At 38.0% G+C, this 55392-nt stretch overlaps 8 protein-coding genes across 13 annotated transcripts in view; 3 read left to right on the forward strand and 5 right to left on the reverse strand.

Annotated features, from left to right (window-relative positions):
• Positions 1–422: 422 nt before the first annotated feature.
• Positions 423–1352, reverse strand: LOC122312756 (protein FAR-RED IMPAIRED RESPONSE 1-like). Its single transcript, XM_043127414.1, has 2 exons — positions 1217–1352; positions 423–1135 (listed from the first exon to the last, which is right to left on the reverse strand). The coding sequence occupies exons 1-2, from the start codon at positions 1350–1352 to the stop codon at positions 423–425; spliced, it is 849 nt and encodes a 282-aa protein (XP_042983348.1).
• Positions 1353–4115: 2763 nt separating this feature from the next.
• LOC122313063 (damage-control phosphatase At2g17340-like) lies at positions 4116–9598 on the forward strand. The gene is made up of 12 exons (XM_043127778.1): positions 4116–4478; positions 4702–4767; positions 5145–5211; positions 5327–5395; positions 5484–5624; positions 6369–6497; positions 6607–6693; positions 6803–6877; positions 6957–7034; positions 8205–8282; positions 9142–9204; positions 9302–9598. Exons 1-12 carry the CDS (start codon positions 4309–4311, stop codon positions 9368–9370), a joined length of 1092 nt encoding a protein of 363 aa, XP_042983712.1. The 5' UTR covers positions 4116–4308; the 3' UTR covers positions 9371–9598.
• A 79-nt stretch (positions 9599–9677) lies between these two features.
• On the reverse strand, positions 9678–11340 carry LOC122313065 (cysteine protease XCP1-like). The gene is made up of 4 exons (XM_043127779.1): positions 10790–11340; positions 10370–10605; positions 10125–10265; positions 9678–10012 (listed from the first exon to the last, which is right to left on the reverse strand). The coding sequence occupies exons 1-4, from the start codon at positions 11250–11252 to the stop codon at positions 9797–9799; spliced, it is 1056 nt and encodes a 351-aa protein (XP_042983713.1). The 5' UTR covers positions 11253–11340; the 3' UTR covers positions 9678–9796.
• Positions 11341–12751: 1411 nt separating this feature from the next.
• Positions 12752–17889, reverse strand: LOC122312312 (CMP-sialic acid transporter 4-like). 2 transcript variants are annotated; one of them, XM_043126869.1, is made up of 14 exons: positions 17658–17885; positions 17369–17496; positions 17177–17288; positions 16885–16964; positions 16574–16649; positions 16369–16469; positions 15879–15950; positions 15424–15472; positions 15280–15321; positions 14734–14855; positions 14514–14573; positions 13722–13770; positions 13119–13213; positions 12752–12980 (listed from the first exon to the last, which is right to left on the reverse strand). In XM_043126869.1, exons 1-14 carry the CDS (start codon positions 17682–17684, stop codon positions 12932–12934), a joined length of 1062 nt encoding a protein of 353 aa, XP_042982803.1. In that variant the 5' UTR covers positions 17685–17885; the 3' UTR covers positions 12752–12931. The 2 variants fall into 2 exon arrangements, 1 of the variants encoding a protein (XP_042982803.1); XR_006243161.1 differs by lacking the exon at positions 12752–12980 and adding an exon at positions 14305–14368 and having other exon boundaries at positions 17658–17889.
• A 553-nt stretch (positions 17890–18442) lies between these two features.
• Positions 18443–19628, forward strand: LOC122312313. Its single transcript, XM_043126870.1, has one exon. It carries the CDS (start codon positions 18625–18627, stop codon positions 19108–19110), a length of 486 nt encoding a protein of 161 aa, XP_042982804.1. The 5' UTR covers positions 18443–18624; the 3' UTR covers positions 19111–19628.
• Positions 19629–21356: 1728 nt separating this feature from the next.
• On the reverse strand, positions 21357–37841 carry LOC122312311 (calcium-dependent protein kinase 26). Its single transcript, XM_043126868.1, has 9 exons — positions 37540–37841; positions 36435–37267; positions 35939–36082; positions 35707–35859; positions 35019–35134; positions 34577–34744; positions 22835–23059; positions 22083–22230; positions 21357–21623 (listed from the first exon to the last, which is right to left on the reverse strand). Exons 2-8 carry the CDS (start codon positions 37192–37194, stop codon positions 22108–22110), a joined length of 1689 nt encoding a protein of 562 aa, XP_042982802.1. The 5' UTR covers positions 37195–37267; positions 37540–37841; the 3' UTR covers positions 21357–21623; positions 22083–22107.
• A 2064-nt stretch (positions 37842–39905) lies between these two features.
• Positions 39906–44586, reverse strand: LOC122312342 (mitochondrial phosphate carrier protein 1, mitochondrial). Its single transcript, XM_043126915.1, has 6 exons — positions 43981–44586; positions 42630–42979; positions 42509–42552; positions 40824–41038; positions 40600–40724; positions 39906–40321 (listed from the first exon to the last, which is right to left on the reverse strand). The coding sequence occupies exons 1-6, from the start codon at positions 44128–44130 to the stop codon at positions 40267–40269; spliced, it is 939 nt and encodes a 312-aa protein (XP_042982849.1). The 5' UTR covers positions 44131–44586; the 3' UTR covers positions 39906–40266.
• Positions 44587–54941: 10355 nt separating this feature from the next.
• Positions 54942–55392, forward strand: part of LOC122313237 (monosaccharide-sensing protein 2-like) — an 8253-nt gene continuing 7802 nt past the window's right edge. For 3 of the 5 annotated variants that reach the window (XM_043128053.1, XM_043128054.1, XM_043128051.1), the window contains exons 1-2: positions 54942–55104; positions 55211–55392. The exon at positions 55211–55392 is cut by the window's right edge and continues 67 nt beyond it. The gene's annotated coding sequence lies outside the window, so the exon portion shown is untranslated. The other 2 variants (XM_043128055.1, XM_043128052.1) reach the window with 2 other exon arrangements.

Below are 55392 nucleotides of genomic sequence, written 5' to 3' on the forward strand. Positions count from 1 at the left end.
CCAGCTCTCCTCAAATTTTGTGGTGGTATGTGAATCATATAATGCAGACTGAATGTCAATTTTCAACCCATAGTTGAATTTGGCGTGCGATTCTAACTTCTTTGAAAGTTTGCGCATTATATGCCATAAATAATATCTATGACGAGTTTCAGGGAATACAGTAGCAATCGCATTCTTCATCGCTCGATCTTGGTCGGTTATGATAGCTTTGGGCGCCCTACCCTTCATGCAATCCAACCACATTTGGAACAACCAAACAAAACTATGCGTGTCCTCGCCTGATAGCAATCCCGCTCCGAATAGTATGGACTGGCCATGATAGTTAACACCAACGAATGGAGCAAAAGGCATACTGTACCTATTTGTTAGGTACGTTGTATCAAAGGATACAACGTCTCCAAAATACTCATAGGCGGCTCGACTCATTGCACATCAGCCCAAAACACATTTCGTAGCCTTCCATCATCATCCATGTCCATGTAAGAAACAAATCCATCGTTCTGATATCTCATTCTCTTGAAATATTCATTAAGTGCATCGCTACCTCCTTTACCCAACCTTAAATATCTAGCTTTGTCAATATAATTCCTACAATCTTTCTCTTGAAAAGCCAGATTCTCATAACACCCCGCGTCAACAACAAGAGAATAAAAGTTCCTGTGCATTCGTATACCAACTCTATCATTCAGCTCGAGGATCATTTGACTATATTCATCTAGATGCTTGTGCGATCGAAATAGTCTACTTTTCTTGGGGCTCAAAGTAATATGGTTGTGAGAATTCTCTATAGTAGTCAAAACCCATTTCTCATGACAGTTCAACGTTGCATTTACCTTCACCTTACAACCTGTTTTAGTTGTTGCTCGTGGCTTCAAGATATTAGTGTTTGGCTTCGGATAGTACTTTCCACCATGGGCACAACCAATAGTCAGATATACAGGCCTCCCATCATCATCTCTTTTAGTCCTTTGTGTCCTTACGCCAAAACCCTCTTGCTTGGCATACTGCTTATGGTAGGCAATAAGCTCTTTCTCACTGTCAAACTCCATACCGGATCTTGGTGGATCAACTTGTACCTCATCATCCGGGACAACAGTGCTACCCTCTAAATCTTCATTTATGTCAAAGAACATTTCTATGAATGGAAATATAAGGATGAATTAGCATCAATTCAATATTAGCGTCATTAAATACATAGAATCGAATAGTATAATACCATTGGCATCATAATAACTTCCAACATTTTCTTCAAACTCAGATTCTACACTATTTGGTGTCATTGACGCGGGAAGCGTTTCTTGCCTGAAGTCTTCCGGATTACTTGACGACTGGTACTGATTATAAGGTGGCATCTGCTATTCAGCAGCATGACGTTAGAAAAAATGAAATGACTTTAAACAAATTAAGTAACATGTAGATTTTTGGAATTTGGATAACAAACTCAAATATACCCGGAATGAATCTTCAACTCTAATAAAATTCTCCAAATTACTCGGCGGAAGGTAGGGAATCTCGTGAGGATGCTGCCATTATGCAATTAGTTAGATGCATGAGCATGTCAAACACACTTTAATAGAAAATAAAACATCAACCTGCCTACTCACATGGTCGACATGGAGATGCAAACAAATTCTGATGCGTGTAAAATGGTTGTGAAGTCGACGTCGAAGGTCTGGGTGCCATTCTATCTTCCTCTTCCCCCATCACACTAAAATTAAGTCAGTCTTCCGAGGCTTTAATTCAAACTGCACAAAAGAAGAAAAATAAACATTAAACTGTCACAGTTAATATAGAATCTCACACTTGAATAACTGTGAAAATATTATTGCTACAAATAGCATTTTTTGCTAGTGGGAGTTATTAATGCAACCTTCCAATAAGGGCAAAGATCAAACACTGTTTATTTGGATGTTATTCACAATTTATAAATTTATCTATTTGACTTATGAAAAAGAATAAAAATACTAGGACCAAAGAATTTCTAAATCGGGTTATGCACTTAATTGGGAAATCCAAGATAGAGCTCTTGCCTCACAACATGCACAGAAAGAGCAAGTTAAAGAGAATAGTGTTATGATTCAGTGGACTTGAAGACAACATTTTAAAATAGCAACTGGCTGATTCCCAAAATTCTGAAATCACATTTGAATAAACTACTGGCCTGGAATTAGTATTGGCAACTAGCATATAGGACCCAAAGTTAACATTAAAATTGGGTTATTGCATGAATGGAAGTAGTTCTTGAATAATTTGATAACCAAGTCATGGTGATAGTTACTATGAAACAAGACTAGCATTCAATTCAGAACTTCAAATGATGACCACTGCATAAAAAATTTTAATTTCTAGACCTTAAATATTTTTTTAAAAATCTCAACACTATAAATCAATATATGAAAATTTTTGTAGAAAATCAGAGACCGGACAAAACTGCAAAGTTCTCAATAATAAACCCAGAACCTTGGTGTTAGATTTTAATTGCATGATCTTTCCTTTCAAAATAACATTATAATGAATCATACTCTATAACTGATGCATATATAATGATACAAACCAGTATCAAAGCCAAATAAGATCCAACCCAATAAGCCAAATGTAAAGCTAATAATATTTTTATTCATTATAATAATCCCCAATAAGCATACTCAATGAGGAAAATGCTAAAAGTTAACTTTTCACCAAGTTGGGAATTGGGGAGAAGCATTTCTGCACTACAATTTACAACAGATAATAGAAATGATGATTTTCAAATCAAAGGAATTTGAATTCACATAAGAAAGATAAATTAACATTATGGTTTTAGGTCTTATTTTTAGCTACATCTTATTTTTTTTTTTATAAATGAATATCTTATTTTTATTTCGTGTATAGGACGGATTTGGGCAAGACACAATATACTGAAGTTCGACTATCCACGAATATGGGATTGTTACATCTTGTTAAAACTCAGACCTTTGTTAAAACATTATGGTTTTAGGTCCTATTTTTGGTTACATCTTATATTTTTTTATAAATGAATATCTTATCTTTATGTTCTTGATGAAACTCAGACCATCTGTAGCACAAACTCTAAGAATAAATCATAAATCAAAACCCGTTTATAGAATCACTACTTAACCAAGATAGCCCACGTAAACCACCGACATAAACAATATAATGAATAAAAAAAAGAGAGAAATAAATAAATGTAGCTTCTTTGAATGACAGTCCGCACAAAGAGCAATAACACGAGGTGAAAGCTAGGAAACCAGGAGAAAATGAGTTGTAACCGACCTCCCATTAGCAGAGGAAGCTGCATTGCAAGAAAAGCAAGCAAAAAGGGTCTCACGTATGTTCCCATGGTCAAGACAAAGAGGGAAAATTCCTCACTGTGAGATATATGAACTGTATGCATATATTTGTAAGGCTTGAGCTATATGATGTTCCATGAATCACTGGATTTTTTTCCTTCTTTTCTATTTATAAGACCACAGATTGAGTACGGTAGAGTGGTGAATAACGATGCAAAAAATTGATTCCCAATACAGATAATCAGCCTACATCAAACAATGTATAAAAGAGATGCTTGAAAATAAAGCTCGAAACCAGTGGTCAAAAGCCATGCAAAAATTTTTTTTTTATCCATGCCCTAATCCGAAATATCCATCTCAGTTTATCCCAAAACTCACATATCCAAGTACACGATGAACGTAACCATATGGACGTTCACTTTTCACAAACTTTCTGTTACCTTTGTATGAGCAACGCCGGCGGCCAGAGAGTTTCAGGGACTGCGTAGTCCAAAAATTACACCCATTTGCTTGTTAAAGGATTTCCCGAGGAGCGCCGGCTTCGTATGACAGTAGTGGTGATGCTCGGTGTTTCTGGGCGGAGAGCCGGCGTCGCCGGTGGCGCTGGGCGGAGCAGGGTGTCTCGCGGGCAACGTATGAGGGGTTTCGCGGGAGGGAGGATTTCAAAATGCAAAACACCAACCGTATTCCATTTTCTAAAAACGCACGTTTTGAATTTAAAAAAAAAAATAATAATAATAAGGTGAAGCCACGTATGATGTACAAGTGTGCAGCTGCTACAGTTGTTGTTCCGTAGAACAACTCTAAAAACTTTGGTATCACCCAAAATTGGAAACGGCAGAAACGGTGGGTAGCTCTGAGTGAAGTCCCAACTCCTAGGGCCAACGCCTTGCTTCTCCCAGAAGCACATACGACCAACGGATTAGGACTCTCTCTCTCTCTCTCTCTCTCTCTCCAAAGACAGAGTAAAGGAGTAACTCAATCCGAAGAAGAAGAAGAAAAAGAAGAAGAAAGAGGAATGGAGAGCGCGTCGGAAATGGTGGCATTTCCGTTGCTGACGACGCCGATCGAGTCCAATTATAGAGCGTGCACCATTCCCTACCGCTTCCCCTCCGATAACCCTCGCAAGGCCACCCCTGCGGAGATCGCTTGGATTGACCTCTTCCTCAATTCCATTCCCTCTTTCAAGTATGTTTCTCATTTTTCCCCTCTCCCACCCCCACCTTTCTTCCTCTAGTGTTTTTGAGGGGTCGAATAATTACTATTCTGTTCTGATTTCTGGAACGAATTAGGAGTTCCTTCCAGTTGGAGGGGATTTTCTTTTATAATGCCTTTTAACGAGCCTTAATTAAATTGTATCTCTTATGTTAATTGCTGCTGTCATGTATTGATCGTGCCAAACTGGTTTTAGGAAACGAGCAGAGAGTGATCCTACAGTTCCTGATGCTAATATTAAAGCTGAAGTTTTTGCTCAGAGGTAGGAGTTTTTGGTTTCAATTTCTTGTACGTATTGTTGTATGGTACCAAAGCTGTTTTTTAGTAATGAAATGATATTAAAAGATACGGTTCCGTCTTCAGTCGACCTTCTAACTAAGCAGTAGTAAATATGCACATCTAAATCGACTTTGCTGTGATGACTTCTGAAAGTATTTTATAAATCACATTGTTTAGTCGTTTGTAACACCTGATCTCGGTTCTTGTAGACTAGATATACGGGTGATTCTCTCTCTCTCTCTCTCTCTCTCTCTCTCTCTCTCTCTCTCTATAGTAGTTCGGATTGCCGCATGTATACAATTTATTATGATGTATCTTCAAGGATTCTGATTGCATTTTTTTTGTCGTCTTATGTGGAAGATATACTGAAATACTCGAGGAATTTAAGAAAGATCCTGAAAGTCATGGTGGGCCACCTGATTGCATTGTAAGACAATCATAAATAAATCGCTACAAGTTTCTATCATCACCTTCAATAAGTTTTTGCTGAAAGATGTGGTTTTTTTATTCTCATTTTCTTCCTTCTTTTTTGGGGGACATAGCTTCTCTGCAGAGTTCGCGAGCAAGTTCTTAGAGAATTGGGATTCCGTGATATATTTAAGAAAGTTAAGGTAAGTCTTAACATTTTGTGTCAGCTGGCTTCATCTGTTCTCTATCTTTACTCATAACGCAATTCTTTTTTTTTTGAAAATATAATAGGATGAAGAGAATGCAAAGGCTATATCTCTATTTGTGGATGTAGTTAATCTTAACGATGCAATTGAAGATGAAGGCAAGCGTCTGGAGAATCTGGTCAGAGGAATATTTGCAGGAAACATATTTGATCTTGGCTCTGCACAAGTATGTAGTCTTTTATTGGAAAGCTTGTCAGCATTTTGAGATCTAATTTTCTCTACCTAGCTGATAAACTCATTAATTTGCAACAAAGCCCTTAAATCCCGGGATTTCTGAAATCAATATTCTGATTTGTTGTGTATGCTTTTAGGGTTGGTATTCTTCTTTTAATCAGGGACTATGATATAATTCTAATTGAATTTGCACCTTGAAGTTGAATCTAGACATCATCTGGTTTTTCACCACTTCCATATATCTCAAGTGAAGTTCCTTACCTGTGGTCAATAACAATTCATGGGGAACTCTCAAAAAATGCAGTTCATTCATATATAGTTTGAAAAGAGCATGGAACATTTGTCAAATCTATATCGTGCTAGCGTTGTAAAAGGACTCTGTCATGCTGATTAGCACAGGAAGTAGAGATCTTCTCCAATACTCTGCTAGAATTGGATGGTCTCATTTGGAGAGAGGCACAATATTAAATGCATCAGTGGGGGTTCACACTCCCAAAATCCCCACTAGAGTAGCATTATATGTTTGGGGTCCATATACTACCCAAAAGCCTCACATGGGAACCTACATACTCTGTCTGTCTCCCCGAATCAGATAATCCATTTTGGGCATAAAACTGAAGCAATCTCAATCATTTCTGATGGTATATGCGACATGTGTACCTCTTAATATGCAATGACATGTCTTTGAATGTTTTTCAATCTTACTAAGATCATTTTATTTTCTCAATTTGCAAAGCTTGCAGAGGTTTTCTCGAGGGATGGAATGTCCTTTTTAGCTAGTTGTCAAAATCTTGTCTCCCGACCTTGGGTTATTGATGACTTGGACGCTTTCAAATTGCAATGGGGCAGGAAATCTTGGAAGAAGGCAAGTTGTTATGCCTAATTTGTTGTGCCCAACACCTTTGAGTATGTCTCTACATTGATACTATTATATGCCCTTCTTTACTAACCAGCTGCTTTGGTTGTCATGACAGGCTATCATTTTTGTTGATAATTCTGGTGCAGATATTATTTTGGGTATTTTGCCATTTGCAAGAGAATTACTCCGACATGGGACTCAGGTTTGTTCTCAGGATGGACTCTTCTAATTTGTTATGCATCCTTTGTTTTTAATATCTTGTTGCCCACTCTTTATGTAAAAGTTTTATTTGACTCATCTTCTCTATGCAGGTTGTTTTGGCAGCTAATGACTTGCCTTCTATCAATGACGTGACTTACCCTGAACTGGTTGAGATTATATCAAAGGTAATATTAAGGAAAAAATAGAGTTGTGTTAATTTTAGAATTTTGGTCAACTCTGACATTGTAAGCAGTGATTTACCAGCTGAAGGACGAACATGGTCAGCTCATGGGTGTTGATACTTCAAATCTTTTAGTTGCCAATTCTGGTAATGATTTGCCGGTAAGAAAGAGCATTATTTTTTGCATTAGCTGGTATTACATTAATTGGATTATGGTATCACATTTCAATGCTGTTGCTGCTGCTATTATTATTTTGTTGTTGTTGTTATTATTAGGCAAGGGTGTTGTGGGTTTATGGAAACACATTGGGCTAGGTTGGGGAGTCTTTGCTCGTCATACTAGAATTGTGATGGGAGATGGCTTAAGAACTAAATTCTGGCATGACATATGGTGTGGAGATAAGAGCTCTCAGGGACTTATTCCCTATAGTGTTCATACTTGGATGTGAGAAAGAAGCTTCAGTGGTAGTGCTCATGGAGAGGGTTGAGGATTTATTCTAGTGGAATGTGAGCTTCACTAGGGCGGCCCAAGATTGGGAAGTCAACAATTTTGAGAATTTCTTCCAGCTTTTATACTCCATGAGGCCAAGCACTCAAGGAGTTGATACTTTGTCGTGGACACCCACCAGGAAAGGTACATTTTCAGTTCGCTCTTTCTATAAGGCTCTCACAAAACTGCAAAATAACCACTTTCCATGGAGAAGAATTTGGAGAAACAAGGCCCTCCCTAGGGCTGCATTTTTTGCCCAGACAGGGTCTCTGGGGAAGGTTCTGACAATGGATAACTTACGGAAACTTGGGGTGATAATGGTGGAATGGTGTTGTATGTGTAAACAAAGTGAGGAGATTATGGACCATCTTCTACTACATTGCGAGTTTGCTAGAGCATTATGGGTCGATGTATTCGAAAGGGTAGAACTAGCCTGGGTTATGCTTGCTACAGTGGTTGAGCTTTTGGCATGTTGGGCGAACATCGGCGGCATCCCACAAATTTCAGTTGTGTGGAAGATGCTTCTTACATGTCTTTATGATGCATTTGGAAGGAACGAAATGACAGGACATTTGAAGACAATGAGTGTTCTTTGGAAGAGTTTAGATTATTATTTGTTAGAACTTTTTTTCATTGGGCCAAAGCTGTAGATTTCAATGGCCTTGATTTTCTTGTTTCTATTTCTTTCTCCCAAATAGTTGTTATCTCTTGCATACCCCCTGTGTACTTGGGCTATGCCTACTCGTATTAATATAATTTAACTGTTTACTTATAAAAAAAATTAAGAATTAAAACATCACTAAGGATGCATGAAGCTCTTCTGCCTTCTGATTCCTTGCAGGTTATTGATCTCACGAGAGTTTCACAAGAGCTCGCCTACCTTGCAAGTGATGCGGACCTGGTTATCTTGGAAGGGATGGTAAGTTCTTACCTATTCAGGATGCTAGTAGATTTAGAAACCATTGTATGGATCAAGCGTCTTTATTTATTTCCTGTTTCTTTTGTAATTAAACTGGACCATCCAAAAGCCCACTCATGTATCATCTAATGAGTTCTGCTGCAGGTTTCTTTTTCATTTTTGTTTCTCTACATTGATATTTTTAGTGGGCATTGTTCAATGTATAAAAGCATATTTGCGACAGAAGGGATGGGATGGGTTTGGGAGTTGAGTATTTCCATGTGATCAAGAAAAAGGAAATCTTCACAAACTACCAGGGTTCAGTTTCATTATTAAAGTGCTTAGAGAGAATTTAATATGAGAATTTTCCTACTGCATCTGAAAGCCAGCCTCCCCCACAACCCCAACAGAAAAGTCATTCAAGACTGAATTGTCAGCCCAGTATAATTCAACAGGTTTAATATGGAAATGCACAGTTTCCAATACGGATGGCCATGGCTTAATTGATCTTGGTTTCTTTTATCCTATTTTATTAGGCCAAATAACGGGAAATATAAGGTCCTATTACCTAAAACCCTGTTTCTTTAATTTTTATTTTTATTTTTTTTTCCTTTTTTGGCCGCATGAAGTTAGGTTTAATGGACTAAACTCTGTTCTTTACCTAAGTGGCATATACAAGCTTCAGTGGCTAAAACTTGCTGCACTCCAACTTTTCATTTATTTATTTATTAATCAATCATTTAGAGCTCAGGAGAAAAAACAACGATGGATTGAAATGTTCTAGCTTCCATATATGTACATATACACATTAGTGATACTTGCGGATAAGTTTTACCAGTGGTTTTAGTTCTCCAAATATAACTCAGATTGCTTCTGGCAGGGTCGTGGAATAGAGACAAATCTTTATGCACAATTCAAGTGTGATTCCCTTAAGATTGGAATGGTGATGGTCTTTTCCAGTATATCGTTTATTGGTTCCTTTGCTTGATAACTTTAGTGATGTCAGATCTGGTTCTTCTTCTTCTTCTCCTTAAATACAGGTGAAACATCAAGAGGTTGCCCAGTTTCTTGGAGGACGGCTTTATGACTGCGTCTTTAAATACAATTAAGTTATGAGTTGATAATGTCATTTTTGCTTCCTTAGCTGAATTAGTAATTCCCTACAATGGCATTAAGTGTTACTGCCTGGAAGAATGATATATGCGAGCTCCTAGGGTTTGCCGATTGGATAAAATAAGTACCAGAACTGTTTACAAGCAGCAGAAATCGTTTTGATCTACTTTCTATTATATCATTGTACTGTTACAGGAATTTATTGTACTTATATTTTTTTGACACCGTTGTTCTTAGCACCAAAGGCTCCCCAAATGTCTTCCAAGATGGATGGGTCTGAATGCCTATTTTTCTAATATGCAGTTTCTAGAGAACTTGTCTGACATTTTATTAATGCAGGAACATAAGAAAGTCATACATATTCATCAATCTTGTAAAGGAAAAGCAGGGGGGGAAAGCTGATATGAGAGGATATTGCTAGATCAATTCTCTTTGGTAGGATACGATGCCAATTTGTTGATGCCGCATATCCCTTCAGGTTTTCCAGTGTTCCTCTTCATCCGTATGTACCCTTTCTCTCCCCACTTTGGTCCCCATGAATTCTTCACAATGATGTAATCTGACCCCTTTGATGACCCATATCCAACTGCTGTTACTCCATGATCAAGCTCAGTTCCACAATGTCCATTGAATACCCCCTGCAAAACCAACAAAACTATGCATAATTAGGGCATATACAAGCCGAAGGTGGTGAATATGTGGGTATGGATATACTGCCCCTTGTTTAAAGGGAAGAGAACGGTAGTTTACCCCACGGTAAAATTGGAAGTCTCGGCCAGAAGCATCAATGGCTACGCTAAGAGGCTGGTGAGCCAGTGCCTTCAAAAGACTGACTTCATCATTTTGTGGCACATCATGATAACCATTTATTGTCACTGCCTCCGTTTCTTCCTGGACACGAACTTACAAACATGAATGATCAACTACTTCTATTATGAAAGTTTCTTACTAGTTAAAAAAGAGTTTTGGTTCAGTACCGCCCTAGCCATTTTTACCTTATTCTCCTCACAAGTGCCTTCCTCCATTAGATATGGGTAGTCTTCCTCCTTGTGCAGTCCTCCATTTGAGATGATGAACTCGAATGCATAATCCATGAGACCTCCATTGCAGCCACTATTGAAGGATCTGTCGCAGTCAATCAGCTCTTGCTCCGACAACGACGTTAAGTTACCCGTCACGATCTTGTTTATGCCCTCAATGGCTGCAACAGTTGAGAATGCCCAACAACTACCTGCATGCTCACCATGTTATCATCTTTGCTCACTTTATGATCAACATGAAGACACTCTAATAAACACTCTGCATGCATACATATATATATATATATATATATATATAGAGAGAGAGAGAGAGAGAGAGAGAGAGAGAGAGAGAGAGAGAGAGAGAGAGAGAGAGAGAGAGAGAGAGTTACATACCACATGAACCCTGATTCTTAACAGGAGTAACAGCTCCATTCTCTCTCCAATCCACAGACTTGGGCAGATCCTCCACATCTCTGTAATTGAAGTCTTTGGAGGAGCTTCTTCTTCTGGGCAGCTCGGGTTTCAATCCCAAATACTTGTTCTTGAACTCCTCGTGGGTTAAGTCTGCAAACTCGTTCAACCCAAGCCAGTAACTTGAACTCTCCTTGTTCCTCTGATCAATGTGCTTCAAGTTATCCTTGAATACCTCGAACCTATGCAACTTCTCTTCGATGCTCCTATAAGTCTTGCCGTGTTTAGACAGCCATGACTCGAATAGTTCTAAGATTTTGTCCAAGCATGTCAAGTCCTCCGGTGAATAACCCACGATTGAATAATCATGAGCCAGAGCACAACAGACAAACATAGACAAGGAAAAAACCAGAAGGGAGATCTTAGAGTATGAAGAGAAAGCCATTGTGTGGTTAAGAATTCAGCTCTAAGAGAGGAAGTTGAATATGGGAAGTGAATATGAGGGAGAAGGGATAGGCTGTAAATATATATAATATGAGGGAGAAGGGATAGGCTGTAAATATATATAGTTGTGGCCTTGTGGGTTGCTTTTAAGTGGAGTAATCACAGATTGAAAGGTTTCCCAACATACGGAGTCTTTACGATAGGTTCTATTTGCAGGCTTTCGTTCCAAGCATACGCATTTGCCTAAGCACAGGCAGGAAAGTCTTTGATTATTTCACAAAAGTAAAAAACAGGTGAAAGTTGCCATGTTTTCATGCATGGGGAGTTGGTATAGTTGAAGAAGTTGATGAAATTGCAAGATCATCACCATATACTACTCATGACCGTCTTGACTGTATATCAGATTCAAACATGGCTTCATGCAATAGTCCTTACAATTATCAGGTTTTATCTGCCCATTTGTATTAATATTAGGTAAGAAACATATCTATAAACTGTATTATTTTCAAAGCATGAAATCGTACTTCCTTTGAAGCCACATCATCCACTTACAAAGTTTGCAAGCGTCTGTTTTCACAATCATTCTTATTTCATCTTATTTAATTATTACAACTTTATCAAATTTTCACATAAAATAAAATAAACAATTCAACTTTTTCAAATTCTAAAACAAAAATAATATTAAAAAAATATATTATAATTATATTTTATTCAACTTTCAACTTTAATCTCAACTTATCTCATCTTATTTGAGAAAACAAACAAGAGGTGGATAGAAAATCAAGTTCAACTAAAATTTTGGAGACCAAAATTTTAAAAAGGTTCTGTTTATTGTAGTTATGTAAACTTGGCAAAGTAGGATATCTTTCATTGAATAAATATGATTAGGGCTTGGTTCTTTAGCATTTAAGGGAATGAAGGATTGGATTTGGTTTGATAATCATACTCCGCTAGTTAAATTAAAGGATAAAGCTAGGGAACAATCCCCAGAGGTTAGAGGAATTTTGTTCTCAGATTAAAATCTTGAAGCTCTTGGGAATATGTTTTTAATGCTTTACTAAAATTAACCTATGAACTAAGCTCTGACCAAATACCAAAAATTTCGTTTACCCCAATTTCGCAAAAAATGAAGAAAACCAGAAATTTGCAACTTCATGACGTTTGCAGGGCTACGTGGATATGAAACCATGTCAATAGGTACCATAGATTGTAAATAGGACACATGTTGGTTTCATCAAGTTTTTGTTGGTTTTTGCAAAGGAATCAAGACACTTGTGGATCAGAAAACTACATATTCCGAGCCTCGGCTTAAGGTTTTTTTTTTTTTTTTATAGGTAAACGATTATAATATATTAATAAGAATAGGCAAAGCCCGAGTACACAGATAGCATACAAGAGATTAATCTGGGGCTTGGCTTAAAAAATTAAAAAGGTTTATGGATGAAAACTAGTCATATCATGTATCACCTTAAATGTAAATCTGTCATTGTGATCTTGTAAGATGGTTGAAGTAAACAGTGGAAACTGATTACTAATTTTGAATTGATTGGAACAGTAAGGTATACATATCGTCAATTTCATTATAATACGTCCAAAAAAAAAAATGAGATAAATAAATAAATAAACAGACGATGTGAACCTTTACAATGACACAAAATTTGCGTAGAGATGGTATAGAGGCTATCGCAGCTTCCCAGCAGAATGTAAATAAACTGCGACAGATACGACACTGCAAGGGCAAAAAAAAAAAGCATAACTAAAATCAAGCTCACTGTTTAATATTGTTTAAAACCAAGTAAATTATGGATTGGGCAGGATAAATGGAAATATACGAGGCAGATAAACCATGTAACCAACAATAACTTACACTGAGCCCAGGAAGAAGGCAAGGGAAAGGTTAAACCCAAACAAAAAGACAGAGACAACAGCTGTGAGAAGCATTGCCACTGAGGTAGAATAGACCTGCACACCATGGGGAAGCTAAATCACAATTGGAACTTCAATCACAAGGTGCACAAAATGTTTTGGGTTGGATAGAATTATATACTTTCCCAGGTAATAGAACTAATATATTCAATGAAATTTCACTTGGGCAAAGAAAATAAAGACCAAAATATACATCTAGAAAGAACTATCAGTGTTAGATACGCAAAAATAAGGTTGTCACTAAGATCGGTGATGCCAATCAATTGGATTGAATCCTTTACCGAAAATAAAAACAGCCCACAATAACCCATAAATGAGTTCCAAAAGAACACAGATATTTCTCCTACAGTCTAATGTTCAGCCATCAATGAAAGATGGCAGATCCCTTTTCCCCTTCCTGGGCAGATTAATTACTTGCGATAGCTAGGAGAAATATCACTAGCATGTATGTGCCTGGGAAAAGGATGCCAGCACAATAAATAGATTCATGTAAATGCAAGAGTTAATGTCTCACGAGATTCGAAGTAATATTTCCGCACCATACCTTCACAATATTATCAGCATACTTCATTACCATAGATACAGCAATGCCACTGTTGCACAAAAGACAATCACGTAAGTAGATTGTATAGAAAGGTGATGGGGATAAAACTAGATAGCTCTATATAAGAAATAGATATTTTGCCCTTTTATCTGTATCACATAAATAATACACTTTTGATATTAGGTGGGTATCAGACCCAGATACAAGTGCATGCCACAGAGAGAGAGAGAGAGAGATATAGAGAGCAATCAGTTGTGTTAAAGATATCCAATAGAGAAATTACTAAGTGTAGAAAAGAGCTAATGTACAAATAAGGGGCCCTTGCTACATATTGGCTAGTTAAGTTTTGTTTTATATCATAATTGTTATATATGGTAGCACCAATTGAGCTCCTCCATCTACCTCTCTATCTCCAGATTGCTAGTGAACCCATCACTGGAACATTTCTGGGAGGAACCACAACGTAGCTTTTAATTAATCAATAAGCAATTGATAATTATTTTTACCAAGGATTACTGCACATGACTATTTTAAGCCATGCAAGCACAACCATGAACTCTCATAACATGGGATGAAATATTACCATGTAATGTCACATTTTTTGAATTGTTCCCAATTATGCTATCTGATAATCCAAAATTTCAGTCCTACAGAATGGTCATAAATTTTTTTACTATAATCACAAGCGATTCTAAATGCCTGGAAGCTAGAAACTTATGACGAAACAAAAAATGGAGCAAGTGAATAAACTACTGATAAACTTAATGAAGCCAAGAAGAGAATGTAAGATACCTAAGTGCATGGTTGAGAATCATGAGAACTGTGATAATAGAGTATCCGTGGAAAAATCCCCTGAAAAGAGAAACGATAACTTCTAAATTAGATCTTAAATCCATTTGCAAAGCACTAAAGAATCTTTTTGAAAATGAAGCCACAGGGGAAGATGGAGATAATTGAAGATAGAACAACAATACAGGGAGAATCAGAAAGAGAGAAGAAAAGCTAAAATTACTTGTTCATCACCGCATCAAAATCTTGGACTAGGATAGCAATTGCATTGAACACCATCCCAAATACATACAACCAGAAGTTCTGCACGTTTATGTTTCTTGAAGGACGCTTTTTAATTATAGCCTGCCAAAATCATAGGTAAGTTACTAAAAATAATGGTTTTTTTTTTTTTTTTTTTTAAATTAAGTAACAAAACATTGTTAAAAGGTGCGATCCAAGCACACAAAATGTATACAAGAAAAATATTTGACTATAAGGAGAAAAGACACAAGAAAATCATGAAAGTTGAACCCATTAAAGTCTATAGAAGTCGTCCAAAAGAAGAGTGTTGAAGAAGGATATGTTTCTAGATGACTCAAATGAGAGATTTCGGATTTTCAGCTCAATAGAGCCCTATTTATCCTCAATCAATCTGTCGGAATTTCATTGAGTAAATTCAACCCACCCAATATTGATGAAGTACATGGAGTTAGGCTTCAAACGCACTGATGCACATGAATCATGGTTCTAAATAACTAGATTGCAAACAATGTACTTAAAAACTCACTTCGGTATATACTCCTGCAAAACCACTCAAGAGTGCCATGACCTGTGAATAATTTACCCACCATCAGAATAAAATGTATTTTATGCGAGTTTTGTAGTTTTCCGCCCCTCACTGTATTAAAAGCATCTAGTGTTGACAACTCACAATGGCCATCACCCATCCTTGAAAAGGAGTTTGAAGGACATGATCAGAGCTGCAAAACAAACGTCATTTTCTAAGACATTGCCAATACATTGGAAATACAAAAGACTGGAGTTTGAACTAAAGATTATACACCCATAAAAAAAACTAAAGATTATATAAATGCAAAGTGGGATAAAAGGTCGACAATGCCCCAATTCTCAACTGTGGGGCTACATGCACAGAGAATTCTTCTCTTCATACAAAGTAATATAAGATCAGTGACACACACACACACACACACATTTCATTCATTAGCTCAATTGCATTTCATCCTATATCATAGACGCACAGCACAAATGTCCATCATCATGGACTGCACACGTGACAATTCCACTAATACCTTTAAGGTCAACATGCCAAAAGAAAACTAACCAAGTTTAAAACAACCAGAGAACAGGGTGCATCATCAATCTTACTTTGAGTTTAGCTGAGCTGTGGTGCACCCAACACATAGTAGAATGAAAGCCGCCCATTGAATCTCGCTTAACCTGAAAGAAAATATTGTTGGAATACAATACATAATGAGAATATTCAAAGTTCTACTTGATTTGGCTAATACTAATAATTTATTTAAAACACTAGATTTTTCCTCAATCAAACAGGAGGAGTTGCTTTCAGATTTAATTTTCCATCCTCAGATACACAGCCCAAGAGCATTTGAATTAGAATACATGCTTATGCTTATGGATGCTTTTGACATTGCCATTTTGGACATGGATTCAAAAGACAGAAAAAGAAAAAGAACACAGGGAACTAAATTCTTTTCATCCCCCTCCATGTCCATTCATTCCAACATGTGAAATGAATTGTTACGGCGGTTCCTTCCGCGTTGAGTCTTTCCAGGGGACTTGACTACATTTCCCGTGAGGAAGTGAAAAACTAGCATAAATGATGGTATGGACTTACTTCTTCTTAAGTATAATTCTGTACAGAACACCAGTACTGATAATATTCAGGTTCTTCAGTATCTGATAACCCGGGGCATCAACATATGCAAAGATGTAATACTGCCACATTAAAATGAAGAATTAACATAATCTTGTTTGGGGAAGCAAGAAGTCGAACGGCATAGAAACTCCAATAAAAGAAAAACAGGACTGCCACAACCAACCTGAAGCAAGTTTTTGACTAGATAAAGAGCTGCAGGAATGGGGTACACAATAACTTCATCCACTGTTGTGCTCAACCTAGATCAATGGCAGGATACACATAAGAGCAAGGCATTACACTTGTCTAACTGATTGACACTTAACCAATAAAGAGAGAGGTATTCTAGTGTGATGATAATCCCAATGAGATGTACGCTGCCTCATCACCAACAAATCACAAGTTTCTGTGGAGCGACTGCATGATCACTTTATTGTTTTCTACCTTCTTGGCAAAGAAAAAAATTTCAAAAATAAGCAAAAAAACAAGGGACACCTATTATCTTCAGTAACACCTTCATTTCTCCAGATTCTGGACAATGCTGCAACTGATAATGCGCATTTTAAAGTCTCCACCTAATTCAATAAAAAGGGAATAAATTACTTGATGCATAGAAAATGACATTCGATCTATTTGTTTGATCGGTAAGATTTGAACCTAAGACCTACCAGAATCCAATAAATAATGATTGAGATATTCGTAAAAACGGAGGCTTGAGAAATTATTATTTTGAGAGAAAACACAGTATGTCGTATTAATTCGCAAATATTTTTTCAAACACGCTTACCATAAAATTTGCAGTGGTAACACTATATTCATACTTTCCAGCTCGCTTAGACCATACGATAAGTATCGCTTGCGAACTCGTAAGAACGGTCAATGCAAGTGTAACAATGGACCTATAAACAAACACAGAAAGCTCTAAGTGTATGAATTACTTAGAATTAGAACCAGATTAAAAACTAAAAGGCTCATATACTTGCGCTTCCACTTGGACGGGTCAACGGCCGTCCCCCCTCCCAATGTGGCCACAGTATTCAATGAATGAGCTTTCCCGCGTAAGCTCTCTATGGCGTCTCCTCCAACAGCAGCTTCCTCATCTTCTTCCTAAACATATGAAAGATCAATTACATTGTCAATCAAAGATTGGGATTTTGAAACGATCATGATTTTACAATTTATTATTTATATTTTTCCAAAAGCAATCGCGGCACTTAATTTGGTGCTAGCTCAGTGGATAGGAACGAGCGAAGAGGAAAAAGAAGAACCTGATGTTTGAGTTTTCTGTACTCCATAGTAATTCGTTTTGGGTCTCAGTTTCAGTTCTGGATTTCGCTTTCCTCCACAGATCTGAGACCACCGGAGAGAGTGTTCGCGCTCGTGGTAATTGTAGACTTGAGACGATTGACAAATGATTCTGAAAACGAGTGCACCGGCGCCTTCTCTTGGTCCAAACCGGCCTTGCCGTTTCGGGGGAAAAAAACGCAAAACAACATAAAAATACTTCTGGGCTGGGCTTAGGTCTCAGTGACCAAGTTTTGTGTTCCTAATCGGGCCATTTCGGTGAAGGCAGTACTATTTATTTATTTATTTTAATAAAAAATCTGCTACTTATATGTAATATGTATTTACACGTAATTGTAAAGAGTAATTTAAATATAAACTTAGGATATATAAGTTTAACGCACTTATGTTTTATGTAGATTTAAGATTAATATATATTTTTTAAAATGAATATGCGATACTTTCACATTTTATAAGTACAAATTTGATTTTTGTTACGTATAGTCATTTTTACGTACTTCTTTCATACTCTACCGATATAATTAACTAAAATAATTAATTTATATTAAAAAATAAAACCAATTATATTAATAATATATATAAAAATACATAAAAATGATTCAACATGTTATTTTTGAACATTAAACAAAGTTCTTTCGCTTTATAAATTGGGCTATGGAATTGAAGATAATCAACACCTGTAAATTTGTGATGCCCTCCACAGTTGAAAAAAGCATTGGTTTTTATTGGGAAAAAAAAAAAAGGGAATAGAAGTTAAAACAGCCTGTGATGGAACTCGTGAACGCTACATTTCACCTCCTTTTTCCTTCTCCCTCTCTATACTCATCCGCTGGACGTTGACACCCCACCTCCACTGCCACAGCCAATTACAACAACAACCCACATTTCATTTCATTGAATTCATTCTCTTCCTTCTTCTTAGGCTACATCATGAGGACCATCATCCAGAGCCTTCAAGATCGAAGCTTTATACCCAGCATGTCCACAAACCAAGCACTCCCTGTCTCAAAAGTGGACTCCAAAGAACATGGCTTACGCAGAAGGCTCTCCTCCCTCTCCCTCAAGATCCAACCCATTGCTTCCCCTGCAACCTCATGGGCATTCCGCAGGTCGAAGTCTCTGTCATCCATGGGAGAATCTGCTGGCAGTTCTGTAAGGAAATGGTGGGACTGGGGCTGGTCTTGGATTATCTCGAGGAAGCCCATTTTTGCAGAGGATCTGGAGATGAACGAGGAAGAATCCAAGATGCTTGGTTCTCATAGCAAAGGTAGCTGGAGACATGTTTTTTACAAGGTCAGGTTTGAGATCAGAAAACTCGTGGGTTCTGAACGTGTGGGTCTTCCTCAAACCTACAGGTACGATTCCTACAACTACTCCAAGAATTTCGAAGATGAAATCTCGAGAACCCAAGGCTGAGAAAGGTTGGTCAGCATGAAATGTGGGTGTTAAAGTTGCTAAAACCTTTGATGGTATAAAGGTTCAAGACTCAGATCAAGACTGGAGTTCTGTATGGCTTTTTGCTATTATAATTTTTGTACTCTTTTCGTCCCTTGTTAGTGTTTATCCGTAAAGATTACTGGGTTCCTGGGTTGTGATTAGACAGAACGTTATGCTACTACGTGGGATTGTTTGGAAGGCAGTTTAGGAGTGTGTTAATTGCCAAGTTAGTTCTTCGGTAAAATTACCCTGCATACTGTGTGCCTGCCTCTGGCGTCAATATCATCATTCTTTTCATGTCCGTAAGTTTCAAGCCACTGATTTGCGGTGCACAAAAAGGGGAATTGCATGCAGGATTTGCTCGTTTGTTGTTAGTAAATATTGTTCCTATCGTTCAAGTATTGATTGCTTAATTTTGAAGGTTTCCTTGTACAAGAATTACTCCGCCATTGTGCAATGCAATGTTTATTAATATAATAAGCTGTTCTTTCCTCCAAGTCATATTAGTATTCAGTCTCTGTTTCCATATGGTGAAATGAAAACAGCAGCACCTTGACTTGAGGCTTCTACGTTTTGTTTCTTTCCCTTTCTTTCTTCCCCTTTTCCAATTAAGCAAATCGCAGGTCGACCGCATTTGTTTTTGTTTTGTTTTGTTTTGTTTGTTTGTTTTGGCCTACTGCATGCTAACTTCATTGCTTCTTTGCACTCTATGCTCCACCGTCTGTCGGTGACATGTGCCAGTGCCAGTGCCACAATTCCCTACCAAGTACCAATCATTGCCAGCAAGGTTTGACATGATGAACTATTCAATCATCTGTCATTGTTTTACATTTTTTAAAACGATGATAAATTCTTTTTAACAATCAATATTATATTGTAATTTTTGCTACTTGCAAGACATCCCTTGTCATGAATTTATAATATCATAAAAAAGTTAAAGCATCAATACATTTTTATCTAGAGAAATGTTACGTACAGTCATTTTTGCGCACTTCCTGCGCACTCCACTGATATGATTGGCTGGATTAATTTTTTTTTAATACACAACCAATCATATCACTGGAGTGCACAAAGAAATCTGTAAAAATGACTGCACATAAAATTTTCCTTTTATCTATGTAGAATCCACTTCGAGAGCTTGTTTGGTTTGTATAAAAATAGACTTGTAAATATATTTGTTTCTTTTCTTGTATATATACCAGACGCCTGATTGAAGTATCATTTGAGTTGGCACCTTGACCAAAATATTAAAAAATATCCTTTATTTACGAGTCCAGACAACACCAACAAGCCACTGCCTACATGGTAGTTGTGGAAAAGGTTTTACTCGACCAAAAGTTGTCATATGTTAGAGAGAGTCGTAGCTGGGTGTTTTGTCTGACAACTTGGATCCAGAGCCAGAGGAGACTGATTGGCCTCGTTTCCTTCCTAAATTGATGGTAAATCAGAAGTGTCGGTGGTGCACAAATCCAGTTGATTAATCACTATTCTTTTCTAAACAACAAAGATAGAAAATGATTAGGCCTGTTTTGACCAGAGGCTAGATGCACATGTTTACCATTTCCTCACCGACAGACAAATCTGCAAAAAGCTGTAGCTAGTTGGTGAGGGGTATGGTGGAGATTATACTGCTCCTCTTTATTCTTGTTTGAAGGGTGCAGGATTTCTTCCATTGCCATCAAACCCTTTCCGATTTTCTGTGTGTGGCTTTATCAATCACTTCCGTAGTCAATTAAGGTAGTGGACCATTTATGGCATCTTAGATCCAACTTTTGTTCTAGTAACTTTATGTTGGGAAACTTCTCTAAGTCAGACCGAGAAAATCTCATACTGGTACACCGCATTCTCAAAAATTTCCGTACACAAAATTAATTATATCGCTGATTTTTCACCAATGAATGTAGCTCTAAAAAATTATTTACACTCATGTAGTGTTAAACATTAGACTTTGAAGAAAATAATACCCCAAAATCAAAGCATTTACCACTTGGGCCAACCCCTTAGGGTTTTGTTCAAGTAACTTGAACAAAATTTTTTGACTTTTGAACTTAATATACTCAAAATCAAAGCAAAGCCTGAAGTAAAAAGACTTTTTTTTTTTTTTTTATTGGCACCAGGTGTCCAAGAACAACGTCCCGACTAATCCTGAAGGTGCATAAGCCCTCAACAAAGAGTTTCCTCTAAGTGCACCTCAGGTAATTAAAGAAACATTCTCAAACATTATCTGTGGATCAAATCCTTTTTCTTTCAAATATAAACAGAAACCCCCAAATGCAAAAGAGCAACAAGCAATTCAGCAACATGAAAAGATGTAACACTTCACACTCTTAAGTCCACAACGCTTATAAATATTTCTTTTTGAGTCATACAGCATCCCTCAATAAATGCCCAACCTAGAACCACCAAGACCAAAATGGTTTGGGAAGTGGGGAGGAATCAAAATTGTTTCTCAAAAGCTTCATCACTTATTGTCTTCTGCCTTGCTGTACAACCTGCCAATGTGCCATGCCATCAATATAGGACTACAGATAAAAAAAACAGGTTAAAACGTTCCCTACATAAGACATAATTAACTGAATTGTGGGCAAAAGAATTGGAAGTTACATGGATTAATCCGGCTTTCTAATATTTCTAATTTCTTTGTTAGCAAAATAATCCATCAACTGAAACCAGTCCAAATCTTTGATTACCAAATGGGAAGCTAGTTTGAACCTTTCCCACTTATTGACAGACTTGACTAATTATAACAGCTGTTATTTGATGATGTTTCGGCTGAAAATTGATATTGATTGTCCAGTGGAATATAAGACCCTATGCACGATTTTATTTTGCCTTTAAAGCTCAACTAAGCACAAGATGTTGCCCTAACAGGTGAGCGACCCACCAAGTTTCACGGTATTTGGAAAGAATTGGAAAAGGGGGGTGGATCAGATACACAAATATGAAAGTACCTGCACATAATAAGCTTGTTAGGAGCTAACGAACACCAGTTCCATCTCTCATGCTCAAATTCACACTGTTTCTCATAGTTCGTCTTCCAATTCCTGCATTCCCCTTTTGCATCATAGCAACGAATTCCCCATAATCGATCCTTCCATCCTAAAAAAACACGAAACAGTAGCGCATCAGAAATTGCTCAACAAAGAAATAGTAAAGCCAGGGAAAAGAAGACAATAAAACAAACAAATAGGAGAGAAGATAAGGGAGGTAAGCATTGTTTAAATAAAAAGAGCAGTTATCAAGGGAAATCTGCTTGCTAAACCCCCACATTTTGCATCAAATTTGTATCCCAATTTAGTTGAGCAATATATACTTAGACAGCAGATTCTTAAATCAAACCATCAAAAGTTCTTTATATATAGAATTACGAAGGGAGAATGCAGATGGAAGCCAACCCTTAATCTCCTATTATTTAAGGCACAATTGTAAAAAGAGTGGTGTATGAGTGTGCGTGTGTAGAGAGAGAGAGAGAGAGAGAGAGAGAGAGAGAGAGATTCAATTGCTTAAATGCAAGTATTGAGATTCAAGTCATTCAAACGAATACTTGACTTAAAAAAAATAATACAGATTCACAAGCAATGGCAGGACATTTAAAACTTAGATTTCAAGAATCAAAATCATATAGAGATTATTATATTAGAATCAATGATTGTTTACCGACTTCAGCTTCTCTGCTTAAGAGGAACAAATGTAGATGACTTACATTATCTTGGTCAACTTCTCTAATTATATCTTCAAGAAATACATCAGTCATGTTATGTTCTTCCCAAGCTTGCTGGAGTTCGTCAAGTGTAATATAACCACTTCCATCCTTATCAAAGTATTGAAATGCTGCAACGAGATGTTCCTCACGTTCTAGTTTGTTAAGATGAACTGTTGCTGCTATAAATTCCATATAGTCAATAGTCCCACTGTTGTCCACATCAGCCTGCACAGAGATAAAATAGCTCAGTAAATGGAACATATATATATATTTTTTTATAAGTAAAAATATTTTATATATCAAAAGGAGTAACCAAGTACACTGAACATATACAAGAAAACACTTAGCCCATAATAAATAGCCCCTAATGACCCAAAAAAGCCCGTGAAAAACACCCCAAAACTACCCAAAATACCCAAAAAATTACACTGAACCCCAACCCCTTCTTTCCCGTAGAACTAATACCCAAGCCAAACCCCAACCCCTTATGTTTCCTGTTTTCACATTGCCCTCCCTTTAGACTTCCCTCTACTTGAGTTACCTCCCTTTGTGTCGTAGTTAATTGCCCAAGAAAGACACAGTAACTCCCTAATTTTCTTGAAACTTTTGGTTTCAAGCGTGTGGCTTACCTTGATTGCAATGATTAGTTCATTGAACTGGTCTTCGCATCCTCCATGTGAAATCCCCACGAAAGGTAGGATCTCATTAACTTTAGGCAAAATCCAATCCACTATCAAAGGAAAAGAGACCAGGAGAGCAACATTATCCTCACACACATTAACCAACTGCATTCCCAATTTTGGACTTTCTCCATGCAAGGCACCAACGACAAGTCCCTTACCTCCTCATCAACTCCATCGTTTCTTTCCATCCCCATTGGAGCTTCTGGAGTGACAGCAAGTCCCTTCACCTTAGGCGACCCTATACATGCAACTTCAAAGGATCCTACATCTCCTTTACCATTTTCGGGCAAGGGCGTAACACCACCTAACGGTTTATCCTATGTTACCTGAGGCGAATGACATTCCATTACTGCATTCTCTACAACACTTGACGTAGACCCCACTTAAAATAACCTAGATTTCCTTTTGACCCGCCACGTTCTCCTGGATCTGGTTATAGGGACAAGGCCGAATCCAATCTTGCATTTTCCTTTTTCTGAATTTAAAGAAATCGGGTCTATCTTAGTCTTAACAACTCTGTTGCCTCCAGCTGAAAGAGTGTCTATTTTTGTTGACGAGTTGGGTTTCCATATCCTTTAGAGAAGTTTGCATTGCTTCAAGCTAGTTCTAAGCTTGAGTGATTTGCAGACTGCTATCACTGTTCCCCTCACTCTGAGCCACAGAAGCATGACCCATCTTCAAAGCTACTACATATGATTGCTTCACCACCGTGGATGTGCTTGGATCTTTGATGTCCTCATCAAAGAGCAAATCTGCGGCTCTGCGTAATTCCACAGCAAACTTCTCCCAACCTTGTCCTTCATGCCTTTCAGGAATTACTACAACACTCCGCCAGCCTCCTCCACCATATTCGGTGACAGTTAGATACCAACCATGCTTGTTAAAGCATCGTTGAGCCATGAATTCTTTGTTACCTTCGCGCAGTGACGGTTAGATACCAACCATGCTTGTTAAAACATCATTGAGCCATGAATTCTTTGCTACCTTCGCGCAAGTGTTTTGTAAAATCTGAATTTCTCCCCGCCTTTAATGCTCCTCCCACCATAGATACCAACCATTCTATAGCACTCCAACCCATCACTACAGATCTCCAAACCCTTCTGCCCCTCTCCACTATTTTTAATGAAGACCTTCAAGTTTCTGGCAAAAACTCAAAAGCCTTCGATTCCACCCAAAAATGCACCATTTGACCCATATTGATTCAACTTCAAAAGCAAGGGCTTTCAAAGCTAAAAGGGGGCTTCATTCTGTCAAAAAAGGCTACGAAAACTACGAAATACAAACCAGTCCACCGAAAGGAAAATAGTGACTACAAAATGCCCTTCAAGAGGTCGCCGGTGTCCGTCAATAAGTTTTGTGGAAGCCAATGTCAGAGAGGTCACCTGACAGATCTCGGAAAAAGAAACCCAAGCCAAAAAAAAGTCGCCAGAGAATAGGCTGAAGTTGGAGGCCAGCGAAGAGGTTGCCGGGCCCTGTCGCACTTTTCTGTGAGGAGAGATGCCGGTGGCTCCACCGAGAATGTTAGTGCAAAGGCAAGCCAAGAATAATCAGGTCACCAGAAGGATATCCAACGCCGGATACCCTTTAGTGACGTTGCCGGTGTCCGCCGATCCTATCTGTGCCGAACATGTATTATCACTCGCCGAACAGGTGGCGGCGGCGGCTCCTCTAGGGTTCTCTCTCTCTCTCTCTCTCTCTCTCTCTCTCTCTCTCTCTCTCTCTCTCTCGCCAGATGTGTACTTTTTATAAGAAATTTATTAATAAATGTAATTAGGCATAGCTCAAATACACAGGAATTGTACATAGAGAGACACCTAATTAAGAGCTAACCCTAAAAAACATTACAAAATCATTAAAACTAATCCCATCCAAGACAATAGTTGAAGCCCAAAGAAACAAAGTATGATAAAAGAAAGCTCTAATTCCTTCCATCGAAGGTTCTATATTTTCAAAATAGCACATGTTCCTCTCATTCCAAATGCACCACATAAGACAAAGATGCACCATCTTCCAAATGGTTGCTATCTAACGATTTCCAAGAAGCCCACTCCAACATGCAAGGTGGTCCACCACCCTATTGGGCATCACCCAAGCAATACCCACCTTAGCAAATACCTCATTCCATAAAGCCTTTGACACTTCACAATGCAAAAGAAGATGATCTGCCGATTCGCCCCAGTTTTTGCACATAAAGCACCAATCCAATACGACGACACCACGCTTTTTAACTTATTAATGGTAAGAATTTTCAAGTGAGAAGCTAACCACCCGAAGAAAACCACCTTAAGAGGTACCTTGCATCTCCAAATATTTTTCAAAGAAAAAAAAGCATTGGAAGAATGTAACGCCAAAGTCTTGTAGACAGATCTAACCGAGAATTTCTTGTTACCATTATGCTTCCAAAGCAATCTATCCTTCCCTCCAGAATTTATATTTAAAGCGTAAAGCAACCTATAAAAATAGTAATGTCCCCCACTTCCCAATCTTGGACATCTCTAACAAAGCTAGCTGACCACTAAGTAAAACCAATGGAATTATCCATGAAATCTGCCACGGAAGCATCCTTATTCAAAGCAATTCTGAAAAGGGAGGGGAAAACATTTTTCAGGACCTCATCCCTATAGAAAACAACAATGAGAGTTTGAGAATGCTATCTCACGATGATAGCAGAGAGGGATCTTGTATTGCATATATAGGAGTAGTATAATGTTGACTTTACATGTAAGGGAAAGAAATATAGAAAGAGCGTGCTGTGCATGCCTAAAATAAAAGATTACAAAAGATTTCTAGTGAAACATTAAGCAAGGAAGGAAAGTATGCCGTGATCACGTTGTTGGTGGTTCCTTTGCTCTGCTGTCTTTAGTTGCAAGGCTGTCATCCCTCCTCAAACTGAGCTGGGAATTAACACAGACGCCAGGTTTGGAGCGTGGCTGCCGAAAAGGAAGCTTAGCAAGTGGCTTTGTGAAGAGGTCATCAAGTTGAAGGTGAGAAGGAACAAATCTGGTTTCAAGGTTTCCAAAGGCAACCTGCTCACATACGTAGTGAAAGTCAAGAGCAATGTGCTTGGACCTAGCATGGAATACAGGGTTAAACAGATAAATGTAATGCACTGATATTGTCATAGTGAAGCATGGGTGGATGAGGGAGGGGGATGTGGAGGTCACGAAGGAGGAAAGTGAGCCACATTAGTTCAACAGCAATGGATGCCATGGAGTAGTACTCAGCTTTGGCACTTGATCGAGCAACTGTGAGTTGCTTTTTGGCACTCTAGGAGATGCAATTAGCAGCAAGGAAGGTGTAGAAACCGGTAGTGGACCGACGGGTGAGGGGGCAGCCAGCCCAGTCGGCATCGGAAAAAGCTTACAAGTCGAGTGTGCTGGATGCCAAGATATGAAGACCAAGGGAAATGGTTCCATGGTTGTATCGTAGGATGTGTTTGACCAGTTGAAAATGTGCAACAGTTGATGCATGCATAAATTGGCAGATGAAATTGATGATGTAGGAGACATTTGGCTTGGTGAAGGACAGGTATTGCGAGCCACCAAAGAGACTACGATAGTGAGTGGGATCGCCATAGAGATCAGCAGAAGGTGTGGTGTGTCCCTTGGAAGGCATGGGAGTGGTGGTAGCTTTACATTCTCCCATGGAAGCTCGATCTAAGAGTTCACGGGCATAGTGGGCTTGAGAGAGCAGGAGGCCGAGAGGAGATCGATGGACTTCAATGCCAAGAAAATGGTGAAGATAGCCCAAAAATTCTGCTGTTAGTTGTTTAATGATCCTGGAAGGACTATCATCGATGACCACCATGTCGTTGACATATAGGAGTAAAATAAAAATAAAAAGTCCATGCTTGGAGTGATTAATGAAGAGGCTTGGATCAAAGGTGCTATAGTAGAAACCAAGCTATAGAAGGTATGTATTGAGTCTATCAAACTATGCACGAGGCGCCTGTTTGAGCCAATAGAGGGCACGACTGAGTTTGCAAACATGAGATGGACGGTTTGAATCGACGAAGCCAGGTGGTTGTTGCATGAAGACATCGGTGGTGAGGAAACCACGTAGGAAAGCATTATATAGGTCAAGTTGATGGATTTCCCAGCCTTTAACCATGGCTATGGTAAAAACAATGTGGATGTTGGCTAGCTTAATAACAGGGGAAAAAGTTTCGTGGAAATCAAGGCCATCCACTTGATGAAATCCCTTGGCGACTAATTGAGCCTTGAGGCGTTCCATAGTGCCGTTAGGTTGGAGCTTGACCTTATAAACCCATTTACAACCTACAACATTCATGTGAGGTTGACGGGGTACAAGTGACCAGGTTTGGTTTTTGGAAAGAGCATATAGCTCTTCGTGCATGGCAGCAAGCCATCCTCGATGTTTTTGGGCAGCAATAATAGAGCAAGGCACAGTGGGAATGTTAGGGTGACCAACATGAAGAATGTATTTGGGATTTGGTTTACAAATCCTAGCTTGAGCATGAGTGAAGAATGATAGCCTTGCAATTGAAGACAGCAGAGCAAAGGAACCCAACAAATGTGATCATAGCATACTTTCCTCCCTTGCTTAATGTATCACTAGAAATCTTTTATTTTAGGCATGTACAGCACACACTTTCTATATTTCTTTCCCTTACATGTAAAATCAACATTGTACTACTCCTATATATGCAATACAAGATCCCTCTCTACTATCATCGTGAGATAGTATTCTCAAACTCTCATTGTTGTTTTCTATATGGTATCAAGAGCCTTACAGTGATTGTCCAAGAGATTTTTTTCTAATGGCCCCCAATTCCTCATCCCTTTCCACCTCCCCACCCATAGCCTCCACTGTTTATCCCTATCCTGTCACTTAGAATGTGACAAACTTTGTTTCACTCCATCTCACACCTACGAACTTTCTTTTATGGAAGACTCAAATGCTTAACATCCTGGAGAGCTATGATCTCCAAGGTTTTGTCAATGGTGATATTCAACCACCATCAGTCTCTGTTGAGAATGAGACAACTGGGGGGTCCATTTCAAACCCAGATTATGTTCAATGGCAAAAATCTGATCGCCTTGTTATAGGCTGGATCACAGTCACTCTCTTGGAGGAAGTTCTTGGCATTTTTGTTGGCTTGAACTCTGCTGCTGAAGTTTGGCATGCTCTGCTGCATGCTTTCACTCATGTTTCTTCAGACCGCAACCTTGCTCTTAAGCAAAGGCTCACCTCAATAACCCAAGGTGTTGATTCTCTATCAGCATATATTCGATGTTTTAAGTCCATCTGTGCAACATCTCATCCATTGGGAAACTTGTTTCGGATCACAAAAATATCCTGGTGGCTCTTCAATGGTTTAGGCAAAGGCTATCAAGTGTTCACCACCACCATGATGTGACCACCCATGCCTTCATACTCAGATATTGTCACTCTTGGAAAGCTACACCGAGCGTCATAAACTTGATACTCCAGCCCCCCCTCAAATGGCATTTTATACTGAAAAATCACAAGCCTAAGAAGCATGGCCAGCCCTTTAATTCCAAAGGTCGTGGTTTCCATTTTCCAACCCAGCCATTCTTCACACTCCAAACAGCCTCAAGGCAATCCTAGTTTCTCATCTACACCCAAACCCTCCAAAGATAATCTCCCCACTTGTCAGATCTGCAACAAGTGCAATCACATTGCCCTCAAGTGCTTCAACCGCTTCAACCATTCCTTCCAAGCTGACAATGTGCCACAGGCACTTGCTACTATGAAGATTTATGAGTCTCAGGACTCAGATTGGTTTCCTGATACTGCAACTACTGTCTACTGACCACGTGACCAACAATCCAGGTAATCTTCGTGACCTTCAAATCTATCATGGATCTGAAGGCCTTATGGTAGGTGATGGCACCACTCTTCCTATCACCCACACTGGTACAACTTCTCTTGGTTCTTATATTCACAAAGAGTAGATGAGAGACATTAATGCTGCCATATGAAGCACTAACCACCAAGAAGCCCGAAATGAATTCCCTATCCACTGCTGCCTTCAACATTCTACTCAATACATCCATGACTAATACAAAAAGAAAAGGGGACAGTGGATCCCCTTGTCTCAATCCCCAGGAGCTGTTAAAAAAACCAGCTGGAGTACCATTGATCAAAACTGAAAATCTAACTGTAGATATGCAAAATTTCATCCAATTACACCACCTTTCCCCAAAACCATACCTACCAAGAGTGTAAGCCAAGAAATCCCAGTTGACATGGTCAAAAGCCTTCTCCATATGCAATTTACAAAGGATGCTAGGAATGCCACCTCTGCTTCTACTCTCCAAGCACTCATTAGCAATAAGAACAGAGTCAAGAATTTGTCTTACCTTAACAAAAGCATTTTTAAATTTTGTGACGATCTTCCCCATAATCACACTCAAACGGTGAGCAAGTACCTTCGAAATGATTTTATAAACACTAATAAGAAGGCTGATGGGACGAAAATCCTTTACCTCCACGGACCCAACTTTTTTTGAAATAAGAGCAATGAACGTAGCATTAAGGCTTTTCTCAAATTTCATGAATGAGAGAAATTCAAGAAAACCCTTCATGATGTCATCCTTAACAATGTCCCAACAAACTTGAAAAAAATCCATGGAGAAACCATCCGGTCCCGGGGCTTTACCTTTGTCCATTCCTCTTATCACATTATGCACCTGAGCACCTCCTTCTCATCAAACATACTCTCCAACCAAAGGCCACTCTATTGGTCGATTGAATCAAACTCCAATCCATCAACTTTAGGATGCCAGGAATAAGGCTCCGATAAGAGCTTTTTATAAAACTGAACAATGTGATCCTGAATTTCAGATTGTTCCGTAATGACATTACCTTCCCTGTGGAGGACCTCTATTGACATTATTCCTTCAATGAGAGTTGGCAACTTTATGAAAACATTTGGTGCACTCATCCCCTTCCTTCAACCAAAGAGCCCGAGACTTTTGTCGCCAAGAAATCTCCTCCATGAGTGTAATTTTTTCCAGTTCTGTAGCAACGCCCAGTTTTCTTTCCTTTTCATCAGCCAATAAAACCCTGACAGCTTCTTTATCATCAAAGCAAGTTAACTCCTCTAAAAGAGAATTTTTCTGATCCACTAAATGAGTGCTACATTTATTGCACTCATTCCGAAGATTTTTGGTGCCCATGAGTTGAAAGACTTCCATTCCATTAGCCTGGTAGGTGGGATTCATAAAATTATTTCGTAGGTGTTAGCAAACCATATGCATTTGTTAATGGATAAAATCATTTATAAGCCCCAAAATGCTTTCGTTCGGGGTAGAAAAATTTTGGATTCAGTTTTGATTGCGAATGAGTATTTGGACAGCCGTTTGAGGGATGGTATACCAGGGGTTCTTTGTAAGCTGGAGATGGAAAAGGCATACAATCATGTATGCTGGGTTTTCTTTTTTATATGCTTAGAAGGTGTGGTTTTGGGGATAGGTGGTGTGGATGGATTAAATATTGTGTTACAACTGCCTGGTTTTCTGTTTTAGTGAATGGTATCTCTTGTGGTTTTTTTAAGGCTTCACGGGGCTTGAGACAAGAGAATCTGTTATCCCCTTTTCTTTTTGTCATTGTTATGGAGGCTTTGAGCAGAATAGTGGAGGCAGCTTTTTCTTTTTTCTTTTTTCTTTTTTTTTGGGGGGGGGGGGGGGGGGGGGGGGGGGGTGTTCTTGGTGGGAAACAATAGTTTTTTTTTATAAGTAAATAAATTATATTATCAAAGAATAGGCAAAAGCCCAGTACAATGTATAGTTTCCATAGCTTGGTGGGAAACAATAGTAATGGTGTTATTTCTATTTTTCACTTACTTTTTGCGGATGATACTCTTCTTTTTTTTTTTTTTTTTTTTGTGATGCTGATGCTTGTCAAATTCAAGCTTTTAAGACCTATTTTGATGTGTTTTGAAGCTGTTTCAGGCCTCAAGTTGAACTTGGGAAAGTCGGAATTGGTTCCGGTGGGTGCGGTGAGGAATGTCAATTTTCTTGCGGATTTGTTGGGTTGTAAAGTTGCTTCTATTCCGTTGAAATATCTTGGGCTTCCTTGGGGGCGTCCTTTAAAGCAAGGAGGATTTGGGATGGGGTTATAGAGAAAGTTGAGAAAAGATTGTCAGGATGGAAGCTGCTTTACTTATCAAAAGGTAGGCGGTTAACTCTTATCAAAAGCACTCTTTCCAATCTTCCCACATATTATCTCTCTTTATTTCCATTACTGGTGGGAGTGGCTAATCGGATTGAAAAATTGTTTAGAGCCTTTTTATGGGGTGGTTTGGGGGAGGAGAATAAATTTCATCTTGTGAATTGACAAAGGATGACTTGTCCGATTGTGAATGGCAGCTTGGGGGTGTGAGATTTGAATTTTTTCAATAAGGCATTGTTGGGGAAGTGGTTGTGGAGGTATCAAAAGGAAGGAGATTCTTTTTGAAGAGAGGTGGTTGATCGGAAGTATGGGTGCGAGTGGGGAAGATGGTGTTCTAAAGAGGGTAGGGGGTCTTATGGTGTTTGCCTTTGGAAATATATTAGAAAGTAGTGGAACATTTTTGAAAAACATATCAAGTTTGAGGTTGGAATCAGTGATAGAATCCGGTTCTGCTTTGATGATTGGTGTTGTGAGAGACCTCTTAATGTTGTGTTTCCGGTAGTGTTCAGCTTGGTTGATATCTAGCACGTTGCTGTTTCAGAGTTGCTGTGTCATGTCGTGTCAATGGGACTGTACATTGAAATGTTATATTCACTAGAAATGCCAAGGATTGGGAACGTGACGAGATTGCTGATTTTTTGAGTTTTTTGTATTCTGTAAAGATAGGTGCAAATGGGCGAGGTCGCTTGCTGTGGAAACACTTGGGGAGCAATAAATTTTCTGTTAAGTCATTCTATAAGGTGTTGTCTACCCAACATGTTTTCTTTCCGTGGAAGAGCATTTGGAAGGTTTTTTTGCCGTCTAAAGTTGCCTTTTTAACTTGAACTGCTGCACTAGGGAAGATTTTGACGATTGATAATCTGAGAAAGTGTGGTTTGATTATTATGGAGTGGTGCTTCTTGTGTAAGAAGGATGGTGAATCAATTAATCATCTTTTTCTTCATTGTGAGGTGGCTAGGGAGTTATGGGTTGGTATTCATTGTAGAGCTGGGCTAAGTTGGGTTATGCCTAAGAGGGTGGTGGAGGTTTTAGCCTGCTGGAACAGAAATCATAACAGCTGTCAACTGGATGCAGCTTGGAGGATGATATCATTGTGCTGGAGGATGATACCATTGTGCTTATTGTGGTGTTTATGGACAAAGGAATGACAGATGTTTTAACAACAGGAAAAGAGCAGTGGGGGATATCTGGAATTTCCTTGTGTCTTCTCTTTTTTAGTGGTTTTCTACTATTGAATTAAAGGGAGAGAGTGTTAGTCTTGACGGAATGAGGTTCACAGTTTCTCATATTTTTCGTGAAGGCAACCAAGTTGCTGATACACTTCCTCGGGATGGTGAGGCTGGTACCAATAAAGTATATGGAGAAGGTGACAGATTACTGCAGGTTGCAAGAGGAATGGTTAGACTTGATAAAATAGGCCTCCCTTCTTTACGGCTTTAATTCTGTGTTTTGTTTGAGGGTTGTGGTTTTCATTTTTTGCCTGGTATGGTTTGTTTGAGGGTCTTTAGTTTTTTTCTACTCTGGTTTTTTAGATAGATGGGATGCTTTTTATTGCTCTATGTGTAAACCCAATGTGTTATGTCTGTTTTCATGGTATTCCTCCACCACAAGTGAGAGTTTTTTAATAAAATTGGGAGGGGGCCACTCTTGGACATGTGACCCCGTCTCTTTAAGAGAGAGAGAGAGAGAGAGAGAGAGAGAGAGAGAGAGAGAGAGTTACTGAGTTTTTGTTTTCTTTTCAGCTTTCTAGAATGTAATTAGGTATCTCATCTTGTATACTTCCTGTATACATGAGCTCCGCCTAGTTTCATTCGATTCAATAGAGTCTATTACTTATAAATTAAAAAAAAAAAAAAAAATTCCAAGCACTTCCACATTCCATTTCCCTAAATCTTCTTTCAAAGCCTTCATATATAAATATTGAAAAGAATATAAAAGACATATAAGAGTTTATAAATAAAAAAAGTAGCGAAAAATCCCCGGCTTTATGTACTTTCAGATAGTTATGTGTAAACCACATGGCTAACTCCTCAGAAGTGGTATGTGCTTTACACACTCCACCTTCAGAAAAACATTATGGTAGAACGTGACAATGTTATGATCCTAAGGGATAAAAGCTTAATCAAATTAGTATCCAACAGTCCTAGAGCTTTTAGATCTATGGTTGGGTCTTTAACAATTGGTATTAGAGCAGGGACCATGTCACTTATTCAAGTCATGGAGGGGGCAACTTATAGATTGGATTAAAATACCTTAGTACTATGTATGGGCATGGTGTTAAGTCATTGAATGTGATAGATGAGTGAAGCCGCCAAGAGGGAAACGGCTGCCACCGGATCAGCGTCAATAGAGTGGACCACTGTGGACATCAGATTTGGAAGCGTGGTGGAATGTTATGATCCTAAGGGTTAAACGCTTAACCAAATTATTATCCAACAATCCTAGGGCTTTTGGATCAATGGTTGGGTCTTTAATAGACAAATACTACCTAAGTTTCATCTGAAAGCACAACTACATAATGCTTATGAAATCTTAACTTTCAGGAATCAGGATATAAATTACCCAAACATAATTCTCCAAAATATTCATTTGACATGAGATCACCAGCTTACGTTCTTCAATACAAGCAATAAATTTTAATCACCCAACACACAGAATTAATGTGGATTCCAATATCCCAAATGAAGCAATAACAAACATGCATTCCTGTTATGATGAGAACAGAGCTGATAAGTGGAACAAAAACAAAGAGAAGACTAAAAACAAACAGAGCAGAACAGAGCAACTTCATGAGAATGAAGAAGAAGAAAAAGAAAAGGAACCAGGTGATAGTGAAATATGAAATAAACAATAAACGCACCACCAGAAAATCAGGTATTAGCTACAACAAATGCCTTACCGCTTCCATTAGATCACGTATCTCTGTATCCTTCAAAGTAGAGCCATATTTTCGCAAACCAGCTTTCAGTTCATCGAACGTAATCGAACCACTGTTATCAGTATCCATTGCCTGAAACATTTCTCTCAAACCAGCAATCTCCTCCTCAGACAGGCTTTCAGCTATTACCTGACAGCACAAAACAGAGATTAGATGTTCCATCGATATAAAGAGTAGGCTCGATGTTCGTAAGGGGCATGCCAAAAGTCATCAAACATCAGTATGCTTCTCAAATAAACAGCCAACCCGATACAGAGTGCAACGCTGAATCTAAAATTTTATTCAAACTCCTAATACCCTCTCTCCCCCTCTATCTCTCTCTCTCCCCCTCCCTCCCTCCCTTTGTATATATACATATCTATAATATATCTTTTTTATTCCTGTTTCATGAACCTGTACTTACCCGTAAGGCCAACTTCTTCAACTTATTCATTGCAGAGAACTGCTTGAGACGAGACAGTACAGCTGGATCCAGTGCTCTATCAGGAGCAACTCCATTTTCACATATCCACGGATGGCCTAAACAAATGATTGATAAAGATGAATCTCAATTTCATCTTGAAATTAGTTCCAATAACAAATAAATTCAATAAGTAAACAAATGATTTTTTTTTTATTCCCATTTCCCAAAACTAGCACAAATCTTGTGAAAGAACCATATTAATCACTAGACCTATCTAAAATCTATAAGGTGTAAATTAAACCATAAATTACATATATTTGATATACTCTATAGCTAATTCAACATAGACTGTTCATTCAAAGAACAGTTGCTGAAGAGGAAAAGACAAGTTAGCATTTATTTATCAGTCTCTAAACATTAATTGCAAAGTAGATCAACCTAAAATACCTACTTTAGAAACTCTAAAAGTTTGCATTAACACTGGAAAAACCCAAATGGTAGTGCCTAAGCAGCTTATACGGGTTCTGCATGCTGATGGTAATGTCTAGCTGTCTTGCATTCAGTAGCAGTAGCATAGAGAACAAACATCAACAACTGAAAGGCTGTTTTATTAATTCCATCTACATCAGAACCCAAATAATTCTGTAAAGATCATGAACAAAATGATGGATGGAAAGGTTAAACATACATAAAACTTCATGAGCAGTCAATCGTGCTGAAGGTTGAGAACACAGCATTTTTTGGATTAGGTCTTTTGCACTGTCAGATATTAGGGGCCACGGGTCTGATTCGAAGTCAATATGTCCCTTCAACACCGCATCAAATATTCCCTGCTGTGTTTCTGTATCGACAACAGATAAGCTTTCAGTAAATGCATATAGAAACTTTCGCCCACTTTAATAGTGTATAAACACACATACCAGCCCAAAATGGCGGCACACCACTTAGTAATATATACAGTATGACCCCAGCTGTCCACACATCTGCTTCTGGCCCATAATGCTTGAGGAGTACCTCAGGAGCGACATAATATGGGCTTCCAACCACATCAGTGAAAATTTGGCCTAAAATAGCAAGCCATATATAAAGATTAACATCTCCTGTACACGCCTCAAGAAATGAATTTTAGCTCTTTAATCATTATCCAAAGGCAGCAGCAGCATTAACTTCACAAAAGTAAATTGCAAGTTAATTCTTATAAAAAGCATCTCCCATTAAGTTCACATATAATTTGGACATGCACACAATAAATTCATAACTTTAAAACATATAAATGCTCCATTGCATTTGGGGTACAATTATAGGGCCAAAAAAATGCGTAAAGTAATGAAAAAGGAAAAAATTTAGGTGGCCAAAAGAAAATCTGAGACATACAAATTTAGGAGAGAGAAAAGGCACAGGCATTTGTTAAGTTACCTGGTTTGAAGAAAACAGAGAGTCCAAAGTCAATGGCTTTGAGAGAGAAATCATCATCCCTGTTAACCAACAGGAAGTTCTCAGGTTTTAGATCTCTATGCATAACCCCAAGTGAGTGACAAGCCTCAACAACACCTACAATGATCTTCGTCAATTCAGCAGCTTTCCTCTCAGTGTAATGTCCCCTCTGGATGATCCGATCAAACAACTCACCACCGCCACAAAGCTCCATCACAATATGCACATACAAGGGATCTTCATAAGCACCCTTGATGGACACGATATTCTTGTGACCCGCCAAATGGTGCATTATCTGTATCTCCCTCCTGACATCGTCCACATCCTCCTTAGATATCAACTTCCTCTTCGAGATTGACTTACACGCATACTCCATACCAGTGGCGATTTCAGTGCAAAAATAAGTAGTCCCGAATTGCCCCTGTCCTAATTTACGACCCATATTGTAAAGATCAAGAATGTTTGCGGTCTTATGACCCAACACATAATAAGCTTGATTATCAATGCCGCGCTTCATGATGGCTTCTTTCTTGGTGGAACTAATAGCAGGCAAGTTGTCGTTTTCGGGGTTCTCTTTGGAGAACTCTTGGGCAATGAGCTGCTGGGTTTTCAAGCTGGAAGGAGAGTGTTCGGAAACGGAGTGATCAGAAGGGGTGCTGTGCTTGGAAGTGGAACGCACGTCGGGCTGGCCGTAGCCCTGAAAATATTTCGCCTTGAAAGATCCACGGCATGTATTGCCCATGAAACAACCACAATTCACCCACACTAACTTCACTGCCTTTTCCTCATCCAATAATCCCTCATCGATTTTTTCACTGATAAAATTAAAGACTATCAGCCCCAAATCCTCAACAAAACGAACAAATTTGAAATCTCAGTGAAAACAAAAAAAACCAAAATATGTGGTTTCCCAGGAAAACTCATCTGTCAAAACAAAGAGACCCATAGGAATTGCCTGCTAAGTGCTAATCAAATATCCAAAGATCAAATTTTGAAATAATTAATACGCGTAGGAAAAAAAGAACATACGGTAAACACAAGGAGAGAGAGAGAGAGAGAGAGAGAGAGAGAGAGATGGAGCTATTACCAGTTGGTGGGAAATGACAGAAAATAAGGGAATAAAGGCAAGTAGCTTAAAGTCGGAGATGTTTAATGGCGTGACCCTTCCATTTTAAACATCTCTTCTTCTTCTCCCTCGTTCCTCCTCCTCCTCCGTTTACTTTTATTTTATTTCGGTTTTTGTCGTTATTTTAGGATGGTGCTGCTGAGAAACATCGGATCTTGAATCATCGGAGCGTAATCATGTGAACAGCTATCCTTCCCACTCTCTCTCTCTTCCATTTTCTTATCCTTTCCCTTTCCCTTTTATTCCCAAGGGGCCAAGAATCCTTTTTCATCCTCTAAAAGACAACAATTATAAAAAATCGTCGTATTATATTTCGTCTTAATACAATTTGACTGGCCGATGGATGTGGCATTTCCTTGTGGTTGATTGTTGGGTAAACCCCACGCGCGGCTAAAGGTAATATTGAAGCCTAGCTGCGGTCTGATTCATTTTTGCATAATTTTTTATTTTATTTTGATTCATCTTATTTAATTATTATAATTTTTTAAATTTATATATAAAATAAAATAAATAATTTAATTTTTTAAAATTTTAATATAAAAAATATTAAAATAATATATTTTATTTAATTTTTAATTTTAATCTCGATTCATTTTATTTCATCTCATTTCTCGTCTTAAAAAAGAAACGAGATACGAGATGTTTGTGTTTGTTGTTTTACGGCCTTTGAAATACTTTCTCCCTAAAGTTTTTGCCATTTATATGGAAAACCAACTTCCAGTTTGCCATGGACAATTTGGATTCATCGAATGGTCGTCCGTTCAGCTTATTAGCTTATTGGAGGCAGCCATCATGGATTCATAGCTGACTGCTTTCACGCCTTTTATTTTATTGGAAAATCAAGATTCAAAATGGCTTTTTTACCTCATCAAAAAGACAAAAGTCTGAAACTTTTTTTTTTTTTTTAATCTTAAAAATATAATTCTGGCCACTGGAAAACATCAAACATAGTGCGTTTACTTTATTTAGAACTTTGATCCCACCCCGGCCACCGCCACCATTGAAAGTCCATTGATATCAGGGAAAGCAGGGTTACAAAAGTTAACTCAAGTCTGGCTCAACAGCTTCTGCTAGATGTTCTAGTTCATTTTATATATTTTTTTAAAAAAATTCACATATATTTTTTAAAAAAATTTACAATATTATTAAAAAATATTTATTTATCATTAAATAAAATAAAATAAAAAATCAGCAATAGACCAGCGGAAGAGTAGCGTTTTCCCTCCCTCCAAATGCTCAGGCAAAGGGGGTACTGAATTGACTCTTAAAGAGGCATTGAGACGACGCTGCAAAGAGATGAAAAGGACAACTGACCAACGAAAACATGACACGCTGGCAAGTTGACTACATCAAGAAAAATCAGATTGTCGACTCCAAATGAAAGGATCCATCATCCATACTTAGCCACGTCCAAACACCCGTAGAGTGGAGGGCGCACGAACTTGACTTTTGAGACAATAATGGGAGGGACAATCCCATTCACATGTACTACAAAGGTTGCCACGGGACCACTGCCGGTTGGCATTGGCAATTCCTTATAAAGAAAAATGTTGGTAAATTGATTCAATTCAACAACTTTAAACTTTAAAGGATTTGGATCCAAGAAACCCAACTCTTTACTCAAATGAATCTTAAGATGAAATCATGACAATACTCATAATTTTTGTCAACTTTTAAATATAATATAAGTATTAAGATTAAAAGAATATAACCCGTTTAATTAAATTGATAAGATTAAAAATGATAGACTTTTTCAATTAAAGCGTGCAATAGTTTCACACTCTATAACTGTATCTAATAATTTTTTTTTTTTTAAATCAAATGCTCTATCCTCCCTCGTGACTCTTTACCTTGCGCAAGGAACTTTTTCGATGCTTCCTTCTTTCTTTGTTGCGTGTGTGTTTTTATAGGGCAAAGGATCAGCACAAAGCACCTAACTTTTTGAATTTTGATACAGTTTTAGGGTCCTAATTCACTTAATATTATTTAGGAAAATTTATTACAAAAGTTATAGGGAAATAATATTCGAATGATGACAATACTGAATAGAATCAAAATAATTAAAAGTAAAAAATAAAAAAATAAAGGATCCAAAACCCAAGGCGAACATATATGTATGTATACAGTACATATCTGCATACATAAAACAGGAAAAAAAATTAATGATATGAATACAACTATTTTATAATCCATTCTACATCCAGCCAACCTAATAGTGCCACTTTATAAAAATAATAATAATAATAATAAATATCCTCGATTTCTAAGAAAGTCGTAAAAATGATTATGTATAATGGAAAAAGAAGGCATAAAAAGAGAGATGGAGGTGAGTGACTAAAGTGGATGAAAGGAACCCACTTATTTAAAAATGACATTCTAAACAATTGCAGCTACAACCCACTAGATGATTGTTATTGTTTTAAGTAAAATCCAATAAGCAGGTGCTGGTGATTGCTACCAGCTAACTTGGATGATTATTATTGTTTTAAGTAAGCACTAGCTTGTATGATTGTGAATCACCTTTACCAGTTGTTAGCTGTAGTGTAACATTCAGATTAGAAAAGGCAGGCTGTGTGTCCTGTTTCGGCAGGCTATAGAGTTCTTTGTATATCTTCTTCAACGGTGAGGAATTTCTTGCAGTCTTGAAATTGACCAGATCAAACTTTTTTTGGCCCTCTTCTGATGACCTTAAGCTGATACATTAGCTTCTTCCATGTGCCTGCTAAGCCCTCCACTAGTGGGCCTAAAACATTTTCACACAATCTATGGTTAGAAGAAAGAACACAATATACTGGGATCAGTAAAAGCCAGCAATCTTCAACTCTAATGAACTTTAAAGGTCTCAGATGTTTAAAGTTCCTCATCCCGGACCAAACACATTCGGATCAGCAATCAAATTAAAATGAACCAGGTCTTTGTTTACAGACCAAGACTTGAGGCTTTGTTTACAAAACAAGAATACAGAACCATGTTCATTTTTCTGATATAAACTCCAGGAAATAAATAAATAATTGCACTTACAGTCCACTAAGCACTTTAATGGTGTCATAGAAGAACCACTGTAAAGTCACAACAGGGCCAACGAGTGTAATCCGAACAGGAAGACTTCTAGTAAAAAGATTAACAAGCCCAATTTTCTTCACTGCCTGAAGTACAAATATAGAAAGTTATACAAGAAGACTGAAGAAGTCCTTTCTAAATCAACATACAAATAAACCAAAAGAAGCTTAGTTCACAGATGCGACCTGCATCACATTTTCAGCCTGTTTGTTGTAAAGAGAGGAAACAATGTTGTCAGCTGGGTTCGAGATGACAGTACCAACTGCTCCAGCTCCATAGCCACCTAAACATGTAACACCAAGTTGTTGGGCTCTTGAGCAATCTTCCTTTCTCCTTTGGATAATATCGCGATATATAAATTCCACGGAATGCTCAAATGTTGAGAACATTATCATGGAGACTGCAAAAGACAAAATGCACATTTAGAGGAGTTAATTGTGTCAGAAGTTAATGCACATATACACAGGTTTATGCTTAATATATGCTTGATAAGAACAACTAAGAAATATCGGTAACTTTTGTCAAGCCAATAAGCAAAGTCAAACATGTAGTTAAATTGCTTCTGAACCGTGCTTTGTGGTTTGTGGCAGTACCACAACGGAAAGGTTTATATTCTAGAGGGTTAAGTCCTAAAAACCTGATATGTCCTCTTCACACAACTGCAAAAACTACCTCTTCTTCCAAATTTCCACACTTAAGATTTAAGATGACTTGTCCTGGTTGGAAATTCTCACTAACAGTATAACATTATACTATCGTAAGAAGAGATTGTTCTTTTTTTTCCTTTTTTTTTTTAAATCGGTAAACAAGATTTTATTGATCAAAAGTAAGAAGAGAAACGAAAGAAATCAACTTCTACCAATGTCGTACATCAAAGTGGCATTTGTTCAGTTTCCTATGTTATTAAGTATCTATCAGGGAAGAATATTGAGGAGTTAAAGTTGTAATTGTTCCCTTGTTTCAAAACCTCTAAAGATCCAACAGAATGACACTGCATGGAAGATAATAAAATCACAATTTTTTTATTGTCACCGGCTGTCTGATAACAAAGTCTTGACTAATCCCGGGGGTGCACAAGCCCTTGGCAAGGAGTTTACTGCAAGTGCACATTGGGTAATTCAAGGGAAAGTTCCCCCAATCCGATGACCCCTATAAATTGTTTGCATCCAAGAGGAATCGAACCTTAGACCTGCACAAAGCATGCCACCAAAACCAAGACCTTTACCACTTAAGCCAACCCCTAGGGGTTAACAAAATCACAACGTAATGGAAACAAACTTATTATTATTATTATTATTTTGGCACTAGGTATCCTGAACAGAATTTGCACTAATCCAGGGAGTGCACATGCCCTCAAGTATCAACAAGGAGTTTCTCACAAGTCACCTCAGGTAATTCAACAGAAAATTCCCCCAGACCGATGACCATAGAAATTGTTTGCACCCAAGAGTTCGAACCTTAGACCTGGATAGAGCACACCACCAATACCAAGACTCTTACCACTTGAACCAACTTATAAATTAGACAGCAAAACAGGAGTGAACCAGTTAAATTAGCATAAGCAAACACCACACTGTCCATAACAGCATTATTAACCAAACAGAATCGTGTTTCAAAGTGGTATCTAAAGGGCAACATCAACCGGGTTCTGTGGTCACCAACTGGCTCTGGCTAAAAAATGGCTGAACCATTATTTAAACGATGAAGAATTAAAAAATGAACACGAGATTAGTGAATAAATCAAAGATTCATTCTTCCAAACTAATGCCATTCCTTGGAGAAAAATCTACTAAATTTAAAATTTAGATTCTACCCAAGCAAGATCATAGAGCTATTACATTTTAAGAATGCAGTGAAGTAGAAGTATTACATGGAAGATTTCGACCCCAAAGTGGAAAGAGTCCTTTGTAAAAGCTGCAGTCAACATAAATTGATGATTATAATTACCAAAGGGCAAGAAAAAAAGATTATCAAGTGTTGGGGAAACTTACCCAGAGAGTCCTTCGGTTCTATATAATTTTGGAACACCATCAAGCAGGCCCTTTGCAAAATTGGGCTGCGTTTGAACACGAACTTTCACAGCTTCGAAAGGACAGAGAGCCACATCAGCAAATACTTGAGCAGATGCACTGCTGAGAAAGAATATGAAACTCCTGCTACGATCTACCAATGCATCAGAGTAAAGCTTCTTGAAGTATTCATAGAGACCAAATTTGAAGCCGCCTTGAATGCCATATCCAAAAAGCTTTCCTGACCAACCTCTCCAAAGAGAAGAAGGGCCTTGTTCTCTCCAGAGGGTTGACAATCCTGAAGAAATTCCATTATATTTGATCGGATTCACCTAAGGAAAGAATTACGAAGTTAGGCAAGCAGCCTATCAAAGAGAAGCTAAGATGACAGAGTAAAAACCATGAAACACATCAAAGATCACACAAGCAGTAGAATTACTTCCTCCCAATTTATCAAAGCACAGTGCTGTCACCATATGCAGGAATCAGTACGATTTCAATTAACTAATATATTTTATCTACAGTTTGTCACATTTGGTTTCTTGCTGGCATGCCATCATCAGCTATTATGATTGTTTATAAACCCTACGGCTATGCTTTATGCAAGCCAAGTGGGGGAACTACCAGAACCTTAATGAAATATCCAAAATGAAAGGCCCCCTTCTTTTCGCAACAACTATTCCTTTTCTCGTTTTTCTTGGAAATTCTCGTTCAAAAAACAAGCCCTATGGAAGACCGAAAGTAACACATGCCGTTTTGAAGGGATAAGAGATTAAAAAAAAAAGGTTGCAGGCACAACGTTCCCATTACCCTTAGTGGAGAAAATAATTTATTCCGACTCTTCATGACAGTGTAGCCTATGTGCAAAAAAATAAATACTCGAACAGCCAGATCGAGATATCTCTTATCAAACTCGAGTCATGTACACTCGTGCCAAATGATCCAACTTTCGGAAAATTGTTTGCGACCCATGAACATAATTATAAGAACCTAAGACAAAAGGAACAAGAAGGAATTGACAATTGAAATAACCATAACGAACAGAAGCACATTTACACATGCATACAAACAAACATCTCAACGACTCAGAAAATATAAGTAAATAAACGCGTCGACCATATTACAAAAATGTAATAGCCAACAAAATTTTGCCACGGAGAGGCCCTATATATTTCATGAACACTCATAACTAAGATCATTAAACAACCCCTGAAGTAGAAGCCCCAACTACTTTCAGCCTTCCCCAAAGGAAAACAAAAGTAAAACACGCAATCGAGTCAAACATTGATCATTCAGCAGAAGAAACCCCGGAATGAATGAAATAACAACTGACCTGCATATTCACTTTCAAGACATCGAGGGGCGTGATAGCAAGATGGGTAGTCCCAGCACTGAGCATTCCTCCAACAGAGCAAAGCCCGTAATACCTAGGTGAAAACTCCTCACACAGCCTCATTTCAACCCCTCCTTTCATCTGAGTCATCTCTCTGTTTCTCTCTGTCCAGCCCCCTCGCTATCACACTGTTCGGTTCAAAAATCCATCTTTCTCCGAAACCCAAAAATGAGACAAAAAATAAAAGAACACCCTTTAACGGATTTTTTTAATATGTGCCGAGTATCTGCGGGGAACTAAGCAGCATAACAGAGAGTCTCTGCAGCCTCCGATGCGTGGTGGGTTGTGCTGCTTTGGACGTTGGACAGGCAAGAAAGTTATTGTTGTTGTTGCCACGCTTCATTGTGGGTTTTGAACGAGTTGGATGCCATGTCTGACTTCGCTCGCTAGCAATGCGGCCACGTTTTCAGTTGCGAATATATGGCCAAAAACACAGAGGAGACGAATCACTTTTTTCGCAAGTTAGATACACACCCGGCCGCTTCCAGAACATAAACAACCTGAACCCGGGAAACCTAATTCAGCGCTCATAGTTACTAAAATGACCTTCTTTTTTCAGAATTTTTTGGCCATGTCGGTCCGTTGGATGGGGAATTTTGTAACTTTAACTGCAGGGCATAATTTTTGAGGAATTTTGGCCAGTTGATACTTGATATCATAAAGGTTTTTCTTTTTTATTTAACTCAGATAAAAACTTGGCAACTTGTTTTAATTAAATAGAATATTAATATTATATAAAATTAAAACTATTTTTAATAAGATGATACATTTATATTAATAGATTGTAAAATAAGTTATAAAAAAATTTTAAAAGTGTATCGTTGTCCAAAAAATATATTCACAAACAATTATATTTTATAAAAAAAATATTAGTAATGAGAATATATATATATAAGAAAAAAAAAGTCGAACCATGGAGGGTCATGAGTACGTAGTCACACATTGAGGAGTGATCGAAGTCGAACCATGCATGCACCTGTTTAAAGAGTTCATGCTGATTTTTTAATTTTTTCTCAATTTTAAATTTAATTGATTTTAATTATTTTCAGGAATGATTTGGTGTATGCAATATGTTATTTTATGTAAATGTGCCGATCGTCGTCCTACTAAGATATATATTTGGCTTTAATAATGAGAGGCTAAAATCCAAGTTGTGACATGATGCATTTTAAAGACATGCCAAACAGATATATTGAGATATTTCTAAGTGTCTAAACTAGTCCTTGATCTATGTCTGTCAAGTTCCCTTATCATGAGAAATTAACTTAATTTGGTGTTGCATGAACTTTAATCAACAGGTTAAGGCTGGCTAGGACAGATTATGACCATTCATTTGCTAATTATTATAAGAGTTTTGTTACGTACAAGTAAAATCACGTATTAATCTGCATATCAATACTGATTCTTTTATATTTAAAATTTAAATTAGTATTTTTTTAATAAAATTTATTTTTTGACCAATCACATTAAAATTTATATTAATATGCAGTTGTACTTGCAACTAGATTTTTTTTTTTTTTACAGTGGTACATGTACTGCAAGATATTAGATATGTGAAAATATTTTAATTATGTGAAGAATTGCGGCCTGCATGTAGAAACTATCTTAATTGGCTAAATTCATGCCAATGATCTTCGCTGGCAAGCATTCATGCAGTTGCAAATGCCCGTATGTATATGTGAAGGGGACTTTGGCATTAATGATCATTTGAGTTCTAATAACATGCAGATATCACGTTAGGAGATAAAAGAATGAATGCAGATGGATTAAAAGGATTGATAAATAACATTTTTCTTGTGACTATATGGTCTAAATCATGATGGAGATATTCAAAATGGGCATGTATATATGCACTTGATATATGTTTTCTGCAGTACTTGATTTGTACAGAGGGATCATGGGATTAAAATTGTGTGATGGCCCCCGCATGAATGATATCTCAACAGTACTGAAGCTGACTACGTGGAAACTGAAATAATCAAGTCAAATTGCCATCCGGGGTTTGAAGAGAATGTAAGAGTTTTATTTAAACTTTATGTCTTACACTCTCATCTTAATAAAGTTTGAAATAGATTAAAACTTATTAATTAATATATGAGTTATAATGGGATAAGAAAACTTTAAAACGATAAGATTAAAATTTTATATTTCTAATTACAGTCAGATATAAAGTTTGAGATTTCTTGATGGTTAGAAATCTATAAATAATACTGAGTGGTTAAAAGGTTATCACCTATAATATCAGAGTGCATTTGACCATCATGAGACACTTAAGAGATAAAATTATTAGGGTGATCTTTTCCTTATAGCTAGATCTAATTTTTTATTAAACTAATGAAGAAATATATGTATTTATTTATCATTATTTTATTATTATGAATCATAAAAAATCAAAGATCTAATTATTAAAATTCATGTTAAAATATTTAACAGAGAAGGCCAGCGGGACGTGTTTACAATGCTGGCTATATACTACCTGTTAATCTGATCATGATCAGGTGCATGAAGGCCCTCGAAAGTGCAAAACTAAATCTATACAATCTGCCCCAATAGGCTCAACATCTGTACAGGGAGAGGCGAGGCCGGGCATGCGTCTCTGCCGGCTGTAATTGAGAATGTTTTGTTGGATTCGAATGGGGGGTGCTGTTTGGCAGTGCACGTGTGTATTTTTCTAAAGTTTTTAGTTGAGTTGGCTCTCTAGCTTCCATATTTCTTCTTTTTATATTAAAAATACAAAAATTGGAAAGCTTGAGGAAGGGCCATGCGAAGGGTTCGTCATCTCATCTCATGAGAGGTAAATATAATATATATTAGTATATAACATTTTAAGACATTTTTATCATTTATGTAATTTCTGTAAATAGTTTTAGAATATTCTAAACTTAGGTGGTTAGTGGTCCTCTGCTCTTGTAATAGTTTTTATTCGCTATTATATGTGTATAAATACACTACCTCTCTCAATATAAATCAAGGAAGGAATTCATGAAAATCTCTCAGGCTGACATAGTATCAGAGCTGTATCAGAGCTGCTCAACTAACAGTCTCATGATCCATGGCCTCACTTTCTTCTATTCCCCATCCCTCCCCCTCCCTCATTTCTTCCTTCTCTAATGTCATCACTAAACTTACTACTGAAAATTACTTATTATGGAAGGTGCAAATATCAGCTTACCTTAAAGGACAAGATCTCTATAGCTATGTTGATGACATCTTACCTTGTCCATCGAAATTTCTTCCTTCTGTTTCCGACGAACCATCAAAAATCAGCATTGATTACACGTCTTGGGTGAGGATAGATCAATTGGTTCTTAGTGTTCTGTTCTCTTCTCTCTCGGACTCTATCATCGGCCATGTCCTTTCAGCCACTACTCGTGACGCCCCCAATTCTCACGTACGGACACGTGGAAATCAAAGCATTGAGATGATGATAATACGGGTCACACATCTCATCGCCAAGTGCCAAGTGTGTATATGCAACAAGTATACAATAAAATCACGCAGCTAATAATAAAAGTTTTATAACTAAATACCAGAATTTTTTGTTTAAATACAAACTCGTTTAAACCACACATAATAAAATATTACAAGTCTCAAATATCATTTCAAAACCAAATACAAGGCATAAAAACTAGTAGAGATATTTTTGACATAAACAACTCCAAATCAAAATTCTGGCGGAGTCGCCTCCTCGGGCTCAGCCTCCTCATCCTCCTCAACATCTGCATCAAAATCTACGGTACCAAAATGGTGTCGCAGGTAAGTAATAATCCAAACGCCACAAGATAAAAATATATTAAACTCAACAATATGCATGAAAGAATGTCAAATGTACATGTCTCATAAATCCACATTTTTTTCACGCACGTCAAAAATCTCATTTTAGCCCAAAACATATCATTTAAAACCAGTCCTTGTCATTATCCCAGATAATGGTCCAAACTAAAAAAATCACCATTTTTTCAGAAAATGGATCATAATATCCTTATACAAAATTTGGCAAATTTCCCAGAAAATGACTCATATCCAATATCCAAAACCCGTTCCAATTTATTGCATGCACTATGATCTCCCATAGGGATTATCCGCACACTCTGGCTCCTATGTCACACTGCAGGTAACGACTACGCATGTGACACCTAAACGAGCGATGCCTAGTCTCGCGCCCAGCGAGTACCTGGACCAGGCCATCCTCTAATCCCTGTCAGTCTAGGGACTACGGAGTCAACACGACAGCGTTATCGTATCGTGCGATCCGGTCGTCGCCCAGTGACAATCCAGGAGATGTCACTCAGTATTATCCAGTCCCGAGTGACCAGAGAAGCTCCACCGAGATAATACCTTATCATGACTTGGGGTCATGGTACACACGCACCTGAAAATCCATTTACACAGATAAAACTAGTTTTTCTCAATTTAACACATGCACATGTATGCACCATGCAATACACGCCTCAAGACACAATTTGACCAACAAAACTCAACATAAACAATAACCAAACAACTCCGTCTTCAAATCCATCTGACCCCCGACTCCTCGGACTTAGTCTGGAATAACAAACCAGTCAATGAATTTATTGTAAAAGCAATAATATATTTAAATCTAAAATAGAGTTTGAAAAATACTTACAGCGCTATATAACAATTTTTGAAAGATCAAGAGGCTGCAAACGGCGAAAAAAAAGCAAGGTAACAGTGTAAAAACACTGTGGTCGTGGGTTGTAAAATACCCACTTTTGAATGGGGATAAACCAAGACTTGAAATTGATAGGGAATGATTTAGAAGTATTTATGAAACTAGTGGAAGTGAGAGTTGGCCGTGGGTGGCGGAGGAAATGGCGGTGGAAGAGAAAAACGGCCAAAACGAAGATGAGCTCGTGGGGGCTGCTCCGGCAACAGGTCGGAGCTAAAAATAAGTGGTTTAGGACGGCAAGAGGTCGGTGATGGTGTGATGAAGAGGTGGTTGTCGGAGGTGGAACGACGGTGGCGAAAAGGGAGAAAAATCATGCTGCTTGGAGGAACTCGTGGCGGCTAACGGTGGCTCAGATGGACGTGAAACTTGGTGGGGAGGTGTGCCGGCTGGAGGGGAAGAGAACTGGGTGGGTGGTGTTGCACACGACGCCGACGAACAGCGGCACTGGGCGGCGGAAGAAAAAGACGATACGGAGAGAGAGAGAGAGAGAGAGAGAGAGAGAGAGAGAGAGAGAGAGAGAGAGAGAGAGAGAGAGAGAGAGAGAGAGAGAGAGAGAGAGAGAGAGAGAGAGAGAGAGAGAGAGACGCGTAGAATCGGAGGAGAAAAAGAAAGAAAAAATAGAAAGAAAAAGAAAAGAGAAAAAGAAAAAGAGAAAAAAAAAGATGGAAAAAAGAAATGAGATCCAATCCTCACATCTGGAGTCCAAAAACAGATCCGACGAAAACAATTTTAAAAGTTATAAAACGAATAAAATAATTTAAATATCACATCAAGCTAAATTATAATAAATAACTAGTAAATAATAACAACATAATTTTAAATCCAAAAACAAACTAAAATAAATTACACAGCAAATTAAACTCAAAACGATAATTAATATTAAGAAAACTCTATAAAATAAATTTCTCAACTAAGTAAATCTAATTAAAATACGATAATTTAAAATAAAAGAACTAACATTTTAATTTAATTAAAATACTCATTCAGTGAAAATATACATAAAAATGGGGTATCACACTACCTCCCGCTCTCTATAGGATTCCCTTAGCTCCATGTTTGCCTCTCATTTTCAGGCAAAAGAATTCTAGCTACGTTTTCAGTTGACCAATTTATCCCGTGGTGACCAAACCATCATTGAATATTTTGGAAAATTCAGGTCCATCGCTGATAGTCTTGCCTCCACTGGCAACCCCGTGTCAGACAAAGACTTAGTCCAATATTTGCTATCCGGGTTAGGTCCTCTTTATGAATTGTTTGTTACATCGATGACCACCTGCTCCAATCTTGTCTCTTCTCAAGAGCTATACCAATTATTCATGAAAACAAACTAGCTCACACTTCCTAACAAATCATAGAACCCTCAGCCAATTACAGTGCTCATGGCTCCCATGGAGGAAGATCTCAACGAGGAAGATCATCTCCTCGAGGTCGACAGGGTCGAGGCCATGGGAGTTATTCTGGCCGTGGTGTTCATTACTCACATAACTCCTATGGGAACACTCATCAAACACCTGGCGTTGCTCGACCTACTTTCCAAATTTGCCAAAAACCAGGTCACATTGCCCTTCAATGCTGTCATAGGTTCAATCATTCATACCAAATGGAAGCTCATTCTTACTTCTCAGCCAATTATACTACCAACTCGTCAACCCCAACTCTCTCCAACAATTTTTAGAACAACACCTTCGATACCTCTCGATATCCCGACTCTGCCGCAACCCATCATATCACTAATGATCTCTCTAACCTCAATCTGTCCAGTGAACATTACAATGGTACTGAAGGCATTCGCATGGGTGATGGATCGTGTCTCCCGATTCAAAACATCGGTGACTCTACCTTGCTCTCTAACAGTTCTTTCTTTTCTTTTGCATAAATTGCTTCACATTCCAAATATCTCCAAGAACCTTGTTTCTGTTCTCCAATTCTGTAAGGATAATCATTGCTTTTTTGAATTTCATGCAAATTTTTTCTGTGTGAAGGACGGGGAGGTCCATCCTCACCGGACCAACACGTAATGGACTCTACATTTTCCCTTCAATAAACACTCTTGCCTCAGCTCACCTTGGAGAGAAAACTTCCGTTTCGCAGTGGCACCATCGTCTCGGTCACGCTACCCTTGATCTTGTGTCCAAGATTCTACACACCAAGTGTTTGCCTGTATCCCGCAAAGATGATCATGTTTTTCAATGTTCAACATGCCCTCTTGCTAAAGCCCATAGGTTTTCGTATACCTTAATTTCGGCCCATTATACTAGGCCCTTGGAAATTACTAACCTTTGGGGCCTATCTCTAGTAATTTGCCAAAATGGATTCAAATATTATATCTTCTTTATGGATTATTATACCCGTTTCACATGGATTTTTCCATTAAAATTAAAATCTGATGTGTTTCAAGTTTTTTCACAATTTTTACATTATCTTGAACGTCTTTTTAAGTCAAAATTACTCGTGCTACAAACGGATGGTGGTGGTGAATTTACATCACTCACTTCTATTTGTCAAAAACTTAGAATTACACATCGCTTTTCGTGTCCACATGCTCATCAACAAAATGGGTTTGTTGAACGCAAGCATCGACATATTGTCGAAACTGGGCTTGCGCTCTTAGCACATTCCTCTCTTCTAAAAAATTTTTGGGTTAAAGCTTTTGAAACAGCAGTTCACTTAATTAATTTGTTACCTTCAAAAGTTCTTAAAAATAAATCTCCTTATTTTTTAGTTCACCAAAAGGATCCCGATTACACGTTCTTAAAGGGGTTTGGATGTGCATGTTGGCCCAACTTAAGGCCCTATAACAAAAACAAATTAATGTTTCAATCCACACCATGTGTTTTCTTAGGGTATAGTAATTCTCACAAAATATATAGGGTTCTGCTTGGCCCCAAAAAATTTTCATCTCAAACATAAAATTCTCATCTCATCATTACAACTTTCTCAAATCCCCATATAAAAAATAATAAACAATTTAACTTTTTCTTAACTTTTTCAAATCCCAATACAATAATAATATTAAAATATAATATTTTAATATTTAATCTTAAAACTCAAAATTCTCATATGAGAATTCTCAGTGGCCAAGCAGAACCAGTATTTTGATCCAAAGTCTCATCGTCTTTACATCTCTCGGGACGTTATTTTTCAGGAAGACTCTTTTCCTTATTCTCACTCACAGCCCACTTCTTCCAGCCCATCTCCTTTACCGAATCCTGCCACACACACAACTCTGCCCTTATTCTCTTCATCTATCTTAGGACCCGGCCCACGTTCACCCACATCGTTACTTTCCCCAGCACCTTCATCCCCTTCGTCTAACCCTAGCCTCACCCCCAAATCCTCATCTCCTTCAAATCAACCAATCTCTACTCTGCCACTTGAACCTCCTCTCGTCGTACCTCCTCCCACTATCCCTTCCTTAACCTCAACCATTCTACATCCTCCTTGTTCTCCTATCATAACCCGGAGTCACACTAACTCCTCTCGACCTCATGTTTTTCGAGATGGCACGATCCCTTACGCACGGCAACGAAACTGTTTTCTTACTATTGCAGATGTCCCGGATGACCCATCAAGCTTCTCGGTTGCAAACAAATTTTCTGAGTGGCAAGCCGCCATGGCCCATGAACATCGTGCTCTCCTCTATAACAAAACATGGAGTCTGGTACCCCCTGATCCCTCCTTTAATATTCTAGGATGTAGATGGGTGTTTAAAACAAAATTTCATTCGGATGGTTCATTCGAAAGAAGGAAATCCCGTTTGGTAGCCAATGGTTACCACCAACAGCTCGGGCTTGATTTTCATGATACCTTCAGCCCTGTTGTGAAATCCACAACTATTCGCTTGATTATTTCAATTGCTGTTACAAATGGTTAGCCTCTACGCCAGCTAGATGTTCAAAATGCGTTTTTACATGATGATTTACATGATACAATTTATATGCAACAACCCTGGGGTTTCATTGATCCGAAATATCCTAATTTTATATGTAAGTTGCATAAGGCCATCCATGGCCTCAAACAGGCTCCCTGAGCTTGGTTTGTGCAGCTCAGTACTTGGCTACTTGGTTATGGATTTTCAGCATCTCAAATTGATCCTTCTTTGTTTATATTGTATCGTGGTTCCTTAAAAATGTTTATGCTCATTTACGTTGATGATATTGTTGTCACCTGATCACAATCAAGTGCAATTGACTCCCTCATTAGTGTTCTGTCTCAAGCCTTCCTTGTTAAAGACCTTGGATGTTTGTCATTCTTTTCTGGGACTTGAAGTTGATTATTGCAACTCTGGACTTTTTTGGTCTCAAAGAAAATATATCAAGGATTTACTGAGTAGGACAAACATGCTTCACTCAAAACCTGTGACCTCACCGATGGCATCTTCTATCAAATTATCTCAACATGACTTTCCTGAATTTGAGGATAGTACACTGTTCCGCAGTGTTGTAGGAGGTTTACAGTATTTGTCTCTTACACGACCTAACATAGCCTTTGCTGTAAATAAGGCTTATCAGTTTATGCACTGTCCAAAAGTCCCTCACTGGACTGCTGTGAAGAGAATCCTACGATACCTTAAAGGCCACTCTCAATTATGATTTATTTTTTAAATCTCAAACTTCTGTCTCTCTTCAAGCATACACGGATGTGGATTGGGCAAGGTGCCCTGATGACAGGCGTTCCACTAGTGGCTTTGCTTTCTTCTTGGGCTCCCATCTCATTTCTTGGAGCTCTAAGAAACAAAAGACTATAGCACGTTCAAGTACGGAAGTAGACTACAAGGCACTCTCTTCTACTGTAGCAGAACTTATCTGGTTACAATCCATGCTAAAGGAATTGGGAATATCATTGTCCACAGCTCCTACACTTTGGTGTAATAACATTGGAGCTACATATCTCACTACCAATCTTGTTTATCATTCAAGAACTAAGCATATGTGTATCGACTATCATTTTGTTCGAGATCGAGTCTCTACTCAAGCTCTCAAAGTCGCCTTTTGCAGCTCTAAAGAACAACTTGCTGATGTATTTACCAAGTCCTTAGTTTCTGATAAATTCTTTTCTTTTCGTTCGAGTCTCAATGTAGTTGACATTCCACTGGACTCGAGGGAGCGTATTAGCATATAACATTTTAAGACTTTTTATCATTTATGCGGTAAATAGTCTCAAAATATTCTAGACTTAGGGTGGTTAGTGGTCCTATACTCTTGTAATAATTTTTGATTCTCTCTTGTACGTGAATAAATACACTACCTCTCTCAATATAAATCAAGTAAGCAATTCATGAAAAATCTCCCAAGCTGACAATATACAAGATATGGGAAGGGATAGAAAGAGGAATAGCGGCTGGGAGGGTAGAGGAAAGGCCCCCCTCACCCTGATAGGCCACGCTTGATAGAGAAAACCTCACAAATTATTGAGGAGGTGGAACAACCATTTTTCATGGCCATGAGGCTCTCGTACGTAGAAAAAGTAGTCCAGTCAACAGGTTGTCAATTCTGGAACTTAACTTATGTGATTTAATAACTAATACTGGTTGTAGATGAACATGAGCATCATGAATCAACCCACACCACACCCTTTTTCTTGTGTCTCTTTCCTTGTTGTCTTTTCGTGTCCAACTTGGTTGCACTAATTGCATATAATTTTTACCCACCTTGTTTTTTTCACTCGTTGAGCTTTCGTCACTTTCTCTGTTCTTTCCCTCGTATTCACAATTTAGGGTACGAGATGCGAAAGAGAGAGGATGATCGGATGACTCTCTTTTGCAGTACTTTAGGACGAAAAATGGTTGTTTATTCGTTTTGTCTTCACCTTACTGTCAGATAGTAGAATTTTTGGTTGAAGAAGAATCGACAATATTATTGCTGCTTTTTTAGAGGTCGTAGCAAGTAGCAACCATCTTTCTCAAGATTTGTATTAATTTTTCTACATTTTATTAATGTTGGCACAAAACAATTTGATTAGATTTAACAATATTGTAATTTTATTGTTATTATTATTGACAATTTGATCTGGGAAACAGTCAAAATGCCTTCACCTATTCCCTTCCATAACCTCCTCCTATTTTTTTGTTTTTCTAATTTTATTTTAATCATTCAACATGGCCCCAGAAATTTTAAAAAAGTACAAAATTATTTGTTTATGATTCTTCTCTGACACCTAATACTTCTCCTTTCATTTTTATTTTAAATTTTAATCATAAGAATTCAATAAAAAAAAAAAACAATAGAGAGAGAGAGAGAGAGAGCGCGAGCGCGAGCGACAGATTATTAGCGACTGGCTTGGTACCTAAAGGTGCAGCAGTCGGATTCCTCGTTGGGAGCTTGTGGGGGCTACCGTGGCACCGTGTCATGCTCTGTGTTCGCAACTCGCAAGTGGTATATTCAATTCCTTCCTGTTCTTTTTTTCTTTTTCCGGTTGCACAGTTCAGACTTCACAGAGATTGCGCTGCTGGTGCTGGGTTTCTATAATATTTCTTGTCAGGTTGGTACTAATATACATACTCGGGAGTCGGAACAATCATTTCCAATGCGACAAAAGTTTTGATGTGCGGTATGCATACCAAATTCACGCAAAACCCAGCTCATGCAATAGATTGAAAACGCGGAAAAATCTGTTCTTTTTGGCGAATGAATGGAACACATCTAAATGTATAACTGAAAATC

This window comes from Carya illinoinensis, chromosome 6 (genome assembly GCF_018687715.1).
Source record: "Carya illinoinensis cultivar Pawnee chromosome 6, C.illinoinensisPawnee_v1, whole genome shotgun sequence".
NCBI lineage: Eukaryota > Viridiplantae > Streptophyta > Magnoliopsida > Fagales > Juglandaceae > Carya > Carya illinoinensis.

Coding starts and splice junctions, on each gene's coding strand:
- LOC122312756 (XM_043127414.1), bottom strand. CDS start 1,352: ATGCCACCTTATAATCAGTACCAGTCGTCAAGTAATCCGGAAGACTTC. Junction 1,136..1,216: donor AAGTTATTATGATGCCAATG/GTATTATACTAT, acceptor TTCCATTCATAG/AAATGTTCTTTGACATAAAT.
- LOC122313063 (XM_043127778.1), top strand. CDS start 4,309: ATGGAGAGCGCGTCGGAAATGGTGGCATTTCCGTTGCTGACGACGCCG. Junction 4,479..4,701: donor AATTCCATTCCCTCTTTCAA/GTATGTTTCTCA, acceptor AACTGGTTTTAG/GAAACGAGCAGAGAGTGATC. Junction 8,283..9,141: donor TGGTTATCTTGGAAGGGATG/GTAAGTTCTTAC, acceptor TGCTTCTGGCAG/GGTCGTGGAATAGAGACAAA.
- LOC122313065 (XM_043127779.1), bottom strand. CDS start 11,252: ATGGCTTTCTCTTCATACTCTAAGATCTCCCTTCTGGTTTTTTCCTTG. Junction 10,606..10,789: donor TAAGAATCAGGGTTCATGTG/GTATGTAACTCT, acceptor GTGAGCATGCAG/GTAGTTGTTGGGCATTCTCA. Junction 10,266..10,369: donor GCACTTGTGAGGAGAATAAG/GTAAAAATGGCT, acceptor GTTCGTGTCCAG/GAAGAAACGGAGGCAGTGAC.
- LOC122312312 (XM_043126869.1), bottom strand. CDS start 17,684: ATGGAGTACAGAAAACTCAAACATCAG. Junction 16,470..16,573: donor TAGTCAAAAACTTGCTTCAG/GTTGGTTGTGGC, acceptor TTAATGTGGCAG/TATTACATCTTTGCATATGT. Junction 15,473..15,878: donor ACAGCTCAGCTAAACTCAAA/GTAAGATTGATG, acceptor TTTGTTTTGCAG/CTCTGATCATGTCCTTCAAA.
- LOC122312313 (XM_043126870.1), top strand. CDS start 18,625: ATGAGGACCATCATCCAGAGCCTTCAAGATCGAAGCTTTATACCCAGC.
- LOC122312311 (XM_043126868.1), bottom strand. CDS start 37,194: ATGGGCAATACATGCCGTGGATCTTTCAAGGCGAAATATTTTCAGGGC. Junction 34,745..35,018: donor TGAAGAAGTTGGCCTTACGG/GTAAGTACAGGT, acceptor TTGTGCTGTCAG/GTAATAGCTGAAAGCCTGTC. Junction 22,231..22,834: donor GAGAAGTTGACCAAGATAAT/GTAAGTCATCTA, acceptor GTGTTTTTTTAG/GATGGAAGGATCGATTATGG.
- LOC122312342 (XM_043126915.1), bottom strand. CDS start 44,130: ATGACTCAGATGAAAGGAGGGGTTGAAATGAGGCTGTGTGAGGAGTTT. Junction 41,039..42,508: donor TTGGGGTCGAAATCTTCCAT/GTAATACTTCTA, acceptor TGTCTTTTGCAG/TCTCCATGATAATGTTCTCA. Junction 40,725..40,823: donor AGGCTGAAAATGTGATGCAG/GTCGCATCTGTG, acceptor TTTGTACTTCAG/GCAGTGAAGAAAATTGGGCT.